Below are 72,089 nucleotides of genomic sequence, written 5' to 3'. Positions count from 1 at the left end.
CTAACCCTAACCCTAACAATTACCTATCCCAAACCCTCATCGTAACCCTCACCCTCACCCTAAACCTCACGCTCACCCTAGTCCTCACCATAACCCTAAACATAACCCTAAATCTACCAGTAACCCTCACCTTCACCCTCTGCATAAACCTAACACTAACCCTAACCCTAACCGACACCATCACACGAAGCCTCACCCTAAACCTTACCATCACCATAACCCTAAACCTAACCCTAAATCTCACACTAAGCCTAAACCTCACCCTAACCCTAACCCTACCCCTCACCATAACCCACAACCTAACCCTAACCCTAACCCTCACACTAAACCTAACCCTCACCTGAAATCTCACCGTCAACCTAACCCTCACCCTCACCCTCAACATCACCCTAACCCTAACCCATAACCCTAAACCTAATCCTCACCCTAACCCTCAACCTAATGCTAAACCTCACTCACACTGTAACCCTCACCCTCAACCGAACACTCACTCTCACCCTATCCCTCACCCTCACCCTAAACATCACACTAAACCTAAGCATAACCCTAACCCTAAACCTCACCTTAAACCTAACTCTCACCCTCACCCTTCTCACCCTCACCCTAATCCTCAACCTAACCATAACCCTAAACCTAACCTTAACCATAACCCTAACCCTCAATCTCCCCGTTACCCTCACCCTAACACTTACCCTCACCCTAACCCTACCCCTAACCCTAACCCTCACACTAACACTAACCCTAACCCTAAAGCTCACCCTCCCTCTCACCCTAACCGTAACCCTAACCCAACCCTCATCCTAACCCTAACCCTCACCCTAAACCTAAACCTAACCCTCACCCTAACCCTAACCATAAACCTAAAGCTCACCCTCACCCTCACCATAACCCTAAACCTAATCCTAACCCTAAACCTCACTCTCACCCTCAGCCTCACCCTAACCCTAACCTTCACCCTAACCCTAACACTAACACTAACACTCAAGCTAACCCTTACACTCACGCTAAACCTAACCTTAACCCTAATCCTAACCCTAACACTAACCCAAACACTAACCCTAACCCTCACCATAACCCTAACCCTCACACTAAACCTAACCGTCACCCTAAACCTAACCCTTTACCTAACCGTAACCCTAACCCTCAACCTAACCCTCAACCTAACCCTCACCCTAACCTTTACCCTAAACCTTACCCTCACCATAACTCTAACCCTCACCCTCACCATCACCCTAATCCTCACCCTAAACCTAACCCTAACAATTACCTATCCCAAACCCTCATCGTAAACCTCACCCTCACCCTAAGTCTCAACATAACCCTAACCATAACCCTAACTCTAACAGTAAACCACACCCTCAACCTCAGCCTAAACCTAACACTAACCCTAACCCTAAAACTCACCATCATACTAACCCTCACCCTAAACCTTACCCTCACCATAACCCTAAACCTAACACTAAAACTCACACTAAGCCTAAACCTCACCCTAACCCTAACCATACCCCTCACCATAACCCTCACCCTATCCCTAACCGTAACACTCACACTAACCCTAACCCTCACCCAAAACCTCACCGTCACCCTAACCCTCACCCTCACCCTCAACATCACCGTATCCCTAACCCTCACCATAACCCTAAACCTAACCATCATTCTAACCCTCACCCTCACCCGAACACTCACTCTCACCCTAAACATCACACTAAACCTAACCGTAAACCCAACCCTAAACATCACCCTAACCCTAACTCACACCCTAACCCTAACCCTCACACTAAACCTAACCCTAACCCTCACCCTCACCCTAACCTTAACCCTAACCCTCACCCTCATATTCACCTTAAACCTAAACCTAACCCTCACCCTAAACCTCATTCTAACCCTACCTCTAACCCTGACCCTCACCCTCATCCTCAACATCACCCTAACCCTGACCCTCACCCTAACTCTCAACTTAACCCTAAACCTCTCCCACACTCTAACCCTCACCCTCACCCAAACCCTCACTCCCACTCTATCGCTCACCCTCACCCTAAACATCACCCTAAATCTAACCATAAACCTAAACCTAAACCTCACCCTAACCCTAACTCTCACACTAACTAACACCCTCACCCTCACCCTAATCCGCAACCGAACCATTACCCTAACTCTAACCATAATCATAACCATAAACCTCACCCTAACCCTAACCCTAACCCAAACCGTCACATTAACACTAACTCTAACCCTAAAGCTCACCCTAACCCTCACCCTAACCCTAACCCTAATCTTAACCCTCATCCTAAACCTAACCCTCAACCTAACCCTAAATCTAACCCTCACCCTAAACCTAAATATAAACCTAAAGCTCACCCTCATCCTCACCCTAACCCTAAACCGAACCCTAACCATAATCCTAAACCTAACCCTCACCCTCACCCTAAACAAACCCTAACCCCAACCCTCACCCTAACCGAAACCCTCACCCAAGCCCTAACCCTCACTCTTACCCTAAACCTAACCCTCACACTCCTGCTCACACTAACCCTCACCCTAACCCTAAACCCACACCCTAACCCTCAACCTAAACCTAAATCAAACCCTAACTCTAACCCTCACCCTCACCCTCAGTCTCACCCTAACCCTTACCCGAACCATAACCCTCACCCTAACCTTAACCCTCACCCTAACCCTAACCCTCACCTAACCCTCACCGTCACCCTCACTCTAACCCTCACTCTCACACTCACACTCACCCTAAGGCTCACCCTCACCGTAGGCCTCACCTTACCACTAACAATAATCCTAACTCTAACACTAACCCACATCCTCAACCTCACCCTCAGTCTAAACCTAATCCTAAACCTAATCCTAACCCTAACTCTCAACCTCAACCTCACGCTCACCCTAACCCTTACCCTCACGCTAACCCCAACCTTCAACCTCACCCTAACCCTCATCCTCACCCTAAACCTAACCCTAAACCTAACCCTCATCCTAACTCTCACCCTAACCCTGACCCTAACCCTAACCCTCACCATAACTGTCATCCTAACTCTAAACCTAACCTTAACCCTAAACCCTAACCCTCAATCTAACCCTAACACTAACCCTAACCCTCACCCTAACCCTTACATTCACGCTAACCCTAACCTAACCCTAACCCTAATCCTCACCCTAACCCTAACCCTCAACCTAAACCTAACCCTAACCCTAATCCTAACCATAAACCTCATCCTAACCCTAAACCTAACATTAACCCTCACCCTAACCCTTACCCTAAACCTTACGCTCACCATAACCCTAACCCTAAACCTAACCCTAACCCTAAACCTAATCCTCACCATCACCCTATCCCTCACCCTATACCTTACGCTCACCATAACCCTAAACTTAACCCTAACCTCACACTAAACCTAACCCTCACCCTAACCCTACCCCTCACCAATCCCCTCACCCTAACACTAATCCTAAACCTTATACTAACCCTAAACCTCACAGGAAACCTCACCCTCACCCTAAACCTCACCCTCAACCTAAAAATCACCCTAACACTATCCATCACACTAACCCTAACCCTGACCTTCACCCTAACCCTAACCCTCACCCTAACCCTCACCCTCACCCTAATCCTCACCCTAAACCTAGCCTTCACCCTCACTGAACCCTAAGCCTTACCCTAATCCTAACCTTAACACTCACCCTAAACCTCACCATAAACCTAGCCCTAACCTTAACCCTAAACCTCACCCTCACCCTCAGCCTCACCCTAACCCTAACCCTAAACCTCACCCTAACCCTTAACCTCACCCTAACCCTAACCCTAACCCTAACCCTAACCTTCACGCTAACACTAACCCACACCCTAACCTTCACCCTCACCCTCACACGAACCTTCAACCTCACCCAAACCCTCACACTCACCCTAACCGTCACCCTCCCCCTAGAGCTCACCCTAACCCTAAACCTAACCCTCACCCTCACCCTCACTCTAACCCTAAACCTAACCCCAACCCTCACCCTCACCCTAACCCTCACCCTCACCCTAACCCTAACCCTAACCCAACCCTCACCCTAATCCTAACACTAAAACTAACCCTCACACTAACCCTAACCCTCATCCTAACCCTAACCCTACCACTCACAATAACCCTCATCCTAACCCTAACCCTGACCCTAACACTCACGCTAAAGGTAACCCTAATCCTCACCGTCAGCCTAAAACTCACCGTCACCCTAACCCTCACCCTAAACCTAATCCTCACCCACACCTAACCCTCAACCTCACCCGAACACTAACCCTCACCCTAACCCACACCCTCACCCAAATCATTACCCAAAACCTAACCCTCACTCAATCCCTAACCCAACCCTCGCCCTAACCCTAACCCTCACACTAAAACTCATCCTCCACCTAATCCACACCCTAACAATAAAGTTAACCCTTACCTAACTGAAACCCTCCCCCTCCCCCACTTCCTCACCCTATCACTCACCCTCACCCTACTCCTCACCCTAACTCTAACCTTAAACCTATCCGTCAACCCCATTCACCTCCCCCTCAGCCTATTCCTAACCCTAATCCTAATCCTAACCCTAACCCTTACCCCCACACTCACCCTAACACTAACCCTAAACCTAATGCTAACCCTCACCCTCACCCTCAACCTAACCCTAACCCTAGCACTAAAAATACCCCTAATCCTAACCTAATCCTAATCCTAAAACTAACCCTCACCCTAACCCTAATCCTAATCCTAAAACTCACCCTAACCCTAATCCCAACCGCAACCCTCACCCTCACCTTCAGCCTGACCCTAACCCCTCAAGCTCACCATCACCCTAACCCTCACACTAACACTAACCCTCACCCCAAACCTAAACCTAACCTTCACCCTCACAGTCACCCTCAGCCCAAGCTTAACCCTAACCTTAATCCTAACCATCACCCTCACCCTAACCTTCACCCTCACCCTCAGCCTCACCCTAAACATCACCCAAACCCTAACACTCACCCTAACCCTTACCCTAACCCTCACCCTAACCCTAAACCTCAGCCTAAAACTCAACCTAACCCTATCGCTAAACCTAACCTTCACCCTCATCCTAACCCTCACCCTAACTCTTATCCTTACACTAACAATAATCATAACCCTAATCCTAACCCTCACACTAAACCTAACCCTCACCCTAACCCTAACACTACCCCTCACCCTCACTCTCACCCTAAACATAACCCTAACCCTCACTCTAACCCTAATCCTAACCCTAACCCTCACCCTCACCCTAACCCTCATGGTCACTCTAACCCTCACCCTAAACATCACCGTAACCCGATCCCTTACCCTAAGCCTAACCCTAAACTTCACCCTAACCCTAAACCTCACCCTAACCCTAACCCTAACCCTAAACCTTATCCTAACCCTCACCTTAACCCTTATCCTCACACTAACCCTAACCCTAACTCTAACCCTAATCCTTACCCTAACCCTCACCCACATCCTAACCCTTGCTCTCACCGGAACCCTCACCCTCACCAGAACCCTCACACTCACCCTAACCCTAAACCTCACCCTAACCCTTAACCGTCAACCTAACTCTCACCCTCACCCTAATCCTCACCCACAACCTAACCCTAACCCTTACCTACCCGAAACCCTCACCCTCACCCTCACCCCAACAATCACCCTCACCCTAGCACTAACCTAAACTTAACCCTCACCCTAACCCTAACACTAACCCTCAACATCTCCCACCCAAGCAAACCCTAACCTTAACCCTAAACTTCACACTTACCCTCACTGTAAGCCTAAACCTAACACTAACCTTAAACCTCACCATTACGGTTACCCCCACCCTAACCCTAACCCTCACCCTCACGCTAACCCTCACTCTAACCCTAAGCCTCACCCTAACCCTCACCCTAATTGTAACCCTCACCCTAACCCTCACACTCACTCTCACCATAACCTTCACCCTAACCCTTATCCTCACACTAACCCTAAACCTAACCCTCACCCTCACCCTCACCCTCACCCAATCCCAACCCCTAAACCTAATCCTAACCCTAACCCTCAACCTCAAGCTCACCCTAACTCGAACGCTAATCCTAACCCTAACCGTCACCCTCAACGCCACCCTAACTCAAACACTAACCCTGATCCTAACCCTAACCATAACCGTAACCCTCACACCATGGTTCTATCACAGGCAACAGCCGTCTGCATCCTAGGAGGCCTTGAAGCCAGTTACACTGTCCACAGTAACAATTCCAAATTTTTTCCTTGCAATTCACGGTGGGCTGACCAGAGTTAGATTGCTCAGGATGTAAACGACAAGATAGAGCACTGAGAATTTGGGGAACTTAAAACAAAATTGTTTTATGGCGCCAAGGTTCTGAATGCTCTATACCTTTGAAAAAGAAAAGACCAGCCCCCGAAGAGAAATAGACAATATCGTTAGGTTCCTAGTAGCCCCTGGGTGCATCCAGGCATGGTACAAATCCCCTCTTGGTGTCACCATCCGCAGGTCAATCTGTTTTCCTTGCAATTTTTGGAGAGCTGTGGAGGGTTTGGGAGCACAGGATGCAAACAAGAGAGATTTCCCAGAATTTGGGGACCATAAAGAAAATTGTTTTAGTGTCTCCAAGTTCTGAGTGCTCTCAACTTTTCCCATTAGTGAGACAAGCCACTTAGGAGAAATAGAAAGCATTGTTCTGTCCCAGGCAACTGTGCTCTGAATCTTAGAAGGGCTTAATGACCCTGGCACGATCCACAGTAAACAGTCCAAATTTTGTTTTTCCAATTCTGGGAGAAGTGACCAGTGTTAGGGAGCCCAGGTACAAATGATAAGATAGAGCATTCAGAATATGAGGACACTAGAACAGTCTTAAGGCCCCCAAGGAAGGAGGGGTCTACACCTTCCCCAAGGAAGAGACACCACTCCAATGAGAAATTCACAACACCCATCTTTCCCAAGAAGCTCTGCTCTGCATCCTAGCAATATTGAAATTGCCTCATTCTGTCTAAAATAACAGGTGACATTTTTATTCCTTCTAATACTGATTACTGTCAAAAGTGTTTAGGAACTCAGGATGCAAAGAACAAGATAGAGCACTCAGAACCTCGGCGATTTAAAAACGTTATTGTTTTACAGTGACCAGGTTCTAAATGCTCTACACATTCCTCAAAGGAAAGACTGGGCACTAAATAGAGTTAGACAGTATCGGTCTATCCCAGGCATCTTCCGTCTGCATCCTCGCAGGGTTTAAGCTCCTCACACTGTCCACATTAACCAGTCCCAATCTTTTCCTTGCAATTCTGGGATTGCTGAGCAGTGTTAGGGAGCTCAGGATGAAAACGACAAGATAGAGCCCTGAGAACTTGGGTACCTTAAAACAGAACTGTTTTTTGGCTCCTCAGCTGTGAATTCTCTCCACCTTCCATAATGAAGAGACAAGCCACCAAAGAGAAATAGAGAGCATATTTCGGTCTCTAGTAGCTCCTAGGTGCATCCTGGCATGGTTCACAACCCCTCATGGTATAACCAGCCATAGGTCCAAAGTTACCTTTGAAATATTGGTAGAGCTGAGGAGGTTTGGGGAGCACAGGATGCAAATAACAAGAAAGAGCACTCACAACTTGGGGACCTTAAAAGAATTGTTTTAAGGTCCCCAAGTTGTGAGTGTTCTACACCTTCCGCAAAGGAGGGAAAAGCCACTAAATAGAAATAGACAGCCTTTTTCTCACCCAGGTAACTTTGGTATGCCTCCATCAGGGCTTAATGCCCTCACACTGTTCACAGAGCCCAGTCCAATTTGTTTCTTCCAATTCTGGGAGAGCTGACCTGTAGTAGCGAGGTCAGGATGCAATAGACAAGATGGAGCACTCAGAAATTGCTGACCTTAAAACAATTTTATGGTCCCAAAGTGAGGAGGCTCTACTCCTTTCCCAATGGAGAGACAAGCCTCCAAAGATATATGGAGAACACTGACCTTTCCCAGTAAGCCCTAATCTACATCATAAGGACACTGAAAGTTCCATATACTGTCAACAATAACAGGTCCAATTATATTCCTTGCAATTCTGGGAGAACAGAAATGTGTTCGGAAGCACAGGATGCAAACAACAAGATAGAGCAACACAGAAATTAGGCACTTTAAAACAAAATAGTTTTTCAGGGCTCAAATTCTCAATGATCTCCACCTTCCCCAAAGGAGAGACAAGCCCCTAAATAGAAATAGACCGCATCTTTCTAACCCAGGTTACTCCGGTCTGCATCGTAGCATGGCTGAAAGCCCCTTATACTGTCCATCCACAGTAACCAGTCCAATTATTTTCTTCCAATTCTGGGAGAGCTGACCAGTGTTAGCGAGTTCAGCATGCAAACGAAAGTTTGAGTAAAGCAGAGAAAGTCAGATAATGTGATGTTAATGAAATGAACCCTAAGATATGTATTCAAATGTTTTTTATTTGCTTTCAAGCGATTGTTTATGACACATTTATAAGGTCATTTCTTTTTTACTTTGTAAGTCCCTCCCCCATTTCAGAACCACTGCTTTCACTGTATTTCATGTCGGTATAATTTGTGGAGGGGAAGGGGAATAACAATTCGTTTAAATAAGGCTAAAAGTGGACGCATTGCAAAAATGTCATGTACAAGTCGTTATGTCCAAAATGAACTTTAAAACTTTGGTTTGTGTGTGGTGAGGGGTATGGGAGCGGGGAGGACTGTGGGGGAGGGAAGGAGGAGGATCGGAAAAGATGGGAAGGGGAAACAAAGAAGGAGGTTACAATACTTTATAGAAAATATACTCATTATCTTGTACATGTAATTGTAACCCCTCTCTACATTGTTTTCACAAAAAAGTAAACTAACAAATAAATAAATTAATGAATTTAAAAACAAGAAAAGATGGAGCACTCAGAACATGGGGACCTTGAAACTGTTTTAAGGCCCCCAAGAAATAAGGGATTACTCCTTTCTCAAAGGAGGGAAACGCCTCCAAAAAGAAATTGACAGCACCAATCTTCCCAAGAAGCTCTGGTCTGCATCCTAGCAAGACAGGGAGTGTCTCATCCTGTCTAAAATCACAGGTTCGGTTTTTGTTCTTAACACTGGTAGGGCTGAAAAGTTTTTGAGATCTCAGCATGTAAACGAGAAGATAGAGCACTCATAACATCGGTGAGGGAAACAATATTGTATGGTGCCCAAGTTCTGAAGGCTTTACAATTACTCCAGGGAGATAGAAGCCACTAAAGAGAAATAGACAGCATGGTTCTATCACAGGCAACAGCAGTCTGCATCCTAGCAGGGATTGAAGCCTTTTACACTGTCCACAGTATCAAGTCCGAAATTTTTCCTTGCAATTAAACTTGGGCTGACCACTGTTAGGATGCTCGGGATGAAAACGACAAGATGGAGCACTGAGATTGTGGGGAAATTAAAACGAAATTGTTTTATGGCGCCAAGGTTCTGAATGCTCTGTACATTCGCAAAAGAAAAGACCAACCCCCGAAGAGAAATAGACAACATCGTTCGGTTTCTAGCAGCCCCATTGTGCACCCTGGCATGATTCAAAGACGTGTTGGTGTTACCATCCGCAGTTCAATCTTTTTTCTTTGCAATTTTTGAAGAGATTTAGAGGGATTGGGAGCACAGGATGCAAACAACAAGAGAGATTTCTCAGAATTTGGGGACCATAAAGAAAATTGTTTTAGTGTCTCCAAGTTCTGAGTGCTCTCAACTTTTCCCATTAGCGAGACAAGCCACTTAGGAGAAATAGAAAGCATTGTTCTGTCCCAGGCAACTGTGCTCTGAATCTTAGCAGGGCTTAATGACCCTTGCACTATCCACAGTAAACAGTCCAAACTTTGTTCTTCCAATTCTGGGAGAAGTGACCCGTGTTAGGGAGCCCAGGTACAAACGATAAGGTAGAGTACTCAGAATATGGGGACCCTAGAACAGTCTTAAGGCCCCCAAGGAAGGAGGGGTCTACACCTTCCCCAATGAAGAGACACCACTCCAAGGAGGAATTCACAGCACCCATCTTTCCCAAGAAGCTCTGCTCTGCATCCCAGCAATAATGAAAGTGCCTCATTCTATCTACAATAACAGGTGACATTTTTATTCCTTTTAATACTAATTAAGGCCAAAAGTGTTTAGGAACTCAGGATGCAAAGAACAAGATAGAGTACTCAAAACCTCGGCGATTTAAAACATTATTTTTTTTTTACGGTGACGACGTTCTAAAAGCTCTACGCATTCCCCAAAGGAAAGACAGGCCACTAAGGAGAGTTAGACAGCATCGGTCTATCCCAGGCATCTTTGGTCTGCATCCTAGCAGGGCTTAAACCTCCTCACACTGTCCCCATTAACCATTCCCAATCTTTTCCTTACAATTCTGGGATTGCTGAGCAGTGTTAGGGAGCTCAGGATGAAACATGGGTACATTAAAACAGAACTGTTTTTTGGCGCCTCAGCTTTGAATACTCTCCACCTTCCATAATGAAGAGACAAGCCACCAAAGAGAAATAGAGAGCATATTTCGGTCTCTAGTAGGAGAGAAAAGCCGCTAAATAGAAATCGACAGCGTTTTTCTCACCCAGGTAACTCTGGTCTGCATCCATCAGGGCTTAATGCCCCTCACACTGTCCACAGAGCCCAGTCCAATTTGTTTCATCCAATTCTGGGAGAGCTGACCTGTGGTAGCGATCTCAGGATTCAAACGACCAGATAGAGCACTCACAAATTGGTGACCTTAAAACAGTTTTAAGGTCCCAAAGTGAGGAGGATCTACACCTTCCCCAATGTTGAGAGAATCCTCCAAAGATATATGGACAGCACCGACCTTTCACACTAAGCCTTAATCTACATCCTAACAAGACTGAAAGTTCCATATACTGTCAACAATAACAGGTCCAAATACATTCCTTGCAATTCTGGGAGAGCTGAAATGTGTTTGGAAGCACAGGGTGCAAAAGACAAGATAGAGCAACACAGAAATTCGGCGCCTTAAAACAAAATAGTTTTTCAGGGCTCAAATTCTCAATGATCTCCACCTTCCCCAAAGGAGAGACAAGCCTCTAAATAGAAATAGACCGCATCTTTCTAACCCAGGTTACTCCGGTCTGCATCCTAGCATGGCTGAACGCCCCTTATACTGTCCATCCACAGTAACCAATTTCTTCCAATTGTGGGAGAGCTGACCAGTGTTAGCGAGTTCAGCATGCAAACGAAAGTTTGAGTAAAGCAGAGAAAGTCAGATAAGGTGATGATAATGAAATGAACCCTAAGATATGTATTCAAATGATTTTTACTTGCTTTCAAGCGATTGTTTATGACACATTCATGAGATCATTTCTTTTTTACTGTGTAAGTGCCTCCCCCACTGTAGAACCACTGTTTTCACTGTATTTCATGTTGGTATAATTTGTGGAGGGGAAAGGGAAAAACAATTCGTTTAAATAGGGCTACACGTGGACCCATTGCAAAAATGCGATGTACAAGTGGTATGTCAAAAACGAACTTCACAACTTTGGATTGTGAGTGGTAGGGAGTTTGGGTGGGGGGAGGACTGTGGGGGAAGGCAGGAGGAGGATGGGAAAAGGTGGGAAGGGGAAACAAAGAGGAGGTTACAATACTTTATAAAAAATGTACTCATCATCTTGACATGTAATTGTAACCCCGCTGTACATTGTTTTCACAAAAAAATAAATGAACAAATAAATAAATAAATAAATTTAAAAATAAAAAAATATGGTGCATTCAGAACTTGGGGATTTTGAAATAGTTTTAAGGCCGCCAACCAATGAGAGTTTACACCTTACCCAAAGGAGGGACACGCGTCCTTTGAGAAATTGACAGCACCAATCTTCCCAAGAAGCTCTGGTCTGCATCCAAGCAGGAACGAAAGCAGGATGCAAAGAACAAGATAGAGCACTCAGAACCTCGGCGATTTAAAACATTATTGTTTTACGGTGACCAGGTTCTAAATGCTCTACAAATTCCCCAAAGGAAAGGGATGGCACTGAGGAGAGTTAGAAAGCATAGGTCTATCCCTGGCATCTTCGGTCTTGTCCTGGCAGGGCTTAAACCTCCTTTCACTGTCTCCATTAACAAGTCCCAATTTTTTACTTGCAATTCTGGGATTGCAGAGCAGTGTTAGGGAGCTCAGGATGAAAATGATAAAACAAAGTCCTCAGAACCTGGGTACCTTAAAACAAACGTATTTTTTCACACCTCAGTAGTGAATACTCTCCACCTTCCTTAATGTAGTGAAAAGCCACCAAAGAGTAATAGCATATTTCGGTCTCTAGTAGCTCCTATGTGCATCCTGGCATGATTCACATCCCTTTTCGGTATCAGCAGCCATAGGTGAAAATTTTCTTTGAAATTTTGGAAGAGCTGAGGAGGTTTTGGGAGCACAGGATGCAAATACCAAGAAAGAGCACTCACAACTTGTGGACCTTAAAACAATTGCTTTAAGGTCCCCAAGTTGTGAGTGTTCTACACCTTCCTGAAAGGAGAGGGAAGCCGCTAAATCGAAATAGATTGCATTTTTCTCGCCCAGGCAAATCTGGTCTGCATCCATCAGGGCTTAATGCCCCTCACACTGTCCACGGAGCCCAGTCCAATTTGTTTCATCCAAATCTGGGAGAGCTGACTTGTGTTACTGTGCTTACGATACAAACGACAAGACAGAGCACTGAGTAATTGGTGACCTAAAAGCAGATTTAAGGTCCCAAAGTGAGGAGGCTCTACTCCTTCCCCAATGGAGAGACAAGCCTCCAAAGATATATGGAAACCATCGATCTTTCCCACTAAGCCCTTTTTGACAGCCTAGCAAGACGGGAAGTTCCATACACTGTCAACAATACCAGGTCCAATTATATTCCTTGCAATTCTGGGAGAGCTGAAATGTGTTTGGAAGCACAGGATGCAAATGACAATTTAGAGTAACACAGAAATTCGGCGCATTAAAACAAAATTGTTTTTCAGGGCTCAAATTCTCAATGATCTACATCTTCCCCAAAGGAGAGACAAGCCTCTAAATAGAAATAGACCGCATCTTTCTAACCCACTTTCTCCAGTCTGCATCCTAGCATGGCTGAAAGCTTCTTATTCTGTCCATCCACAGTACACTGTCCAATTATTTTCTTCCAATTGTGGGAGAGCTGACCAGTGTTAGCGAGTTCAGCATGCAAACGAAAGTTTGAGTAAAGCAGAGAAAGTCAGATAATGTGATGTTAATGAAATGAACCCTAAGATATGTATTCAAATGTTTTTTATTTGCTTTCAAGCGATTGTTTATGACATATTCATAAGGTCATTTCTTTTTTACTTTGGAATTCCCTCCCCCATTATATAACCACTGCTTTCACTATATTCCATATCGGTATAGTTTGTGGAGAGGATGGGAAAACATTCTTTTAAATAGGGATACAGGTGGACCCATTGCAAAAATGCGATGGTCAAGTCGTTATGTCCAAAACGAAGTTTACCACTTTGGTTTGTGAGTGGTGGGGGGTATGGGAGCGGGGAGGATTGTTGGGGAAGGCAGGAGGAGAATGGGAAAAGATGGGAAGGGGAAACAAAGAAGGACGATAGGATACTTTGTAAAACATGAACGCATTATCTTGCACATTTAATTGTAAACCCTCTGTTCATTTTTTTCACAAAAAAATAAATGAACAAATAAATAAATAAATGAACTTAAAACCAAGAAAACATGGAGCACTCAGAACTTGGGGTCATTGAAAGAGTTTGAAGGACCCAAGCAATGAGGGTTTACTCCTTCCCCAAAGGAGGGACACCTCCATAGAGAAATCTTCCCAAGAAGCTCTGGTCTGCTTTCTAGCAAGACAGAAAGTGTCTCATCCTGTCTACAATCACAGGTTCCGTTTTTTTCCTTACCACTGGGATGGCTGAAATGTTTTTGAGATCTCACGATGTAAATGACAAGATAGAACACTCAGGCCTTGGGTGAGGTAAACAATATTGTATGGTGCCCAAGTTCTGAAAGCTCTACAATTCCTCAAAGGAGATACAAGCCACTAAAGAGAGTTAGACAGCATGGTTCTATCACAGGCAACAGTGTTCTGCATCCTAGCAGGGCTTGAAACCCCTTAAACTGTCCACAGTAACAAGTCCGAATTTTTTCCTTGCCATTCAGGATGGGCTGACCAGTGTTAGGATGCTCAGGATGAAAACGACACGATAGACCACTGAGAATGTGGGGAACTTAAACAAAATTGTTTTATGGCGCCAAGTTTCAGAATGCTCTATACCTTCAAAAAAGAAAAGACCAGCCCCCAAATTGAAATAGACAGCATTTCACAAAAAAGTAAATGAAGAAATAAATAAATTAATAAATTTTAAAACAAGGAAATATGGAGCACTCAGAACTTGGGGACCTTGAAACAGTTTTAAGGCCCCCAAGCAATGAGGGTTTACTCCTTCCCCAAAGGAAGGAAACGTCTCCATAGACCAATTGACAGCACCAATCTTATGAGGAAGCTCTGGTCTGCATCCTAGCAAGAGAGAATGTGTCTCATCCTGTCTACAATCACAGGTTCTGTTTTTTTCCTTACCACTGGGAGGGCTGAAAATTTTTTGTCATCTCAGGATGTAAAGGACATATAGAGCACTCAGACCTTTGATGACTAAACAATATTGTGTGGTGCCCAACTTCTGAAGGCTCTGCAATTCCTCAAAGGAGATACAAGCCACTAAAGAGAAATAGACAGCATATTTCTTCACAGACAACAACGGTCTGCATCCTAGCAGGGCTTGAAGCCCCTTACACTGTCCACTGTAACAAGTCCGAATTTTTCACTTGCAATTCAGGGTGGGCCAACCAGAGTTTATATGCTGAGCATGAAAAAGATAAGATAGAGTACTAAGAATGTGGGAACATAAAAGAAAATTGTTTTATTGCGCCTGGGTTCTGAATGCTCCATACCTTCAGAAAAGAAAAGACCAGCCCCCGAAAAGAAATAGACAACATCGTTCGGTTTCTAGCAGCCCCTGTGTGCATCCTGGCATGGTTCAAAACCCCTCTTGGTGTCACCATCCGCAGGTCAATCTTTTTTCCTTGCAATTTTGGGAGAGCTGTGGAGGGTTTGGGAGCACAGAATGCAAACAACAAGAGAGAGTTCTCAGAATTTGGGGACCATAAAGAAATGTTTTTAAAGTCTACAAGTTCTAAGTCTTCTCAACTTTTCCCAAAAGCGAGACAAGTCACTTTGGAGAAATAGAAAACATTGTTCTGTCCCAGGAAATTGTACTCTGAATTTTAGCAGGTCTTAATGACCCTTGCACTATCCACAGTAAACATTCCAAACTTTGTGCTTCCAATTCTGGGAGAACTGACCAGTGTTAGGGAGCCCAGGTACAAACGATAAGATAGGGTACTCAGAATATGGGGACCCTAGAACTGTCTTAATTCTCCCAGGGAAGGAGAGTTCTACAACTTCCCCAAGGAAGAGACACCCCTCCCTAGAGAAATTCACAGCACCCATTTTTCCCAAGAAGCTCTGCTCTGCATCCTAGCAATATTGAAAGTGCCTAATTCTGTCTACAATAACATGTGAATTTTTATCCTTTTAATTCTGAGAGAGGTCAAAAGTGTTTAGGAACTCAGGATGCAAAGAACAAGATAGAGCACTCAGAACCTCGGCAATTTAAAACATTATTGTTTTCCGGTGATTTGTTTCTAAATCCTCTACACATTCCCCAAAGGAAACACAGGGCACTAAGGGGAGTTAGACAGCATCGATCTATACCAGGCATCTTCAGTCTGCATCCTAGGCAGGCTGAAACCTCCTCACACTATCCCCATTAACCAGTCCGAATTTTTTCCTTGCAATTCTGGGATTGCTGAGCAGTGTTAAGGAGCTCAGGATGATAACGACAAGATGGAGGGCTGAGAATTTGGGTTCATTAAAACAGAAGTGTTTTTTGGCACCTCAATTATGAATACTCTCCACCTACCATAATATAGAGACAAGCCACCAAAGAGAAAAAGACAGCATATTTCGGTCTCTAGTAGCTCCTATGTGCATACTGGCATGGTTCACAGCCCCTCTCGGTATCACCAGCCATAGGTCAAAAGTTTTCTTTGTAATATTGGGAGAGCTGAGGAGGTTTTGGGAGCACAGGATGCACACAACAAGAGAGAGTTCTCAGAATATGGGGACCATAAAGAAAATTTTTTTCAGGTCTCCACGTTCTGAGTGCTCTCAACTTTTCCCAAAAGCGAGAATAGCCACTTAGGAGAAATAGAAAGCATTGTTCTGTCCCAGGCAACTGTGCTCTGAATGTTAACAGGGCTTAAGGACCCTTGCACTATCCACAGTAAACAGTCCAAACTTTGTTCTTCCAATTCTGGGGGAAGTGACCAGTATTAGGGACCCCATTTACAAACTATAAGATAGAGTACTCAGAATATGGGAACCCTAGAACAGTCTTAAGGCCCCCAGGAAAGAGGGCTCTACACCTTCCCCAGGGAAGACACACCCCTCCAAAGAGAAATTCACAGCACCCATCTTTCCCCAGAAGCTCTGCTCTGTATCCTAGAAATATTGAAAATTCCTCCGTCTGTCTCCAATAACAGGTGAATTTTTTTTCCTTTTAATTATGAGTGTGGTCAAAAGTGTTTAGGAACTCAGGATGCAAAGAACAAGATAGAGCACTCAGAAACTCCGCGATTTGAATCATCATTTTTTTTACAGGGACCAGGTTCTAAATGCTCTACATATTCCCCAAAGGAAAGACAGGCAGTAAGGAGAGTTAGACACCATCCGTCTATTCTAGCCCCGAAGATGGTGGAGGAGAAGCTGGAGTCTAAGTAAGCTCTCGCCTAGAAAGCAGTTTTAGAGTTCCAGTGAACAGTCCTAAGTCAGAGAATTACACCAAGTGAATCATAACAGGACAGAGAATTTGGCCAGAGAAGGAAACCCAGGCAAGGAGACTCTTCTGAGCCCTTGCCAGCAGCCACCGCTGCGGGGGTAGCTGTGGCGGTGGTGGGCGAGCCCAGCCGCCATACCTGAGCAACAGAGAGTCCGGAACGAAGGAGCCAGATGCAGCAGAGGAGCGGATTCTACTCAACACCAGCAAGAATCTGCAAGGAGCGGACATCTTCATCCTGCAGTTCGCAGACCAGAGACGACCAAGGAACCAAGACTCGGCGTGAGTAGAAGCCTGACGTCCTCACTCCTTTTCAGTGAGCAGAGGAGGGAAGGCCACCCCTCCCCTGCCCCAGGACCGATGATCTCCATCTTGGATACCGACAAAGCTCGGAGGACCTGCTAGCTCCAGCTCAGGCCTTGGAATAAAATGAGTCATTTAGCAGGTCACAAGAACTTAATGGTGGTGTGACCTGCCAGACTCAGCTCCACCCAGGGAAAAGTCACCCAGCTCAGGCGCCAGCCCGAGGAGTTGGTTTCTTCACTGGGTAATCAGAGCCAGAGGCTGCCCCTCCGTCTAGCAGCCTCGATAAGCAATTGAAAATCAGTAAACAGAAACCCTGAGAATGGCTCCAGGCTGGGCTCTGTGAGGTTTTCACAGACCAGCCCCGGAAAAGCTACCAGAACCAAGCCTCAGCACTGCATCCCCCTCTTTTGTGATTCTCAAAGCAAATATGTCTCCCAATGAACTAGGAGGAGGATCGCCAAATCCTGGGTAAAGCAGAGCATTTTACTGTCTGTTCGAACAAACTGACTTAAGAAACCAAACAAGCCACAGGTCCACAAGCAGACCAGAGACTCCAACAAGAGGCTGGTTATGGATACAAGGGAGATACAGGATTTTTCCCACTCATCCCAAAAAAAAAATCAAAGAAATTTTCGGTTTTTTTGTTTTTTGTTTTTTGTTTCTTTGTTGTTTTTTTTCCCCTTTTTTCTCTTCTTCGTCGTCTTCTTCTTCTTCTTTTTTAGTTTTTATTTTTGGTACCTTATATAAAAAGAAATTTTTTTTCTTTTCTAAAACTTTTTTCAATCTTTAATCTTTGCCTTTTTTGATAAAAAAAATATTTTCCAGAAAGTTTCTTTTCCTCTTATAATTTTTATTTTGGGGATACGGGAGTGTGCGTTTTTGCTTTCTTTTTTGGTCTTCTTTCCCTTTTTTTTTCTTTTCCCTTTTTAAATTATCTTTTTGTTTTTTGTTTAGCTCTACTGAACTTCTCATCTTTTTCTTCTTCCTTTCTTATACTTTTCAATTTCTCCTCTCTTTCGTTCTTCTTTATGTGACTAAATTCTTGTCCTGCACACCCTCAGATAAACCTGTAGTTGACTATTAGACCCTATACCCCATTGTGTAAACACTTAATCCACAAATTTATTACACAAGTCAAAACCTCTAAGAGGTAAATTCCCTAATAGTAGTACTACCTCTTTACACCTATATAATATTTTGAGCATTTTTATTTTTAAGTTTTTCACATCTACTTTATATCCCTCCCCTTCTCTCAATAAATTCACGTTCTTATCTAAATAGATTGTTATCGATTCTACATAATTTTATTAATTTCTACCTTTCTATTTTTTCTGGTCTCTTTTCTTTTCCCGTTCCCTTTCTTTTTTTTTTCTCTCTCTCTACTTTCATCCTACCCAACCTATTTCCTGCTTTGAGATTAAGACTTAGTTAACTCCCCCAGAGCCTCCCCACATCAATCTATTCCTATTTTTTTTACCCACATCTCTCCCTAACCCTAATAATTTCTGGTCTTCCAAATTCTTCTTTGCGGTTCGTAGCCCATTAACGTATAGTTGTTTGATGTTGAATAGATGTATCTGTTGAACTAGATTGTATCTGTAGACTATTGTCTGTGCAAATTCAGACTTGGGTTGATGCTTGCCTTAAGATAGTGTTCTAGCACAAAACTGGTGCTATTTTCATCTCAAATGGGCAGAGTAAGCCGGAAAAACACAAGAAAAATGGCAAATCTGGGTATCTCAATTCCCAATCCTGATAATCAGGGGACAGAACAGATAATGAATAATCCAGAGGAGAATTCCCAAATAGCTCTACAAACAATGCTGGCAAATATGATGAATCAAAAGATTGAAAGCATACAAAGGTCTCTGTATGAGCGTGATAGGAAGAGAGAGGAGGCATTTCAAAAGTTTTTACAGGAATATCATAAGCATAGGGAAGCTACTCAAAAGCTGATACAGGATTTGAATAAGCAGCTTGAGAATACTCAAAGAAAGAGACAGGAATGGCGTGAACAGGCTGAGAACACTAAAAGAGAACTACAGGAATCCCAAAAACGGGAGGAAGCTTATCAAAGAGTAATACAGGAATTGAGAGAGAAGGAAGAGAATACACAAAGATCACTAAAGACATTCATGGAATCCATTAACAAAGAGCTGAAGGAAGTCAGGGAGACCACAAAGGGAATGCTGAATGGAATCAAACAGAAGGCATGGGAGTCCAAGGAAACCATAACCAATCAACTAAGTGATTTGAGAACAAACACTGAACACCAAATTAAGGAAGTAAAGAGATTCATACAAGATCTAAAACAGAGCTTCAACAAAGAACTTGAAGCTATAAAAACTGACCAATTAGAAGGAAAAGAGATAAAAAACAAAGTAGAAAGTATTGACAGCAGGTTAGACCATGCAGAAAATCGAATCTCAAGGATTGAAGACAGCCTAGATATTATAGAGAAAGAACATACAACCATCCAAGACAAGCCCAAGAAATAAGATAGGTCTATCCAACACCTGGAAGACACCATCAGAAGGCCGAATATAAGGAAAATGGGTGTAGAGGAGCACCTAGAAAATTAAGTTAATGGTCTAAGAAATTTGATTAACAGGATCCTAGCAGAGAACTTCCCAAACATACAAAAAGATAGGCCTATTCAGATACAAGAAGCTTTTAGATCCCCAAATAGACCAGACCAGAATAGGACATCCCACAGACACATTATAATCCACACAGGATCAACTCAGACCAAGGAAAAGATCCTTAAAGCTGTCAAGGAGAAAAGGTTAATCACCTATAAAGGGAAACCAATTAGAATCACCTCAGATTTCTCAGCAGAGAAAATCAAAGCAAGAAGAGCCTGGAATGACCTATGCCATGCCCTAAGACCAAACAACTATCAACCAAGAATACTGTACCCAGCTAAACTCTCCTTCATAACTGAAGGCCAAATAAAAACCTTCCACAGCAAAGAAAAATTGAAACAATACATCTCCACCAAACCAGCCCTACAAAAGATTCTTAAAGATGTCCTACACATAGAAAACCAACAAGACCGCAACAAAGGCCAAGAAACTGCACCCAAACTGAGAATCCAAGAACCTTAGGAAGAACCCAGTTTTCACAGCCCCCAAGAAGGTGGATAACATGGCAGGAACTCCCAAATACCTCTCAGTCCTATCTCTTAACGTTAATGGACTGAACTCTCCAATTATGCGACATAGACTGTCTAGTTGGATTAAAAAACAAGACCCTTCAATATGCTGCCTGCAGGAGTCACATCTTGCCCGTAAAAACAAACACATTTTCAATGTTAAAGGCTGGAACAAAATCTACTAAGCAAACGGCCCTCATAAACAGGCGGGAGTTGCAATCCTAATATCAGATAAAATAGACTTCATATTAAAATTCGTGAGAAGAGATAAAGAAGGACGCTACATACTAATTAAAGGATCTCTCCTTCAGGAGGATATTACAATTCTAAATATCTATTCGCCAAACAATGGAGCACCCAAATTTATGCAAGAAACACTACTTTCCCTCAATTCCCATATAGATCCAAAGACATTAATTGTTGGGGATTTTAACACACCACTCTCCCCACTAGACAGATCAACTCGGCAAAAACTCAACAGAGAAACCGCAGATCTAAACAGCTGCATAGATCAACTAGACTTAACAGACATTTACCGAACATTTCACCCAGCAGCATCAGAATACACGTTCTTCTCAGCAGCACATGGAACGTTTTCTAAAATAGACCACATTTTAGGCCACAAAGCAAACTTGTCCAAATTCAGAAACATTGAAGGTATACCTTGCATTAGCTCTGACCACAAGGGAATAAAATTAGAACTCAACACCAAAAGCCACCAAAGAAAGTCCGGTATCACATGGAGGCTAAACAACACACTGCTGAATCAAGAGTGGGTCATGGAAGAGATTAGAAAGGAAATTCAAATGTTCATGCTATTCAACAAAAATGAACACACAAATTACCAACTCCTCTGGGACACAGCAAAGGCAGTACTCAGAGGCAAGTTTATAGCTCTGAGCTCCTACATCAACAAATTGGAGAGATCGGAAACTAACAATTTAATGACACATCTAAACCTCCTTGACAAAGAGCAGCAAGATAAACCCCAATCCAGCAGACGGAAAGAAATAATCAAAATTAAATCAGAATTAAGTGAATTAGAATCCAAAAAAACTATAGAAAGAATCAACAAAATAAAGAGTTGGTTCTTCGAAAAACATAACAAAAGTGACAGACCCTTAGCAAACCTTATCAGAAAAAGGAGAGAACACACCCAAATTAATAAACTCAGAGATGAGAATGGAAACATCACCACGGAAACAACCAGGATTCAGAACATGATAAGGGAATACTTCTCAAAACTTGACAGAAATGGACCTTTTCTAAGCAAATATTGACATGCCAAAACTAAACTAAGATGAGTTAAACCAGCTTAACAGGCCCATATCAAACATTGAAATAGAAACAGCAATAAGAGACCTCCCAGCTAAGAAAAGTCCAGGACCAGATGGTTTTACAGCGGAATTATACAAGGCCTTCAAAGCAGAGCTAACACCAATACTCCTCCAACTCTTCAATGAAATTGAAAGAGAAAGCTCACTACAGAACACATTCTATGAAGCCATCATAACCCTCATCCCAAAACCAGGCAGGGACTCATCAAAGAAAGAGAACTATAGACCCATTTCTGTGATGAACATTGATGCAAAAATTCTCAACAAAATTTTGGCCAATCGACTTCAACAATTCATCCAAAAAATCATACACCATGATCAAACAGGATTCATTTCAGGGATGCAAAGCTGGTTCAATATACGCAAATCAATTAATATTATTCATCACATCAACAGGAGCAACAATAAGAACCACATGGTAATCTCAATAGATGCAGAAAAAGCATTTGACAAGATCCAACACCCCTTTATGATGAAGGTTTTGGAAAAATTAGGAATCCATGGAACATTCCTCAATACAATAAAGGCTGTATATGACAAACCTACAGCCAGCATTATACTCAATGGTGAAAAACTAAAGCCATTTCCTCTTAACTCAGGAACAAGACAAGGATGTCCACACTCTCCACTTCTCTTCAATCTAGTTTTAGAATGCCTACCTACAGCAATAAGACAAGATGCAGACGTAAAGGGGATCCAAATAGGGAAAGAAGAAATAAAACTCTCCCTCTTTGCAGATGACATGATCTTGTATTTAAAGAATCCGATAGACTCCACTCCCAAATTACTCAAGCTGATTCAAAACTTTGGCAAAGTGACAGGTTATAAAATTAACCCACCAAAATCAATGGCTTTTCTGTATGCCAACAATGAGAAAAGTGTGGCTGAAATTAGGAAAGCAACTCCATTTGTAATAGCCCCACAAAAATAAAATACCTAGGAATTAACGTAACTAAAGAAGTGAAGGACCTCTATGATGAAAACTTTAAAATCTTGAAAAACGGAATCAACACAGAACTTTAAAAATGGCAAAACCTCCCATGCTCCTGTATTGGCAAGATTAACATCGTGAAAATGGCAATATTCCCAAGGCTATCTACAAATTCAATGCGATACCTATCAAAATTCCACACTCATTCTTCAAGGAAATAGAAGAGGCAATCCAAAAATTCATATGGAACAATAAAAGACCCCGAATAGCAAAAACACTCTTCAACGGAAAGAACACTGCTGGAGGAATATCAATACCAAATTTCAAACTAAACTATGAAGCCATAGTAATCAAAACAGCTTGGTACTGGCATAAGAACAGACCTCAGTACCAATGGAATAGAATTGAAAACCCAGAAATGAACCTACAGACCTATAGCCATCTAATCTTGGATAAGGAAGCTAAAACAATAGAATGGAAGAAAGACAGCCTCTTCAGTAAATGGTGCTGGCAAAATTGGTTGACTACATGTAGAAAACTAAATCTAGATCCTTATATATCACCCTGCACCAGAATCAACTCCAAATGGATCAAAGACCTTGAACTCAAAGCAGATACTCTGAAAACATTACAGGATGGAATAGGAGAAACCCTAGGTCTCCTTGGCTCAGGCCGAAATTTTCTGAATAGAGACCCGGAAACACAAAAAATCAAAGAAAGGTTGGACAAATGGGATTGCATAAGGTTGCAGAGCTTCTGCAGAGCAAATGAGATAGCTATCAAGGTGAATAGAAAAGCCACCGATTGGGGGAAGATCTTTACTAGCCATACAACGGACAAGGGTCTCATATCTAAAATATACTTGGAACTCAAAAAATTAAACCACCCAACAACAAATCCTCAAAGAAACAACTGCCCAATAAATAAGTGGGCGAAAGACATAAAGAGAAGCTTCTCTGAAGAAGAAAGAAGGATGGCTAATAGACACATGAAGAAATGTTCAACATCCCTAGCCATAAAAGAAATGCAAATCAAAACAACATTGAGATATCACCTCACTCCAGTTAGAACAGCAAAAATCAAGAACTCTAACAACAACAGATGCTGGAGGGGATGTGGAAAGAAAGGAACCTTACTTCATTGTTGGTGGGAATGTAAACTTGTTCAACCACTTTGTAAAGCAGTATGGAGGTTCCTCAGAAGACTTCACATAGATCTCCCCTATGATCCAGCAATCTCACTTTTGGGCATTTACCCAAATGTTTACAAACAAGACCACACTTAAGCTACCAGCACAACTATGTTTATTGCAGCATTATTTACCATAGCTAAGATATGGAACCAACCCAGATGCCCCTCAGTAGATGAATGGATCAAGAAAATGTGGTATATATACACAATGGAATTCTATGCCTCCATCAGAAAGATTGACATTGCCCCATTTGTTAGGAAATGGAAAGGCTTGGAAAAAATTATATTAAGTGAAGTAAGCCAGGCCCAAAGAAGCATAGGTCCCATGGTTTCCCTTATTTGCCATATCTAGTATAGGTATGAGTCAAGCGGAAAAAGTCAGATAATGTGATGTTAGGAAAATGAACCCTTAAATATGTATTTTAATTTTTTTCGTTTCTTTCATGCATGTGTTTCTAACGCATTTACAAGATTATTTCTTTGTTGCTTTGTATGTCCCTCCCCCACAGTGTAACCCCCGATTTCACTATATTTGATGTCAGTATAACATGTGGAGGAGATGGGGACAAACAAGTCGTTTAAGGATTCAGGTGGACCTGTTGCAACAATGAAAAGTACAAAATGTCATGTCAAAACCAGCTTTACAATGTCGGTGTGGGTGGGGAGGGGGGTATGATTGGGTGGGGGGAGGGGGGAGGCTGGGAAGGGAGGTGAAGGATGAACAAAGGAGGAGGCTGCAATGCTTGGTAAGAAATGTATGCATTATCCTGCCCATGTAATTGTAACCCCTCTGTACAGTATGTTCTTAAATAAAATAAAATAAAATAAAAATATTGCAATAAAAAGATAGCAACCAAACTAGAAAGAAAGCCAAATAATTGTGGAAAAATATTTACCAGCAATTATCTTGCCCATGTAATTGTAAACTCTCTGTACAGTTTTTTCACAATGAAAACAAAATAAAATAAATATTTGCCAGCAATATATTAGACAAGGTCTAATAGCCATTATATATGATGAACTTAAGAAACTAACTCTTCATAATTCTAACAAACCAATCTTAAAATGGTCAAGGGAGCTAAAGAGATACTTCTCAGAAGAAGAGATAAAAAACAGCAAAGAAACACATGAGGAAATGTTCATAATCCCTGGTTGTAAAAGAAATGCAAATAAAAACAAATCTGAGATACCAACTTACTCCTTTCAGAATGGCCCACATCCTAAATTTAGCCAATGACAAATGCTGGAAGGGATGCAAAGAAAGAGAAACATTACTGCATTGCTGGCGGTAATGTATATTAATACAACCACTTTGGAAAGCAGTCTGGAGGAACCTCAGAAAGCTAAATATCGACATCTACTATGAACTGGTCCTACCACTCCTAGGCATCTACTATGAACAACAGGAACCAGTATACAAAGACACACACCTCAATGATTATTGCAGCACTGTTCACAATAGCCACGATTTGGAAACAACCCAGATGAGCCACTACTGATAAGTGGATCCAAAAATTGTGGTACCTATATACAATGGAATACTATGCAGCCTTTAAAAAGGACCAAATGATGGCATTTGCAGGGAAATAAATGGAACTAGACAAAATTATTTGAGTGAGGTAAGCCAAGAACAACAAGACAAACGGCACAGGGTCTACCTGATATGTGGATTCTAAAGCCAAAATGCAATAAGGTATGACAAAGTAAACAGGACTCGAGAAACAAAGGACAGACACTCATTTTGTTGTATCACCATTAATGACTCCATGTTCTTGACCATGTAGATGGTAGAAATATGCACGCAATGGAGGGAAGCCAGGAGGAGGAACACAATAAGTGGAAAATGGAACAACATACAACAAAGTGGCCCATCAGCTGCACTGGATACAGAAGAAAAATAACTAAGCAACCCAAACACAGTGATGGGAAGGGAGGAATGAGTGGGAAAGAGGGAAAGAAGGAATAGCCTACACTAAGCAAAAGGAAAAAATGTAAACATCATCTGAGGTGGGAAAAATAATTTGGATTGTCAAAGCTCATAGAATTAACAAATTTAGACCATGATAACAATAATTTGCCTTGTCAAGGTTAAAAAGTGTTTGTGACTTTACTAAGTATCACAATTCCACAATACTGTGAAATATGTGAAATATATGCAATCACCTATCTCAATTTTTTCAAAACGTCTGAGAAGGGAAGGGTTATGAGGGATGAGTGACAATGTTGTCAGACACCTTGTATTCATGTACTGTTTTGTAGGATGGGAACTTCTTTGTAAAACTACTTAAAGATAATAATAATAAAAACTGTTTAAAAATAAATAAACATTAGGATGATGATAAAAAAAAAGTTCAAATATAAAATAAGAAATTAAATCCAGTTGGAAGGAAAATTTCTTTGGGGAGAGTAATGTAGTGTATTCTATAGCAAGTCTCACTTCAGCATTAAATTCAAAAGCTAGACCTAAAGTAAATGAAATAAACTAAGAAATTGACTTGAAAAAAGAAAAAAAAGAAACTCCACCCACTCTTCCTTGCCTGGACAGCTGGTGTTTGTAAAACTGCATCATGCCCCTGAATTGGAACCGAAGTGGCAAGGATCTTACTTGGTCGTGCTAACTTCACTGTTGCCTATTATATTAGGACGAAAAACAACATTAGATCCATCAGTCTCTAGTGAAATAGGCAGTCGACCCATATACAGAAAAGGCTACAAGATGGACTGTGCAGACACTCAGAGGGTCCCTTAAGGATAAGACTTACTAAGTGTTAATTAGTAATAACTAGTGTGTTTCTATAATTTACTTGATTACAATTAAATTTACATTTTAAGCCTGTTCATTAGGTGGAGAGATGGGAATTTTTAGGATTTGGTAAGAAGGAATCAAGGTTTTGATTTGACATGAAAACCAGTGGGGGATGTATAAAGCAGCAAAGCCCTAATAATCAGCATGACCCACTAATCAATGTGGCCCCATGTCCTGGCCCACAGGAGTGCATGGGTCATGCCACAAAAGGGGACAGGGCATGCTGCTAGAGGGGTAGGATGTAATCCTCAAATGAGCTGTGAAGAAGTTATTGAGGAATGCGCAGTTCATGAAGTGATGGTTGAAAACTGTTAGGCAAGAGACCCACTGGGTCTGGGAGGGGTTCAACCTATATATAGGCTGCATGGTGAGCGCAATGGAATTGGAGAAAATCAAGTGAAGACCTTGAAGGAAGGAAGTGGTGAGATAGCAGGAGGGGAAAGACTTGGGAGAAGAGGAATTTGAGGGAGTGCAGGAGGAGAAGGATGCCAATTGGCCACCAGGCCAGAGAAGTGTAGGCCTGTGGATAGTGGAGAGGACTAAAGAGAAGAAGGAAGTGATGGAAGGGAAAAAGTTAAATGAAGGACATGTCTATAAAGAAAGAGGGAGCAAGAGAAAAGGAAAAAGCCTTACCTATTGAAGTATGGAGTTTCGAGATGATAATTTGGGGGGATGGTGGTTTGCACACAATTAACTATGTGCAGGGCTGCCCATTGGAGGTCTGAGATTTGGTGTTTGGGGCTGGCTTGTCAATCAGTGTACAGCCCAGGACAAGGTAAATGCAGGCCCATTACTAGCGTAAATAAAGTTATCCTCAATGTGCCTTATTAGATTGTCTTGTGTTTTATGCAACATAAGTATACGAGTTTACAAGTCAATAGTGTCAAAGGCCTCGAATTTTGTAAAATGTTATGAGGTCATAATAGGTTTGCAATATCCAATGGGACAATGATATCACAATGGCAATATGATGTCACAATATCAAGTCATAATAATATTTTGATGTCATAATTAGTTGGTGATGCGATAATGGTGATGAGGTCACAATAGGTTTATGATGTCACAATGGATTGATGATGTCACAATGGCATGCTAGACTTCAATTTTCCTTAACTTCAAATGAGAATATAAATCCAGAATGGGATTGTTATATCTACAAAGTTATGCATTGGCCCAAACGTTATGAACTCCCAATAAGTATGTAATGTCACAATGGATTACAATGTGCATGATATCTGACAAAGTGATGACATAATTTTCATGATATCAGAGTGCATTTCTAATATCACATGTCATACCTGAAATAAGTAAAAAACAGATTATCAGAGCAAAAAGGGCTTATGTATCACAAGGGCATCATGTCAAAGTTATGAGGGGAGGACCAGTTAATGATTTCACACTGGTGATTCTGCTTCGAAGGGTTTGTAATATTACAATGGTATAACTGATCTCAATTGTTAGACCACAATGAATATATGGGTAAACAACTGAATTTTTTTGTCACAAAGGCCATATGCTGTTTCAAAGGTGCTAAGAGGTCATAACTGATTAAAACATCACAATGTGATGGTGATGTCACAATGGTAATGTGATGATGCAATAGGTTTGTGATATCACTGTGGTCATGAGGTCACCCATGGAATAGTGATGTCATTATGAGTTTATAATATTACAATCACATGTCTGATTTCAATTGCTACTAGTTTACAAAGAGGAAAAGAATTCAAGGAAGGAGATAGAAGTCCTAAAACCCACGAGGTTTCTAGCATGTGATGTCATAATAGGTGTGTGAAAACAGAATGGTAGAGTAATATCACAATGTCAATATGATGTCACAATATCATGTCATAATAAAGTGTTAAGGGACTTCTGAGGAAGATGGTGGAGGAGAAGCTGGAAGCTAAACAAGCTTTCTCATAGATAGCAGTTTTAGTGTTCCAGTGAACAGTCCTAGGGTAGAGAATCACACCAAATGTGCCATCACAGTACAGAGAGTGTGTCCAGAAAGGGAAAATCCAGTCAAGGAGACAGATCTGAGCACTTGCTAGTAGCCAAGGCTGCTGTGGCTGCAGCAGCAGCAGCGGCGGCCATAGCCATCATCCCTACAACAGAGAGATCCCAGGACAAAGGTGCCAGACACAGTGGACAGGGGATTCAACTCAACACCAGCAAGAACTGAGAAGGAGCAGATACCTTCATCCTTCAGATTGCAGACCAGAGAGTGCCCAGGTACTAAGATTCTGACATGAGTAGAACCCTGAAATCCTCACTCCTTCTCAGGGAGCAGAGGTGGGAATGCCAGCCCTCTCCCCTACCACCACTGGAGATCTCCATCTTTGATACTGACAAAGGTCCGGCTGAGCAGGTAGCTCCAACTCAGGCCTTGGAAGAAAACAAAAGAGTCATTTTGCAAGTCACAGGAACTAGAAGGGACCTGCCAGGCTCAGTTCCACCCAGGAAAGTCACCCCGCCCAGGCAGAGAGAGCTCTGTCCACAGAGAAGTGACTTTCTTCACCATGTAAACAGAGCCAGAGTCTGTCCCTCCGTGCAGAAGCCTAGACAAACAATTGAAATTCAGTAAACATAAATCCTGAGAATGGCTCAAAGCTGGACTCTATGTCTCAGGAGCTAGCCCCTCAGGGGAAAGCTACTGTTTGCTGAAAGGCCTCAAATCTATCCAGAACCTAGCCTAATCACAGCTTCTCCAAACTAGAGGAAATTGCCATTTCCCTCTTTTGGGATACTCAAAACAGATCTCCCTCCCATTGAACTAGCCTGGGAAGAGGATCACAAAATCCTGCCTAACACAGAGCATTTTCTGTCCAAACAAACTTACTTAAGAAACCAATCAAGCCATAGGAAAACCAAACACCACAAACAGACCAGAGACTCGACCAATAGACTGGTTATGGACACAGGGGAGATACAGGTTCTTCCCATTCCCTGCCCCCCTAAAAAAACTCAAAAAACCAAAGAACTCTTTTATGATTTTTTTTAATTTTAATTTCTGTAAATATTTTCCTCATATTTTTTTGGTGTATGTGTGTATGTGTGTTTAATAAAAAGGACCAAGAGGTCCTTTTTATTGTTTTCATATTTTCTCTTTCTTTTTTGCATGACTTAATTGCTATTCTGCTCATCCCAAGATATATACCTGTTGTCAATTATTACACCTTATCCCCCATTTTGTACATAATTAATACAAAAATTTATTACTCAATTCACAACCTCTTAGGCTTAAATTCTTTACGAGGAGTTTTATTTCCTTATATCTACATAATTTTCTAGTAACCAATATAAAAAATATTTTTTAATTTTTCATGTCTCCTTTCTCTCCTCCCCTCTTCTCGTCCTATTCTTTTCTTCTCTCAATATCATTTCTTTAAACTTACATAAATTGTGTTTCACTTCTTAAATTTGAATTTTTGTTTTTCCATTTTTTCTTTAAAATATCTCTCCTATCATTCTGCCCAATCCATTTCCCTCTCAGAGATTAGGACTTGGTTAAATTTACTCTCCTTTAATCTATCCACATCCCTCTAGTCCTATTTTCCCCCACATTTCTCCCTAAAGCTAATAATTTCTGGTTTGCAAATCCTTCTTTGCTGTTTGTAACCCATTAATCCATGGTTGTCTGATGTTGAATAGCTTGTATTTGTTGAACTATATTGTATTTGAAGCCATTTTGATTGTGCGACTACAGGGCTCTGGTTGATGCTTACCTTAAAATAGTATTCTGGCACAAAATTGGTGTTACTTTCATACCAAATTGGCAGAATAAGCTGGAAGAACACAACAAAAATGGCAAGTCCAGGTGTCTGAACTCCCACTCATGATAATCAGGTGACAGAACAGTTAATGAATAATTCAGAGGAGAGTTATCAAAAGCTCTACAAACACTGCTGGAAAACATGGTGAATGAAATAATTGAAAACTTGCAAAGGAATCAGTGTGAGTATGATAGAGAGCAAGAGGAGGCAAACAAAAATTAATACAGGAATCTTGTGAGCATTAGGGAGCTACTTAAAGATTAAAACAGGAATTGCATAAGCCGGTTGAGATCAGTTAAAGAGAAATACAGGGATAACATGAGAATGCTGAAAACAGTCATAGAGAGTTAGAGGAATTGTGTGAATGTGAGGAAACTTATCAAAGTGTAATACAGGAATTGAGAGAGTGTGATGAGAATAGACGAAGATCAATACAAGCATTCATGGAATTGATAAACAGACAGCTGAAACAATTCAGAGAGACCACAAAAGGAGTGATGAATGGAGCCCAACAGAAGGAAGGGGAGTCCAAGGAAACCATAACCAATCAACTAAGTGATTTGAAAATAAACACTAAACACCAAATTAAGGAAGTAACTTGAAACAATATCTAAAAAAAATCTCCAACAAAGAATTTGAAGCCATCAAAGCTGACCAATTAGAAGGAAAAGAAATAAAAAACAAAGTAGAAAGACTTGACAGTAAGTTACACCATGCAGAATATCGAATCTCGGGGATTGAAGACAGCCTGAATATTTTAGAGAAAGAACATACAATTATCCAAGACAAATCCTAGAAATATGATCTATTCAACACTTGGAAGACACCATCAGAAAGCGAATGTGAGGCTACTGGGAGTAGAGGAGCACCTGGAGACAGAAGTTAATGGTCTAGGAAATTTATTTAACAGAATCCTAGCAGAGAACTTCCCAAACATGCAAAAATATAGGCCTATTCAGATACAAGAAGCTATTAGAACCCCATATAGACCAGACCAGAACAGAACATCCCACCGTCACATTGTAATCTGCACAGGATCAATTCAGACCAAGGAAAGGATCCTTAAATCTGTCAAGGAGAACAGATCAGTCTCCTCTAAAAGGAAAAGAATTAGAATAACCTCAGATTTCTCAGCAGAGATGAATAAAGCAAGAGCCTGGCATGATGTATGCCATGCCCTAAAGATAAGTAAGTATCAGCCAAGAATACTGTTCCCAGCTAAACCCTCCTTCATAACCAAAGGTCAAATAAAAAGAGTCCATTGCAAAGAAAACTTGCAACAATAAATCTCCACCAAACCAGCTGTACAAAAGATATTTAAAGATGTTCTACGCATAGAAAATAAACAAGACCACAGTAAAGGGTGAGAAACTGCATTCAAGGGAATAAAATTAGAACTCAACACCAAAAGCCACAAATGAATTCCTGTAACACATGGAGGTTGAACAACACACTGTTGAATCACAAATGGGTCAGGGAAGAAATTAGAAAGGAAATACAAATGTTCATGATATTCAACAAAAATAAACACACAAATTACCAGCTCCTCTGGGACACAGCAAAGGCAGTACAGACAGGCAAGTTTATAGCTGTGATTTCCTATATCAATAAATTAGAGAGATCTGAAACCAACAATTTAATAAGACATCTGAACCTCCTTAAAAAAAGCAGCAAAGATAAACCCCAATCCAAGAAATGGAAAGAAATAATGAAAGTTAAATCAGAATTAAATGAATTAGAATCCAAAAACACCATATAAAGAATCAACAAAACAAAGAATTGGTTCTTCAAAAAATTTAACAAAATTGATAGACCCTTAGCAATTCTTACCAGACAAAGAAGACAAGACAACCAAATAAGCTCAAAGATGAGAATGGAAACATCACCACAGAAACAACCAACATTCAGAACATTATAAGGGAATACTTCTCAAACCATTATGCCAATAAGTTTGAGAACCTGGCAGAAATGGACATTTTCCTAGCTAATATCGACTTGCAGAAACTCAAACAAGATGAGATAAATCAAGTAACATGACCATACAAAGCATAGAAATAGAAAGAGCAATATGAAACCTCCCATCTAAGAAAAGCCCAGGATCAGATGGATTTAAAAAGGAATAATACAAGGCCTTCAAACCAGAGCTCACACGAATACTCCAAAAAATCTTCAATGAAATTGACAGAGAAAGTTCACTACAGAAATCTTTCTATTAAGCCATCATAATCCTCATCCCAAAGCGAGGCAGGGACTCATCAAAGAAAGAGAACTACAAACCCATTTCTTTGATGAACATTGATGTTACACACCTCAACAAAATTTTGGCCAATCGACATCAACATTTCATCCAAAAACTCACACACAACAATCAATCAGTATTTATTTCAGTGATGAAAATCTGGTTCAATATATGCAAATCAATTAATGTAACTCATCACATCAATAGGAGCAAGAATAAGAACCACATTGTTATCTCAATAGATGCAGGAAAAGCATTTGAAAAGATCCAACACCCCTTTATACTGAAGGCTCTGGGAAAACTATGAATCCAGGGAACATTCCTCAATACAATAAAGGCTGTATATGACAAACCTACCTCCAGCATTATACTTAATGGTGAAAAACTGAAGCCATTTTCTCTTAACTTAGGAAGGAGACAAGGATGTCCACTCTGTCCACTTCTCTTCAATCTAGTATTAGAATGACTATCTACAGCAATAAGAAAAGATGCAAATAAAAAAGGGATCCAAATAGGGAAAGATGAAGTAAAATTCTCCCTCTTTGAGATGACATGATCTTGTATTTAAAGAATCCCATGGACCCACTCAGCAATTACTCATGATGATTCAAAACTTTGGCAAAGTAGCAGGGTACAAAATTAACTCTCAGAAATCAATGACTTTTCTGTATGCCAACAATGAGAAAAGCGTGGCTGAAATTAGAAAAGCAACTCCATTCATAATACCCCACAAAAAATAAATTACCTAGGATTTAACTTAATCAAAGAAGTGAAGGATCTTTATGATGAAAACTTTAAAAGGAAATCAAATCAGAACTTATAAAGTGGTAAAAAAAAAAAAAAAACTCCCATGCTCCTGGATTAGAAAGATCAACATCATGAAAATGGTAATACTTCCCAAGGCTATCTACAAATTCAATGTGATACCTATCAATATTCCAAACTCATTCTTCAAGGAAATAGAAGAAGCAATCCAAAAATTCATATGGAACAATAAAAGACCCCGAATAGCAAAAACAATCCTCAACAGAAACAACAGTGCTGAAGGAATATCAATACCAAATTTCAAACTGTACTACAAAACCATAGTAATCAAAATAGCTTGGTACTTGCACAAAAACAGACCTCAGGAGCAATGGAATAGAATTGAACACCCAGAAAATGAACACACAGACCTATAGCCACTTAATCTTGGAGAAAGGATCTAAAAAATAGAATGGAAGAAAGACAGCCTCTTTAGTAGACTGTGTTGGCAAATTTGGTTAATCACTTGTAGAAAACTAAAGTTACATCCTTATATATCACCCTGCACCGGAATCAATTCCAAATGGATCAAAGACCTCGGAGTCAAATCAGACACCCTAAAAACATTACAGGACACAATAGGAGATACTCTAGATATCCTTGGAACAGGACTAAATTTTCTTAATAGAGACCCATAAACACAACAAATCAAAGAAAGGTTGGACAAATGGGATTGCATGAAATTGCAGAGCTTCTGCATGTCAAGGGACAAAGCTCGCAAGATCAAATTCTTCACTAGCCATAAAAGGGACAAGGGTCTCATATCTAAAATATACCTGCAACTCAAAAAATTAAATCTCCCAACAACAAATCCTCAAAGAAACCACTGGCCAATAAATAAGTGGGCTAAAGACTTACAGAGAATCTTCTCCGAAGAGGAAAGTAGGATCGCCAATAGACACACGAAGAAATGCTCAGCCTCCCTAGACATAAAAGAAATGCAAACCCAAACAACACTGAAATACAACATCACTCTAGTTAGAATGACTATAATCAAGAACTCTAATAATAACAGATCCTGGACGGGATGTTGGTGAGATTGTAAACTTGTTCCACCACTTTGGAAAGTAGTATGGAGGTTCCTCAAAAGACTCTACATAGAGCTCCTTGATGACCCAGCAATCCCACTTTTGACATTTACCCAAGTGATCACAAACAAGAATATACTAAAACTACCAGCAAAACTATGTTCATTGCAGCATTATTTACCATAGCTAAGATATGGAACCAACCCAGATGCCCCTCAGTAGATGAATGGATCAAGAAAATCTGGTATATATACACAATGAAATTCTATGCCTCCATCAGAAATAATGGCATTTCCCCATTTTTTAGGAAATGGAAAGACTTGGAAAAAATTAAGTGAAGTAAGCCAGACCCAAAGAAATATAGGTCCCATGTTTTCCCTTATTTGCAATAACTAATTTATGTCTGAGACAAGCAGAAACGGTCACATATGTTGATGTTAGGCGAAATGAACCCCTTGGTAAGGACTCAAATTGTTTTTCTTTTCTTTTTTCTAGTGTATTTATAAGATGATTTCTCTGTTGTTTTTTATGTTCCTACTCCACGGTTTAACCCCTGTTTTCAGTATATTTGATGTTGGTATAATTTTGGGAGGGGAAGGGAAAAACAAATAGGGATACAGGGTGACCCATTGCAACAATGACATGTACAAGACATTATGTCGAAAACCAAACTTTATAACTTTGGCGTGGGGTGGCGAGGTGCAAAGTGGGAAATTGGAAGGGATAGGAAGGGGAAACAAAGGAGGAGGCAACAATGATTGATAAGAAATGTAATCATTACCTTATTCATGTAATTGTAAACCCTCTGTGTGTATTTTTACAATAAAAATCATGAAATTATAAAGTAAAAATCCATGTCACTTTTTTTTTGTCGGTCATGGGGCTTGAACTCTGAGCCTTGGCACTGTCCCACAGCTTTTCAGTTCAAGGATACCACTATACGACTTGAGCCACAGTACCATTTCTAGTTTTCAAGAGTTATATTGGAGATAAGAGTCTCACAGACTTTTCTGCCCAGGCTGGCTTTCAACCATTATCCTCAGATCTCAGACTTTTGTGTAGCTAGGATTACAGGCATGAGTCAACAAAGCGCAGATCCAAGACAATTTTTAAAAAACAAGCTTATTGAAACTTCTGGCTTTTTCCAAGAAACAATCTTACTTTATCAGCATTAGTTCATAACTATGAGTTACTTTTAGATGTAACTGTGAGTTTTTCAATAGAATCAAATATAAGTTTTATTATTACTAAGTATCTCACAAAAATCCACTCAATTATTACATACTATATTACTCACTATTATTGTTAGAGTGTATATTACATATAGTGGAAAGTGAACCATTTCATATAAATTAGTAGATGTTATTTTAGCATTATAAATTCACATCTGTGATTTTAAACGAAGGAATGAAAATTGTTCATGTTAAAATGAAATATGAATGTGTAGTGTGTCCCAACTGAACCTAAAATTCTGAGTTCATACAGACAAAATTATTTTCTTTCCACTAAATACTTTGAAGTAACACTATTAGAAATAGTGAGGCAAGAGGAGGAAGAATAAAATCATGTCAAACAATGTCTCCGTTATTCTGCTAACCCCTCCTCTTTGATGACCTGCCAATTCCCAGTTGTCACAAAGCTTCAAGTGTCTCTCTTAGAATTCTATTTGGAAAAGTTCTCAATCACTGATTCTTTTTGTACTTTCTGTTATATGAAACAAAATATAGACACTAAAACAATTTATATACAATGCACACATATGTTGAAGTCACCACAACTGAAAAAACAACGAACAAAGCAGAACTCCCCCAGGAACAAAAACATGTTGTGTCCAGTTTTTTTGAAAGCACAAATAACTCAAATACATGTTAACTTGGAGTAGAGCCAAAAAGATAACTGTGTCTCAAAAATACGGTTGTGTTATTTGTAATTAAATTCATCTAGATGAACCTAATATAGAAAATCTCTTGAATGGATAAAATTGTTTAAAACAAATGTGACTGTATGAGAATTGAGATCTGCACAAAATTAAAAGAATAAAATAACAAAATCATGACATATTTTAAAAATTCAGAAATGCAATGAAGAAGTCCAATAATATCCATATTGAAAACTGATTCCTACTGATTTAACAAGAAAAAAATATGCAACTATACAATCTGAGCAGTGTACATGAGTCTACATAATTTTAAATTACTCCAAATTACACTTTGTAGAAGACTGAATGTGGGTTATCTAAAGGAAAACTTCAACACATGATATAAATGAACTAAAAATCTCATGAAAAGAGAGAAGTAGTTACTGGAAAATACTAGTTTAATAAAAGGTGGTCAAAATTTTCTAGTACTGAAAAAATTGCACACATATTTAGTTAGATCCAGAAAAAGACCCAAGTTACTTGAGCTGATTTGAAACTTTGGCAAAGTAGCAGGATACATCTGTAACATTTCTATGGATGCTGACTCTGGCAAGGAATTCATTTCCTTTTTGATCTGACAAATAAATATATGAAAGAACATAACTTCTACAACTAAATATCAAGACCTAACTAAACATATAACAAGAAAAGGCATCATGTAAGCCCTATTGCAACTGGGGTAAAATTGAGATACCACTTCACCCCAATTAGAATGGCTATAATCAAGAACTCTAGTAACAACAGATGCTGGACGGGATGTGGACACAAGGGAAACTTCCTACATTGTTGGTGGTAGTGTAAACTTGTTCAACCACTTTGGAAAGCAGTATGAAGGGTCCTCAAAAGACTCCACATAGAGCTCCCCTATAACCCAGCAATTCCACTTTTGGGCATTTACCCAAATGTTCACAAACAAGACCACACTAAAGCTACCGACCAGCACGACTATGTTCATTGCAGCCTTATTTACCATAGCTAGGATATGGAACCAACCCAGATGTCCCTCAGTAGATGAATGGATCAAGAAAATGTGGTATATATACATAATGGAATTTTATGCCTCCATCAGAAAGAATGGCATTGCACATTTGTTAGGAAATGGAAAAACTTGGAAAAAATGATAGCAAGTGAAGTAAGTCAGGCCCAAAGAAACATATGTCCTATAGTTTCCCTTATTTGCGATAACTAGTATATGTCTGAGTCAAGCAGAAAAGGTCAGATTAGTTGATGTTAGGGAAATGAACCCTAAGATATATATTCAAATGTTTTTTTTTCTTTCATGCGATTGTTTTTTAACACATTTATAAGATGATTTCTCTGTTGCTTTGTATGTCCCTCGCCACTGTATAACCCCTGCTTTCACAGTATTTGATGTCGGTATAATTTGTGGAGGGGAAGGGAAAAAATAAATCGTTTAAATAGGGATACAGGTGGACCCATTTCAACAATGAGATGTAAAAGTCGTTTTGTCGAAAATGAACTTTACAAATTTGGTGGGGGGAGGATGAATGGGATGTGGGAGGAGGATGGGAAGGGATGGGAAGGTGAAACAAAGGAGGAGGCTACAATGTTTGATAAGAAATGCATTCATTATTTGCCCATGTAATTGTAACCCCTCTGTATAGTATTTTCACAATAAAAAAGATAAATCAGTCATACTGATTCTGTATTTATTGTAAATGTTGATTTTTTAATTAATTATTACCTTTAGTTTGCTATTTTTAAGACATTGTGTTAAATGATGTATAAATTGGTAACTAATTTTGGATGCTTTTGTTCTGAGTGTAATGTCTCACTCCAGTTCCTAACCCGTGAAATGATGTTGATTACAAAAAAAATTCTAATAGCTACTGTTTATAATACACAAAATCTCATAAGCATGACACCATAAGCATTGGTTAACATTTGGATATCAGGGTCTCATGACTGATGAAGCCTATCTGCATGAGTATCATTGTACCTAGATTCCTCAGCCTAAATTTAGCCACTGTTTAAAAATGTTTATATCTTTGTCACCTATCAGAAATTAAGTCTGAATATAAAGCCTAAGGAAAATGATAAAGTAAGAATTTAGCTTTTCTTGATATAAAATAACATTATGCATCATAGAGTAACTCACTGGTTTAAAGTCAACCTATTTCTCCAAAACATTCTAAGTATTTCCTTGAAATGTGTATTATTCTCTTGAAAGGAATGGGGAATGTGAGAAGAGAACTAACCAAGCATTGCCTTCAAATATACATAATTTGGATGTACCGCTACAATTCGCTTTAAGCATTTCTGATAAAAAATGTTTAAATAATTGATTTTCTGGTCAGATATAATATATCCTAGTTTCATATACTAAACTACATTCAGAAAAAAAGTGGCATCTCTATAATATGTGATGCCCAATTCTTAGGTATTTCATCCTGCCTCCATTTAATGAATGTGATTGTTTAAATCCTTCGTAATTTATTAATTAAAATCGATCAGTGTCCTATAATATAATTGTGTATGATTTTATACTAGAATGATTCAAGGAGTGCCCATTCAATCAGGACAAACATCACATTCCATTGGTATTCATATGGATAGGAATGAGTTTCTTAGGCTCTCCTGCCATTTGAAGGTGGCAGGATCAGGATTCGAACTGTGGGCTCCAGCTCCCACCACTTAAACCTGAGGATAGGGAACTCACCTGTCTGTCCAAGAACATCAGCAAGACCAGTGATAAGGCAGACACAAGTGTCTCTCAGCATTCCTCCTTGAAACTTATAAGGCTGTGATAGGAGGATCATGGTCAAAGTCACCCTAGGCAGAAAAGTCATTGAGCCCCCTTTCCTACTTCAATGCCAACAAACCAGAATTCGGGCCGTATGGCTCCAGTTGTAGAGGGCTAGCCTTAAGCAAAAGCAGCTCATCGACTGTGCCCAGATCCTTAGTTCAAGATCTGGGACTGGCAACAAATAGACATACAGAACAATCTGTGCAGCCATCCAGCTAAAGCAGGTCACCCTCAGCAGCCTTTATTTACATTTTATACTGAGGCCAATGCAGGAATGAGCACAAACCAGGCAGGGAAAGAGAAGATGAGGTTTCTTGGAAGTAATCAATATTCAGAAAATTAAACTTGGGAACATAAAATGGTAGCATACTTATGTAAAAACTACCATTACAAAAAATGATGAAGGGGATGGGAATGTGGATTCCTGAGAGTTATTGCCTACCATGCAAGAAGTCCTGGGTTCGATTCCTCAGTAGCACATACACAGAAAAAGCCAGAATTGGTTCTGTGGCTCAAGTAGTATAGAGCTACAGAGAGTGCCAAGGCCTTGTGTTCAACCCAAGAACTGGCAAAGAGATAGCTAGGTAGATAGGTACGTAGGTAGGTAGGTAGATACATAGACACATAGAAACATAGATACATAGATACAAATACATAGATACATAGATAGATACATAGAAAGATGATAGATGAATCTGGTTTTGGATGTCAGGAGGAAAGAAGGGCTTTCGTAACTGTTTTCTACCTTCAAATACAGTGTTACCCTGGAGTTCTTCCTGCTAACAAGGCTAGGGCTCAGATCCTGAGAACTTCATTTGAACCCAGGATGGGTCAATAATGTTTCTTTCCTGCTTCTATAGCTGGAGAACTCTAAGAACATTTAGAGTGCAAGTACTTATCACCAACAGAAACACAGGAAATTCTTGAACTTCTGATATTTCAGCAGTGGAAGTCCGAGTGTCATAGACTTTCCTGCCCTGGCTGGCTTCACCCTGTGATCCTGAGACCTCTGCTAGGATGACATGTGTGAAGTACTGGTGCTCTGCTAGGTTCATAACTGTAATGACATTGACAATACAAGTCAGGGATTATCACAAAGGGTTTGGGGAGCATATTAAGCCTTTCAACAATGGACCTTTCAGAACCCTGTAGGACACAATGTTGTAATGCTAGAGTCTGAAAGTCTGGGCATATGGATTTGCTACACTTGAACCTGGAGCTCTGACTCCAATTCTGGTGTACATCAGCATTCATTTCCAGAGAATGTTCTCCTAATCAGCAAATAGGAAAAGTAAGTTGATTGACCCTCACTTTTTTCCAGTTGTGTGTCTCGAACTCAAACCTGGGCACTGTCCCTGAGCCCTTCAGTTCAAGGTGAACACTCTACCACTTGAGTCATAGTGCCACATGTGGTCTTTTTGTGGTTCATTGGAGATAAGATTCTAATAGGCTTTCCTTGCCTAGTCTGTATTTGAACTGTGGTCTTCAGATCTCAGCCTCCTGAGAAGCTAGGTATCCAGTTGTGAGCCACCAGCATCTGGCCTATTGTTTCGCACAGTCCTGGGGCTTGAACTTAGGGTATGGGTACTGTCTCTGAGCTTCTTTTTCTCAAGGCTAGCGCTCTACCACTTGAACCACTCCACAGCTTCTAGGTTTTTCTGAGTATGTGGCACTGAGGATTCAAACCCTGTCATTCATGCATGCTGAGCAAGCTCTATACCACTAAGCAACATTCCCAGCCCCATCCTTAAAATTTTATCCCGCAACTTGCCTATCCTCAAGAAAAGGCTTCTGAGTGTAAATCATCTAAAAAAATCCCTTAGGAAGTTGTCAAAAGATAAATAAGAAAAAGCTCACACTTGGGAGAGACTCTAAACGTGATGACTGTGACTAATGCCTCCATTTAATCATGTATCATGTTTCAACACTTAAGAAAGTATTAATGAAAAACAAGTCAATGACCTAATTTATTTTGTATAATTTTCTAATAAGTTTACAAAACATAATAAATATTATGTGTATAATAATACTAAATACAATAAACTATAAAATGTATAAAATAAAATAAATACAAAATCAATTAAAATAATAATATGTAATAAACATACACATGTAAATATATAATATATTACACATATATAGAAATATTTTTTCCATTGCAGGTCCTTCATTCAGAACTCTAGCCTGAATTTCTTTTCCTCCAGGACACTGAGCTTTTCGTTCACCCATGGTGCAAAAGAGTTACCTGGAATGTGAGATCAAATTCCAGCAATGATGTAAATACTGCCTCCAGTTCTAAGACAGTGACTAAATTTTTTAAAATCAAGCAGTTATGCTTATTCAGTTCCATACTGAACATTAAGAAAAAGCAGTGTAGAATTTTGTACATCTATTCAGACATTTTTCCCTTACCCCCAAAAGGCTTCTTTGAGCATGACTTTTTTCATTTTTTTATTGTAAAAATATTATACAGATGGGTTCCATTAAATGAGCAAGGCACATTTCCTATTGAACATTGTTGCCTCCTCCTTTGTTTTCCCCATACCATCCCTTCCCTCCCATCTCCACATCTACTCCCCCTGCCGATCTCATTGACTTAATTTTTTATTTTTGGCTTTGCACAGGGTTTGATCTCAAGTAGTGGCAACTCTGATCTTTCCCTCACATTGCGACACGTTTACCAAGACCCTGAGTTCAAATTCCAGGCTAGGAAAGAAAACTCGCAGAAATTCCAAACCAGGGAGCTTTATTTTTTATTTAGTTAAATGATTAATTAATTATTTAATTTAACCTTTATTTTGCCAACACAGGGGTTGAACTCAGGTCGTGCAACTCTGCCTCAGCTTCGATCGCCCTAGGCTGGAGTACAACCTCTGGACCCATAGCCGATCTTGGGATCCTAGGCCCAGAGGGCTTGCATGAAGAAAAAAAAAAGTAGGATACCACAAAAAGTGGCGAGCTGCATAGGGCTGGGGGTTTACATTTTTTATCTTTACATGATGACCATCCTGGTTCTGAATGACACAGCTGCAATTGGACCTGACCAGCCATTGCTGAAGGCTGGTGAGCTATCAGGGAAACCATAGGCCTACCTGTCAACATAGGCCCTGGGTTCAAATCCCGGTCCTGATACCTACCAATGGCAGGAGATCACAAGAGACTAATTCCTGTGCATAGGAATACCTATTGAAAGAGTACTTCATGCTTCAGTGTAGTCTAAAAATGGATGCAATAATCCTATCATATGGATTGATCTTAATTAATAGTTTATTGAACATGAAAAGAATAATATTCCATCAGTGGCAGTATAATAAATGCCTAAGAGTTGGTAGGAACATAGTAGGTTTGATTCAATCATAGACAAACAGATCTGGTGCTCCTTTCCAATATGTATTTATTTGTATACCACCATCTGCCTATCCATGTATCACTGTTTTGGCCAAAACTGGGGCTGGATCTCAGCACTTGGGAACCCCTGACAGCTTCATTGGCTAGAGGCTGCTGTGCTCACACTCATCCATTCATGAATTGGGCCTGCTAGGCCCTGACTTGAGATCCAAGCACTGCCAAAAATATAATCTTGGAGTAAGAAGCCGAGTATGACACATGTTTTCCTTTTCTGGGAGAGTCCTGAGTGTCAGGCATGATGGATATCATATCTACAAATCTGGATGCTGTGATAGGATGTAAACAATGTAATAAATGGTAGTGGTGTCATCAGAGTCAATAAAATAATTGCTAAATAAATGAATAAAACCAGAAATAAAATGAATAACTACACCAAACACAATATGTACTGAATATCTGTATGGAAGTATAATTCCTGTTTTTAAAATGGATATAAAGAGTATGTTTTCCCAGCCTGAAGCTTGAATTCAGACATACGGAACAGGCCTGAATTGCTTGTCTTCAAGCATGGTCAGATTCCTTTCTCTCACAGTGCTGCATATTTACCCAGGACTTGAGTTCAAATACCAGGCCTGGCAGAAAAAATGGCACGAATTGCAAACCAGGGGGCTAATTTTTTTAATGGCGGTTTATTGTGGAAGCGATTGTCCTGCCTGACAACATAGGTTGTGAGGCCTGGAGAAGCAAAAGTTGAGGAGGTGACACCTCCACAAATTGAGCATCTCAGAGGAAGGAGACATGACCCCTTTGCAGGGATCACCACACAGCAGCTCAGTGGCAGACAGAGCTGGAACCACAGGCCTCCTGCCCCATTAGCTGCCACCAGAGCAGGCGTGGGGATGGGAAGTGGGACAGAGGGCATCTGAGAACAAAATCTGCTTCATCCATGACCTGCATGATGACGTGGACTTCCATAGTCCAGCGGATGAGCACCACCATTGATGCAGCCAGCTGTTTGCACACATCTGCACTGTCTTGGAGTCCCTCATGGCGTGTAAAGAGCAGATGTTCATCCTGGATGAACTGTGTCTGGAGAAAGCCAAGCGCGTGTGCTGGCTCTCCCAGGAGAAGATGGAGAAAAGAGAGCTGGGGGAGCTGCTGTCCCTTCTTGCAGGGGAAGGAGTGGATAGAAGGCTCCAGATGCTGGCACAGGATGAGCCTCCACCACTGCAGCTGCTTCAGATGCCTCAGGCTCTGGGGTGGGCAAAATGAGGGAGGAGCAGAAAGGTTTTGAAGAATTGCAAATTCAAGACAGCTTGGAAACTGCCATAGGCAAGGTCTGGGTTCCCGACCCTGTAGATGACTCCCCTATGGATCACATCCTGCACCAGATGCCCCACATCCGGAGCCACCTACAGCTGGCAGGCTTGGTCAAGGAGCGTTCCCTTTCTTTCTTCTGTAGACTGATGTGGATGATGACTCTATGTGACATACTGATTCTCAAAAGCCACGTCAGCCACCAGAAATAAGTGGCCAGGCAGCCTTTGCTCAGGCCTCCATCTGCCGTGTGATGGGAAGGATAAACTGAAGGTCAGGTAGGGCAGAGGCTGCCGGGAAGTGGCCCAAATTCAAGGAACATCTAATAGCCCATTGGTGGCCAGGGAAGAGACCCATATTGTGCTTATCTCAAACAATAAATTGTTTTCAAAGGAAAGAAAAGCCTCCAACAAAGATTTGTTTTTCCATTCCTCTGGCTTGATCTCAGGGCCTGGCCACTGTCCCTGAGCTCTTTTTGGTTAAAGCTGGCAGTCTACCAGTTGAGTGTTTTCTGATAGTTCATCGAAGATAAGAGTCTCACACACTTACCTGCCCAAGCTGGCTTGGCAACATGATCCTCCAGATCGCAGCTTCCTGAGTATCTAGGATGACAGGTATGAGCCCCCAGTGCACAGCTTGTGATGACTTTTGAAGGCATTTTGTCAAGTCTGTGAAAGGAGTCCCAAAGGGCCTGGATAGACCATGACCCAATCAAGGAGCTGGGATGGGGGAAGGCTCATCTTCTAGCCATTCTGTTCTCCAAAATTAAAGATGCCAGTTGGTGTTGTATGCATCAAATACCTAGGCCAACAGCCATCAGGCTTAGTGGGGAATAGGTAGAGAATACCCAAAGATTGCAGTGTAGAAATCTCTGATTTTGCATGCATGAGGTGTGTGTGTGTGTGTGTGTGTGTGTGTGTGTGTGTGTGTGTGTGTGTGTGTGTGTGTGTGTGTGTGTGTGTATGTGTGTGTGTGTGTGTGTGTGTGTGTGAACTCGGGGCTTAGGCTCTATCCCTGAGTTTTCTTGGTCAAGCCTAGTACTCTGCCACTTGAGCCACAGTCCTACTTGCTTTATGATGGTTAATTGTAGGTGGGAGTCTCAAGGACTTTCCTGTCCAAGGTGGCTTGGATCAAGAGTAAACACAACTCACAGGTACAATCCCCATGGTGGGCAACTCCTGCCCCCTGCTGGCCAGACGTGGAACATGAGAGGCCGTGACATTGTCCTCTAGATTTCAATTGGGGGAAGTGACCAGGGCCAAGCTGACTTTTGCTCACCATGGGTGCTGATGCCAGAGCAGGTCTGTTCCACCCTAGGCTAAGAGAGCGCCAGGAGTCCCGGATCCCAGGGGCACAAGGAAGGGAGAGGTCAGCTCCAGGCTGAGCTAAGAGCCTTTGCCCACAGACACCCCAACTTGGCCTTCCTGATCACCATAAGACCGGTCAAAGAACAACCCCCAAAAAACAAAATTGGAGCTGTGGGTAAAAGTGCTAGAGCTCTAGCATTGAACCAAAGAGATCAGGGACAGAGCCCCCAAGCTTTGAGTTCAAGACCCCCAGCTGACCCTCCCCCATAAAACACAGGTTGGCTAAAGTAAAGTTGTAGGATTTGTGAAGTGTTTCTGAAGAATGGTGATACTAAAAAATCACCCTAATTTTAATGACAGCTGAAATTGTGACATACAGCTATGTGCTGAGTCCTTCACAAGGTGCTGTTTGCTGGGGCCTTCCCACATGGAGTTTTGTGCTGAGTCCTCAAAAAGGTGCTGTTTTCTGAGTCATCCCAAAGGGTGCTATGTGCTGAGTCCCTGAGAAGAGTGGGCCATGCTGGCTTTTTTAAAGGGTGCTGTGTGCTGAGTCCCTTACACAACGTACTATATGATGAGTCCTTCAAAGGGTGCAGTGTGCTAATTCACCCCAAAGGGTGCTGCTATGTGCTGAGCCTTTGAGAAGTGAGGGAGGAGGTGAATTTTTCAAGTGCTTTGTGCCAAGACCTTAAAATAGGGTGCTCTGTACTGTCCTGCAAATAGTGCTCTGGGCTGAGACCTTTGACAGTGTGGTATGTACTGAGTCCTTCCACACTGTGGCATGTGCTGAGTCTTTCAAAATTGTGCTATCTGCTAAGTTTTTTGAAGGGTGCTATGCACTGAGTGCTTTACACAGGGTGCAATGTACTCAGTCCTTCAAAGGGGGCTGTGTGTGTCTTAACACAGGATGCTATGTATTGAGTCCCTGGGAAACAGTGCTGTGTGCTTGAGTTTTTCAAAGCATGCCATGGTCTGAGGCCTTTACACTGTGGGCTATGGATTCCCTCATTCAAAGGATGCTGTGTGCTGAGTACTCTAGACAGTATACTATATACTGAGTCATTCAAAGGGAGCTGTGTACTGAGTCCTTTACACAGGGTGCTTTGGGCTGTTTTTTGAAGTGTGCTGTGTGCTGAGTCAACTCAAAGGGTGTTATGTTCTGATTCCTTGAGAGGCAGTTATCCCCAACAAGCACACACACACAAACACACACACACACACACACACACACACACACACACACACACACACACACGGGTCACTGTACACCTGCTTGGTGTGTAGAGTGGAGGGGGAAGGAAGAGAGTCTCCTCCCATGGTGGGGCTGAGGGGAGATTCGATCCCCCGGGCAGGTACTGGGGTTAGGGAGGAGTGATGAGCTGATGTGAGGCTACAATTGCGTGGCCTGGAAGCCTTAGGGCCCAGTCAGGGCTGGGCTTGCAGCAGGGTTGGGGGCGGGGGCAAAGGGGAAGGGAGCATGGCAAGGGGAGGAGGGGTAGGACCCAGGGCACACTGTGTTCACAGCGGGGGGCGAGTGCACTCCGTGGGGGCAAGGCAACCCAGGAGAGGCGTGAGGGCAGAGAGAGAGAGAGAGAGAGAGAGAGAGAGAGACAGAGACAGAGACAGAGACAGAGACAGAGACAGAGACAGAGAGCAGATCGAAGAGAGCACACACACAAAGGCAAGCAGCTTTATGGGCTGGCGACATCCCAAATCTTAGCGCAGGTCCTGGCGGAAAGCACAGAACATGTGGAGCCTGTGCAGCAGGACATTGCCACAGGCAGCTACTCGGAGGTGTGGTGGCCATGGCAGGCCTGAGTCTGAGGTCCCTGCCCAGGGAGTATGGTGGTGGAGGTGGCTGAGGCGGGGGCAGTATTGGCTGATGAGGAGGAGCAGAGGCCATGTGCAGCCCCCTCCATGCTTCGCAGATGCGAGCCTGCCCACTCCCTGCAGCATCGCATTTCAAACATGGTGTTTTTGGCTCAGACCCATGGTGCCTCTTGAAGTCGCCCAGCAGAGATGGCACGCCCCTGGCTTGCTTGCAGACCCTAGTAGGTCTCAGATCCCGGTCCTTGGACTCTGGGCCTGCATGCCTCTGGAGCCTCTGCCTACAGCTTCTCCCAGTAGCACACATGAGTGGCTGCCCCATGGGCCTGAACCCTGGGAACCCTCCTGCCAAAAGACCATCTCCTGCTGACATGGACCCACCCCTCCTTCCTCCCCTCTCCTGTCCTGCTATTGTGTGCCCCACGCCCCACAGCCTATCATGTCCCTGCCACAAATATACCCCAGGGTTGGAGAGTGGGAGTGGGTGTTGACCCCGGGATCCCACCTCCACACTAGTAACCGGTGTACGAGGAAATGGGGTAATGCAGGAATGGGTGAGGAGGGGTTGCCACAGAGCTCTTGGCCTGGAACAGTGGGAGCCACACAGCTGCGCATCTGCACCCTTCCTCTCCCTGGTGGGAACATGGTGGCTTTAGTCAGAGGTGGGGAGCAGCACCTCCACACCTGCCTTCTTGGGTCTTTTGCTTTTTGCTGGGGGTGGTGGGTGTTGGATGCAAAAGATAGGCCCTCCTTGCTGTGTGAGCCCTTGTCTTCTGTGCTCGGTCACCCTTTCACCTGAGGAGGGTCACGGAAAAGCCCACTAGTTATGTGAGGGCACTTGGAGTCAGATAGAAGGTGAATATCTGGGAAGAACACACCCCCTCTGACACACATATACCTGATTTGTGCCCCCCACATCAGCTGTCAACAGTTCTCACAGGGTGATCACATTTCAGAGCTCTCCCAACATCTGCTGGCTCACAGTTCATCTGCTCTCCTAGTCCTTCACAAGAATCCCCCAAGTCACCCAGAAGCATCTAGGCTGGAAGTAGGGAGTCTGTCCATGTATGTAGCCTTTAGGACCCCATGCATTTCCCAACACTGCCCCTACCTCAGATCAGAAACCTCTCTGGGACACTGTGACCACCCTGCTTGCTTTTAGTCCTGGCTCTGAGGATCCACCTATCTCAGGACACCTTCACACAGAATCCTGGCCTGGGATTTGGGTGAATGGTGAGTAAATGCTGGTTTTTCCCAAGGGAAAGTGTCTGGCCCTTGAGAAAGGGAGAGGCAGAGTGGTTCTGCGTTATTAGAGCGGTGGTCCTTTGGGTGGGAGCCACTAGTTTGACAAGGGAATCACTGTGCTCCAGCTTGTATCTTGTCCCAGAGGAGGAACCAACAAACTCAGGAGAGACACTGCTGGGTCTATTTGTGTGTTCGTCTATGTGTGTGTGTGCGTATACATGAGAGAGAGAGAGAGAGAGAGAGCGGGATGGAGGGAGAGGGAGAGACAGAGAGGGAGAGAGAGAAGCAGAGAGAGATCATCTTTCTCCTTATACCTGTCTGTGCTCAGGTTGAGTGATCAGTTGGCAAATTACAGGTGCTGCATGGAGGAGTCTTCTGTCACAGGTCTGGATTTATGTGTGTGTGCCTGTGTGTGTGCCTGTGTGTGTGTGTGTGTGTGTGTGTGTGTGTGTGTGTGTGTGTGTGTGTGTGTGTGTGTGTGTGTGTGTGTTCGGAGAACAGGGAGAACAATGAAAACATTTAAGTCAATGTGTCTAAAAAGAGCAAAAGCATTTTATATGTATGTGTGTGTGTATTCTAATTTTTTCATCAATGCCAAGTATGAGTGCAGCCATAATTTTTGTTTTCTCCTTGAACGTTTCATGGCTCCTTTGGAGAAATTTTCAGTAGACGATCCTTTCCACCTATCTCTTCCCTATTTCCTATAGCCCACAGTAGCTGCTGGGCCTGTGTGGGTCTCCCCTAGGAGGCCTGTGTGAATTGCAGACCAGAGTGGACACCTGTCCTTCTGTCTTCAGCCAGAAGGCTCATGAGGCAAGTGTGAATGCAGCCATACTCTTCTAGCCAGACAGTCTACTCTCGTGTGTATATTTGGAGCTAATTCAAGGGTTGGGAATGTGTCTGCCAAACATAATTAAGGAAGTAAATGCGGGGGGGGGAGGAGGTCAGGGGCTGTGAGGCTAGCAGGGTCTGGAGAGTGGTGAACGGTGTGATATGGCACATGGTTCACCACGACCAAGGAAGAGAAGGCAACCTTACCCAGGGCATTGACTGTGTCCGTGGGAATCTGGGCAGGGTGCTCTGGGCCCCCACTGGTGACATGGATTCCCTCCCGGGGCATTGTACCAGTGGTCAATCATCTCTGGGTTCCTGCAAACTTCAATCTGTGTCCCACCTGGGCGATTTCCAGCTGGGTAGTGGTAGGCACTTGCATTCCCCCTGTGGAGCCTGCTCGGTATAAGGCCGTGGAAGTTAGCAAGGGCTCTCTGAATGCCAGTTCCTTTTCTTTTTATTTTAATTTTTATTTTTTGTGTACATACTGTACAGAGGGGTTACCATTACATAGGCAAGATAATGAGAACATTTCTTATCAAGCATTGCAGCCTCCTCCTTTCTTTAACCTTCACATCACTTCCCAGCCTCATCCCACCCCTCCACCCAACCCCCCGGCTCCCGCACCAAAGTTGTAAAGTTCGTTTTCGACATGACAACTTCTACTTCTCATAGTTGCAACGGGTCCACCTGTATCCTTTAACGACTTGTTTTTCTCCATCTCCTCGACAAATTGCACCGACCTCAAATATAGTGAAAGCAGGGGTTATACTGTGGGGGAGGGACACACAAAGCAACAAAAAAATAAATTTATAAATGAGTTAGAAACAAAGGCATGAAAGAAAAAAAAACATTAAAATACATATGTAAGGGTTCATTTTCCTAACATCACATTATCTGACCTTTTCTGCTTGACTCATACATGTACTAGATATTGCAAATAAGGGAAACCATGGGACCTATGTTTCTTTAGGTTTTGCTTACTTCACTTAATATAATTTTTTCCAAGCCTTTCCATTTCCTAACAAATGGGGCAATGTCATTCTTTCTGATGGATATATAGAATTCCATTGTGTATATATACCATATTTTCTTGATCCATTCATCTACTAAGGGGCATCTAGGTTGGTTCCATATCTTAGCTATGGTAAATATGCTACAATAAACATAGTTGTGTTGGTAGCTTTAGTGTGGTCTTGTTTGTAAACATTTGGGTAAATGCCCAAAAGTGGGATTGCTGGGTCATAGGGGAGCTCTATGTGAAGTCTTTTGAGGAACGTCCATACTGCTTTCCAAAGTGGTTGAACAAGTTTACATTCCCACCAACAATGAAGTAAGGTGCCCTTCTGTCCACATCCCCTCCAGCATTTGTTGTTGTTAGAGTTCTTGATTTTTGCCATTCTAACTGGTGTGAGGTGATATGTCAATGTTGTTTTGATTTGCAGTTCTTTTATGGCTAGGGAGGTTGAGCATTTCTTCATGTGTCTATTGGCTATCCTTCTTTCTTCTTCAGAGAAGTTTCTCTTAAAGTCTTTAGCCCACTTATTTATTGGGCAGTTGTTTCTTTGAGGATTTGTTGTTGGGGGATTTAATTTTTTGAGTTCCAAGTATATTATAGAAATGAGACCCTTGTCCGTTGTGTGGATAGTGAAGATCTTCTCCCTATCTGTGGGATTTCTATTGATCTTGTTAGCTCTGTCCTTTGCCATGCAGAAGCTCTGCAACTTCATGCAATCCCATTTGTCCGAAATTTCTTTCATTTGTTCTGTTTCCGGGTCTCTATTAAGAAAATTTTGGCCTGAGCCAAGGAGACCTAGGGTTTCTCCTATTCCATCCTGTAATATTTTCAGAGTGTCTGCTTTGACTCTGAGGTCTTTGATCTACTTGGAGTTGATTCTGGTGCAGGGTGATATATAAGGATCTAGCTTTAGTTTTCTACAAGCAGTTAACCAATTTTGCCAGCACCATTTACTGAAGAGGCTGTCATTCTTCCATTCTATTATTTTAGCTCCCTTAACGAAGATTAGTTGGCTATAGGTATGTAGGTTCATTTCTGGATTTTCAATTCTATTCCATTGCTCCTGAGGTCTGTTCTCATGCCAGTACCAAGCTGTTTTGATTATTATGGCTTTATAGTAGAATTTGAAATTTGGTATTGATATTACACCAGCGGTGTTCTTTGCATTGAGGAGCATTTTTGCTATTCTGGGTCTTTTATTTTTCCAAATGAATTTTTGGATTGCCCCTTCTATTTCCTTTAAGAATGAGGTTGGAATTTTGATAGGTATTGCATTTAATTTGTAGATAGCCTTGGGAAGTATTGCCATTTTCACGATGTTAATCTTTCCAATCCAGAAGCATGGGAGGTTTTGCCATTTTTTAAGTTCTGTGTTGATTTCCTTTTTCAAGATTTTAAAGTTTCCATCACTTCTTTGGTTAAGTTAATTCCTTGGTATTTTATTTTTTGAGGGGCTATTACAAATGGAGTTACTTTCCTAATTTCAGCCACACTTTTCTCATTGTGGGCATACAGAAAAGCCATTGGTTTTGGGGGATTAATTTTATACCCTGCTACTTTGCCAAAGTTTTGAATCAGGTTGAGTAATTTGGGAGTGGAGTCTATGGGGTTCTTTAAATACACGATCATGTCATCTGCAAAAAATGGTGAGTTTTATTTCTTCTTTCCCTCTTTGGATCCCCTTTATGTCTGCATCTTGTCTTATTGCTGTAGGTAGTCATTCTAATACTAAATTGAAGAGAAGTGGAAAGGGTATACATCCTTGTCTTGTTTCTGAGTTAAAAGGAAATGGCTTTAGTTTTTCACCATTGAGTATAATGCTGGCTGTAGGTTTGTCTTCTACAGCCTTCATTTTATTGAGGAATGTTCCATGGATTCCTAATTTTTCCAATACCTTCATCATAAAGGGGTGTTGGATCTTGTCGAATGCTTTTTCTTTATCTATTTTGATAAGCATGTGGTTCTTATCCTTTTCCTGTTGATATGTTGAATAATATTAATTGATTTGTGTATATTGAACCATCTGTGCATCCCTGAAATGAATCCTGTTTGATCGTGGTGTATGAGTTTTTGGATGAATTGTTGGAGTCGATTGGCCAAAATTTTGTTGAGAAATTTTGCATCAATGTTAATCAAAGAAATGGGTCTATAGTTCTCTTTCTTTGATGAGTCCCTGCCTGGTTTTTTGATGAGGGTTATGATAGCTTCATAGAATGTGTGTGGTAGTGAACTTTCTCTTTCAATTTCATTGAAGTGTTGGAGTAGTATTGGTGTGAGCTCTGTTTGAAGGCCTTGTATAATTCCGCTGTAAAACCATCTGTTCCTGAACTTTTCTTAGCTGTTAGGTCTCTTATTGCTGTTTCTATTTGAATGCTTGATATTGGCCTGTTAAGATGGTTTAACTCATCTTGGTTTAGTTTTGGCATGTCAATATTTGCTAGGAAAATGTCCATTTCTGTCAAGTTCTCAAACTTATTAGCATAATGTTTTGAGAAATATTCCCTTAAAATGTTCTGAATCTTGGTTGTTTTCATGGTGATGTTTCCATTCTCATCTATGAGTTTATTTATTTGGGTGTGTTCTCTTCTTTTTCTGATAAGATTTGCTAAGGGTCTGTCAATTTTGTTAATTTTTTCGAAGAACCAAATTTGTTTTGTTGATTCTTTCTGTAGTTTTTGTGGTTTCTAATTCATTTAATTCTGATTTAATTTTGATTATTTCTTTGCGTCTACTGGATTGGGGTTTATCTTGCTGCTCTTTTTTAAGTAGTTTCAGATATGTCATTAAATTGTTGGTTTCATATCTCTCCAATTTGTTGATGTAGGAGCTCAGAGCTATAAACTTGCCTCTGAGTACTTCCTTTGCTATGTCCCAGAGGAGCTGGTAATTTGTGTGCTCATTTTTGTTGAATAGCATGAACATTTGAATTTCATTTCTAATCTCTTCCATGACCCACTCCTGATTCAGCAGTGTGTTGTTCAGCCTCCATTTGTTACCAGACTTTCTTTGATGGCTTTTGGTGTTGAGTACTAATTTTATTCCCTTGTGGTCAGAGAGAATGCAAGGTATACCTTCAATGTTTCTGAATTTGGACAAGTTTGCTTTGTGGCCTAAAATGTGGTCTATTTTAGAAAATGTTCCATGTGCTGCTGAGAAAAATGTGCATTATGATGTTGGTGGGTGAAATATTCGGTAGATGTCTGTTAAATCTAGTTGATCTTTGCAGGTGTTTAGATCTGCTTTTTCTCAGTTGAGTTTTTGCCAAGTTGGTCTATCTAGTGTGGGAGAGTGGTGTGTTAAAATCCCCAACAATTAATGTCTTTGGATCTATGTGGGATTTGAGGGAAAGTAGTGTTTCTTGGATAAATTTGGGTGCTCCATTGTTTGGCGAATAGATATTTAGAATTGTAATATTCTCCTGAAGGACAGATCCTTTAATTAGTATGTAGCGACCTTCTTTATCTATTCTCACGAATTTTAATTTGAAGTCTATTTTATCTGATATTAGGATTGCAACACCTGTCTGTTTATGGGGGCCGTTTGCTGGGTAGATTTTTCTCCAGCATTTAACATTGAAATTGTGTTTGTTTTTATGGGCAAGATGTGACCCCTGAAAACAGCAGATAGAAGGATCTTGTTTTTAATCAAACTAGACAGTCTATGTCGCTTAATTGGAGAGTTAAGTCCATTAATGTTAAGATATAGGACTGTGAGGTATTTGGGAGTTCCTGCCATGTTATCCACCTTCTTGGGCGTTGCAAAAACTGGGTTCTTCCTATGGTTCTTGGATTCAGAATTCCTTTGTGGTCTCCCTGACTTCCTTCAGCTCTTTGTTAATGGGTTCCATGAATGTCTTTAGTGATCTTTGTGTATTCTCTTCCTGCTCTCTTAATTCCTGTATTACTCTTTGATTAGCTTCCTCCTGTTCATACCATTCTTATAGTTCTCTTTGAGTGTTGTCAGACTGTTCACTCCATTCCTGCCTTTCTCTTTGAGTATTCTCAAGGTGCTCACGCAAATCCTGTATCAGTTTTTGAGTAGGTTCCTCTCACTCATGTTATTCCTGTATAAACCTTTGGATTGCCTCTTCTCTCTCTGTAGCACGCTCATACCGAAATCTTTTGTAGGTTTTCAATCTTTTCCTGAATTGACGTATTGTTTTTCTCCTCTCTCCCTATCACGCTCATACAGAGTTCGTTGTATGTTTTCAATGTTTTCATTTATCATGTTTGTCAGCAGTGTTTGTAGAGCTATTTGGGAACTCTCCTCTGGATTATTCATTATCTGTTCTGTCCCCTGATTATCATGAGTGGGAGTGGAGATACCCGTACTTGCCATTTTTCTTGTGGTTTTCCAGCTTACTCTGCCCATTTGGGATGAAAATAACACCAGTTTTGTGCTAGAACACTAACTTAAGGCAAGCATCAACCAAAGGATGAATTTGCACAATCAATAGTCTGCAGATACAATCTAGTTCAACAGGTACCTCTATTCAACATCAAACAACTATATATTAATGGGCTATGAACCGCATAGAAGAATTTGGTAAACCAGAAATTATTAGGTTTAGGGAGAATTGTGGGTAAAAAATAGGAATAGTGTGATGTGGAAAGGTACAGGGAGAGTTAACTAAGTCCTAGTCTGAAAGCAGGAAATTGGTTGGATAGGATGAAAGTAAAGAGAGAGAAAACAAGAAGAAAGGGAAAGGAATAAAACAGAGACCAGAAAAAATAGAAAAATAAAAGTTAATAATATGCAGAATTGAGAACAAATTATTCAAAGGGCATGAATATAATGAGAGAAAGGGAGGGATATAAAGGAGATGTGAAAAACTTAAAAATAAAAATACTTAAAATATTATATAGGTATAAAGAGGTAGTACTGCTATTAAGGAATTTAAGTCTCAGAGGTTTTCAATTGAGTAATAAATTTTTGGATTAAGTGTGTACACAATGGGGGATAGGGTCTAAGAGTCAACTATGGGTTTATGTGAGGATGTGCAGAACAACAATTAAGTCCCATAGAGAAGAACAAAAGAGAGAAAAAGGTGAGAATGATAAGGAAGAAAGAAAAAAAAAGACCAGAAGTTCAGTCGAGCTAAGCAAAAAACAAAAAGAAAAAAAAATTTGTAAAAACAGAGAAAAAAGAAAGAAAAACGCACACACACATGTATCACTAAAATAAAGATTATAAGGGGAAAAAATGTTTCTAGAAAACAATTTTTTTAAAAAAGGTAAAAATTAAAAAAAATTTTAGAAAAGAAAAACAATTTTTGTAAAAGGTATAAAAAAGAAGAAGAAAAAAAAGTTCTTTGATTTTTTTGGGAGGGTTGTGAAAAATCCTGTATCTCCCTTGTGTCTGTAATCAGCCTCTGGTTGCAGTCTCTGGTCTGCTTGTGGTGCTGCGGCTCGGTTGGTTTCTTAAGTCAGTTTGTTTGGACAGGCAGAAAAATGCTCTGCTTTACCCAGGATTTTGCTATCCTCCTCCCAGGTTAGTTCAATGGGAGGGGGTCTGCTTTCATTATCACAAAAGAGGGAGATGGCTTTTTCCTCAAGTTTGGAGATGCTGTGATGAGGCTCGGTTCTGGCCTTTCAGCAAACAGTAGCTTTTCCCGGGGGCTAGTTTGTGAGAAACTCACACAGCCCAGCCTGTAGCCACTCTCAGAGTTTCTGTTTACTGATATCGAGGCTGCTAAAGGTAGGTGGAGCCTCTGGCTCTGATTACCCAGTGAAGAAAGCCACTCCTAGGGTGGCACCCGAACTGGGTGACTTTTCCCTGGGTGGAGCTGAGTCTGGCAGTTCACGCTGTTAAGTTCTTGTGACCTGCTAAATGACTCCTTTTATTCCAAGGCCTGAGTTGGAGCTAGCAGCTCCACCGAGCTTTGTTGGTATCCAAGATGGAGATCTCCGGTACTGGCGGGGGGGAGGGGTGGCCTTCCCTCCTCTGCTCTCTGCCAAGAAGTGAAGACGTCAGGCTTCTACTCACACAGAATCGTGGTTCCTGGGTCGTGTCTGGTCTGCGAACTACAGGATGAAGATGGCTGCTCCTTATCTGTTCTTGCTGGTGTTGAGTGGAATCCACTCGCCGGCCGCATCTGGCTCTTTCATCCCGGACTGTCTCTCTTTCAGGTATGGCGGTAGGGCCACCGCCACAGCGGAAGCAGCGGCCACTGCTGGCAGGAGCTCAGATCTGTCTCCTTGCCTGGATTTTCCCTCTCTGGCCTAACTCTCTGTCCTGTGAAGGCACACTTGGTGTGATTCTCTGGCTTTGGACTGTTCACTGGTACTCTAAAACTGCTTTCTATGCGAGAGCTTGTTGAGCCTCGAGCTTCTCCTCTGCCATCTTCCAGGAACTCCTTTGAATGCCAGTTTCTGTTACCTGCTGTTGCTGTAGGCTGTCTAGAAGGAAAAGGGGAGAGCTGACTTTGGAACCCTTTGATTGGGACAAATTAAATACCATGTTCTCCAGGGTTTTATCTTGAAGCTGGCAATTTCCACTAACACCTGGTATTATGGGTCAAATTAGACGGACTATTTCAGCCACCAACAATGACGTTCAAAGCACCACAGGCAGAGTTCCCTAGCCAGATGGTCTCCTGCTATGAACATCATGCCTTGACTGCCTTTCTCTGGCAGCTGTTGATTCTATTCTTGCTCTCTCTAGGGTGACCACCACAGTTGAGGACATCGGGGGGAGCAGAGATTGTGATCTCATCATCCCCAGCCTGCCAACTCTGACCAGAGATGATTCCCAGCATCTGCACTGGACTCTTCGAGATTCAGAAACCCGGGATCCTTTCTCTGCAACAAGAATCTTGAGGGCTGGATATGATAGAACATCCTGGCTAGCCCCAGGGGGAGAAGAGGAGGCCCCTTCAACCAGGCCTTCAGCTCAAGGCAACCTCGTTCACACCTGTGTGGGGTATTGAGTGCCACAGAGATGGTCAGCCGCTGGACAGAGATCTTTGAGAAGATAGGCATCCCAGAGGCCCCGGAATCCAGCAAGTACATCATGGCTCACTTCCTCGGAGCCAAAACAGTTAAGTGCAGTGGCACCAGGAGGGTGGGAAGAGGGAGGACAGAGAACTGTGGGAGAGCTACATCAGGCTTCTCCCCCCCCAGGATGCTTACCTGTATCAGATGGGATTTTTCTGTAGTATTGTCGTAGGAAGATGCTCATTTGTTTGTCCAAAAACAGTTACAGTGTGAGCCAGGCTCCAGGGGGTCCATAGACAATGAAAGTTCCAGTGCTGGTTGCACAGTACATGAAGAAACCTTGGTTTGAGCTGGATGCTGATGCTTCATACCTGTCATTCTAGCTACTAAGAGGCTGAGATGGGAGGATAGAGGCTTAAGCCCGGGGCAGGAAAGCCTGTAAGACTGTTATGTCCAACTAACTAACAAAACGAAAACAGCAGAAGTGGATGTGTGGCTGAAGCTTTAGTCTGTTGGACTTGAGTAAAAAGGCTCAGGCACATCACCCAGGTTCTGAGTTCAAGGCCCAGGAGTGAGAGAAAAAAAGGAAAGAGAGAGAGGAGGGAATTACAGAGAGAGAAAAGGAATAAAGGAAGAAAGATGGAAGAACATGCAAGCCTTGGTTTGGAGTACCTGGATCAAGGAGCCAACCATTCACATCTCTGTGGGGAAAGTTTCAGAGCATAAAGGCAGTATGTAGGACCAAGCCACAGACCCCTCAGCAACTTCATGACATCCAGAAGCCTGGTGGTCACTGACTGCAGAGAGAAGCAGCCTCGAGTAGACCCTTGGGCTCAGGGTGGGTCATCAGGTTTCAATCATCTCCGGCCCCAAGGAGTTTATTTTCTGGTCAGATAAGAAGGAAATGTCTAAGGGCTAGGGAGGTGTTGGGGTGATGGAGTGTCAAGAGGGGGGAGCAAGGGATAAAAAAGAAGATAAAGAGGGAGGATGATCCCTGTTCAGGTGTGTCAGGACCTCGCCTGTCAACCTAGACCATCACTGATAGAGCTTTTAACCCAGCCACATTGCAATTAAATGTCCTGGTGCCCGTTGACCACCTGGCTATCATCCACCACAGGATGTCTGTGCAGTACGACTTTGGGGACTGGGATTTCCACGCTCAATCTGAAGGTCAGATCCCTGGTGTTCATTTCTCGACCACAGAAAGAGCTAAGCATGCCTCTGGCACAGGACAGACAAGGAATGAGGACGGGAGTCGGGTTCAGTGGTGCCCCAAGTCTTCCTCGAGTGGGCGTTAGGACCCTGTGATTGCCATTCTCAGAGGCAGAGGTGGGTGTCTATGCTGGCTCAGCCTTTATTCTAGATGGCAGATCTGGGACTCAGAGAGGGCCAACTGAAGGTGGGGAAAGGTTGGGTAGAGGCTGGTGGGAAAACTAGAGGCACTAGGCTCTGAGCATTGTTGTTTCTTTGAGGATACTCACCACCTAGGAACATTCCTGGGATGGATGAGCCCTTTGCTCCTTTCCAAGAGAGAGACCCTTGGCCCAGAAATCCTTTCGTTCCCACATCTTGTGGTTGGATAACTAGAACTCACCTCACTGCTCAGTATTGAGGCAGTACAGTGAGAGATCCTAAGTCTTTGATAAGGTCAGGGGATCCTCAGTATGACATTGTACTTGAATGTCCTAACTAGGTGCATGGTCAGTCCCATCTAAGACTGTCATGATGTAGGACATAGAATCTAAAGAATCAGAGCATGATGGGGCCTGTTCTGGGGTCTTGAGTATTATGTGTTAACTTCGAGCTCCCATGTTCCCAACTGCTTCTCTTTCTTGGGTGGGTAGAAAAAGCATGAATGGACCCCAGCCGGGGCCCATACCTGAGCGCTCACACAGAGAGTCCGGGACGAAGGAGCCAGACGCAGCGGACGAGCGGATTCTACTCAACACCAGCAAGAACCAACAAAGATCGGACATCTTCATCCTGCAGCTTACAGACCAGAGACGACCCAGGATTCAAGACTCGGCGTGAGTAGAAGCCCGACGTCCTCACTCCTTCTCAGGGAGCAGAGGAGGGAAGGCCACCCCTCCCCCCCCAGCACCGGTGATCTCCATCTTGGATACCGACAAAGCTCGGAGGAGCTGCCAGCTCCAACCCAGACCTTGGAATAAAACGAGTCATTTAGCAGGTCACAAGAACTTAACGGCAAAGTGACCTGCCAGACTCGGCTCCATCCAGGGAAAAGTCACCCAGCTCAGGCGCGAGCCATTGGAGTGGCTTCCCTCACTGGGTAACCAGAAACAGAGGTTGCCCCTCCCTCTAGCAGCCTCAAAAATCAATTGAAAAACAGAATCCCTGAGAACGGCTCCAGGCTGGGCTCTGGGAGATTTTTTTTTGCACAAAACAGCCCCAGGAAAAAGCTACTGATTGTTGAAAGGCCTCAACTCTACCCAGAACCTAGCCTCACCACTGCATCCCCCTCTTTTGTGATTCTCAAAGCAGATCACCCTCCTAGAAAACTAACCTGGGAGGGGGATCTCAAAATCTTGGGTAAAGCAGAGCATTTTTCTGCCTCTTCCAACAAACCGACTTAAGAAACCAATCAAGCCACAGGACCTCAAGCTGACCAGAGACTCCAACAAAAGGCTGGTTACAGACAAAAGGGAGATACAGGATTCTTCCCACCCCTCCCCCCCCCAAAAAAAATCAAAGGACATTTTTTTCTTTTTTTTCTTCTTCTATTCTTTTTTTTGTTTGTTTTTTGTTTTTTGTTACCCTATATATCTATAAATTTTTTTCTCTTTTAAAACTTTTATTAATGTTTAATTTTTGCCTCTTCTGAAAAAATAATTGATTTCCAGTAACTTTTTTTTTCTCCTCTTCTAATTTTTATTTTAGGAATATGTGAATGAGCGTTTTCCTTTCTTTTCTTATCTTCTTTCTAGTTTTCTTTCTTTCTTAATTATCTTTTTGTTTTTTGTCTAGCTCTACTGAACTTCTGATCTTTTCTTCTCCCTATCCCATCCTTAAAGTTTTTCACATCTCCTCTATGTCCCTCCCTTTCTCACAACATATTCACATTCCTCTCTAAATAGATGGTCTTTTAATCTCTACAATAACATTAATTTTTACGTTTCTATTTTTTTCTGGTCTCTTTTCATTCCCCTTTCCGTCTCTTCCTTTTCTCTCTCTCTCTACTTGCATCCTACCCAACCCATTTACTTCATTGTGATTAGGACATAGTTAATTCTCCCTGTGCCTCCCCACACCAATCTATTCCTATTTATTACCCACATCTCTCCCTAATCCTAATAATTTCTGGTTTTCCAAATTCTTTTCTGCAGTTCAAAATCCTTTAAAATACAGTTGTTTGATGTTGAATAGATATAGATGTTGAACTACATTGTATCTGTAGACTATTGACTGTACAAATGCAAACTTTGGTTGATGGTTGCCTTAAGATAGTGTTCTAGAACAAAACTGGTGCTATCTTCATCTCAAATGGGCAGAGTAAGCCGGAAAAACACAAGAAAAATGGCAAATTCGGGTATCTCAATTCCCAATCTTGATAATCAGGGGTCAGATCAGATAATGAACAATCCAGAGGAGAGTTCCCAAATAGCTCTACAAACACTGATAAATGAGAAGTTTGACAACTTACAAAGGACTCTGTATGAGCGTGATAGGGAGAGAGAGGAGGCATCCCAGAAGTTTATACAGGAATATCATAAGCGTGAGGAAGCTACTCAAAAACTGATACAGGACTTGCGTGACCAACTTGAGAATACTCAAAGAGAAAGGGAGGAATGGCGTGAGCAGGCTGAGAACACTCAAAGAGAACTGCAGGAATCCGACGAACGTGAGGAAGCTAAACAAAGATTAATACAGGAATTGAGAGACCAGGTAGAGAACACACAAAGATCACTAAAGGCATCCATAGAATCCATTAACAAAGAGCTGAAGGAAGTCAGGGAGACCACAAAGGGAATGCTGAATGGAACCCAACAGAAGGAATGGGAGTCCAAAGAAACCATATCCAATCAACTAAGTGATTTGAGGACAAACACTGAACACCAAATTAAGGAAGTAAAGAGATTCATACAAGACCTAAAACAGAGCTTCAACAAAGAACTTGAAGCCGTCAAAGCTGACCAATTAGAAGGAAAAGAGATAAAAAACAAAGTAGAGAATCTTGACAGCAGGTTAGACCATGCAGAAGATCGAATCTCAGGGATTGAAGACAGCCTAGATATTATAGAGAAAAAAACATACAACTATCCAAGACAAGTCCAAGAAATATGATAGATCTATCCAACACCTGGAAGACACCATCAGAAGGCCTAACTTAAGGATAATGGGTCTAGAGGAGCACCTAGAAATAGCAGTTAATGGTCTAGTTAATTTGTTTAACAGGATCCTAGCAGAGAACGTCCCAAACATGCAAAAAGATAGGCCTATTCAGATACAAGAAACCTTTAGAACCCCAAATAGACCAGACCAGAATAGGACATTCCACCGTCACATTATAATCCACACAGTATCAACTCAGAACAAGGAAAAGACCCTCAAAACTGTCAGGGAGAAAAGGGTAATCACCTATAAAGGGAAACCAATTAGAATCACCTCAGATTTCTCAGCAGAGACAATCAAAGCAAGAAGAGCCTGGAATGACCTATGCCATGCCTTAAAAACAAACAACTATCAACCAAGAATACTTTACCCAGCTAAACTCTCCTTCATAACTGAAGGCAAAATAAAAACCTTCCACAGCAAAGAAAAATTGAAACAATATATCTCCACCAAACCAGCCCTACAAAAGATTCTTAAAGATGTCCTACACATAGAAAACCAACAAGACCAAAATAAAGGCCAACAAACTGCACCCAAACTGAGAATCCAAGAACCATAGGAAGAACCCAGTTTTCACAGCCCCCAAGAAGGTGGATAACATGCCAGGAACTCCCAAATATCTCTCAGTCCTATCTCTTAACGTTAACGGACTGAACTCTCCAATTAAGCGACATAGACTGTCTAGTTGGATTAAAAACAAAGACCCTTCTATCTGCTGCCTGTAGGAGTCACATCTTGCCCGTAAAAACAAACACATTTTCAATGTTAAAGGCTGGAACAAAATCTACTAAGCAAACGCCCCTCATAAACAGGCGGGAGTTGCAATCCTAATATCAGATAAAATAGACTTCAAATTAAAAATCGTGAGAAGAGATAAAGAAAGTCGCTACATACTAATTAAAGGATCTCTCCTTCAGGAGGATATTACAATTCTAAATATCTATTCGCCAAACAATGGAGCACCCAAATTTATCAAAGAAACACTACTTTCCCTCAAATCCCATATAGATGCAAAGACATTAATTGTTGGGGATTTTAACACACCACTCTCCCCACTAGACAGATCAACTCGGCAAAAACTCAACAGAGAATCCGCAGATCTAAACAGCTGCATAGATCAATTAGACTTAACAGACATATACCGAACATTTCACCCAGCGGCATCAGAATACACGTTCTTCTCAGCAGCACATGGAACGTTTTCTAAAATAGACCACATTCTAGGCCACAAAGCAAACTTGTCTAAATTCAGAAACATTGAAGTTATACCCTGCATTCTCTCTGAACACAAGGGAATGAAATTAGAACTCAACACCAAAAGCCACCAAAGAAAGTCCGGTATCACATGGAGGCTAAACAACACACTGCTGAATCAAGAGTGGGTCATGGAAGAGATTAGAAAGGAAATTCAAATGTTCATGCTATTCAACAAAAATGAACACACAAATTACCAACTCCTCTGGGACACAGCAAAGGCAGTACTCAGAGGCAAGTTTATAGGTCTGAGCTCCTACATCAACAAATTGGAGAGATCTGAAACTAGCAATTTAATGACACATCTAAACCTCCTTGAAAAAGAGCAGCAAGATAAACCCCAATCCATTAGACAGAAAGAAATAATGAAAATTAAATCAGATTTAAATGAATTAGAATCCAAAAAAACTATAGAAAGAATCAACAAAACAAAGTGTTGGTTCTTCGAAAAACTTAACAAAATTGACAGACCCTTAGCAAATCTTATCAGAAAAAGAAGGGAACACATCCAAATTAATAAACTGAGAGATGAGAATGGAAACATCACCACGGAAACAACCAAGATTCAGAACATTATAAGGGAATTCTTCTCAAAACTTTATGCTAATAAGTTCGACAACTTGACAGAAATGGACCACTTCCTATCAAATATTGACATGCCAAAACTAAACCAAGATGAGTTAAACTATCTTAACAGGCCCATATCAAGCATTGAAATAGAAACAGCAATAAGAGACCTCCCAGCTAAGAAAAGTCCAGGACCAGATGGTTTTACAGCGGAATTTTACAAGGCCTTCAAAGCAGAGCTCACACCAATTCTCCTCCAACTCTTCAATGAAATTGAAAGAGAAAGCTCACTACCGAACACATTCTATGAAGCCATCATAACCCTCATCCCAAACCCAGGCAGGGACTCATCAAAGAAAGAGAACTATAGACCCATTTCTTTGATGAACATTGATGCAAAACTTCTCAACAAAATTTTGTCCAATCGACTTCAACAATTCATCTAAAAAATCATACACCACGATCAAACAAGATTCATTTCAGGGATGCAAAGCTGGTTCAATATACGCAAATCAATTAATATTATTCATCACATCAACATGAGCAAGAACAAGAACCACATGGTTATCTCAATAGACGCAGAAAAAGCATTCGACAAGATCCAACACCCCTTTATGATGAAGGTTTTGGAAAAATTAGGAATCCATGGAACATTCCTCAATACAATAAAGGCTGTATATGACAAACCTACAGCCAGCATTATACTCAATGGTGAAAAACTAAAGCCATTTCCTCTTAACTCAGGAACAAGACAAGGATGTCCACTCTCTCTCCACTTCTCTTCAATCTAGTATTAGAATGCCTACCTACAGCAATAAGACAAGATGCAGACATAAAGGGGATCCAAATAGGGAAAGAAGAAATAAAACTCTCCCTCTTTGCAGATGACATGATCTTGTATTTAAAGAATCTCATAGTCTCCACTCCCAAATTACTCAAGCTGATTCAAAACTTTGGAAAAGTAGCAGGTTATAAAATTAACCCCCCAAAATCAATGGCTTTTCTGTATGCCAACAATGAGAAAAGTGTGGGTGAAATTAGGAAAGCAACTCCATTTGTAATAGCACCACAAAAAATAAAATACCTAGGAATTAACTTAACTAAAGAAGTGAAGGACCTCTATGATGGAAACTTTAAAATCTTGAAAAAGGAAATCAACACAGAACTTAAAAAATGGCAAAACCTCCCATGCTTCAGGATTGGCAAGATTAACATCGTGAAAATGGCAATACTTCCCAAGGCTATCTACAAATTCAATGAAACACCTTTCAAAATTCCACCCTCATTCTTCAAGGAAATAGAAGAGGCAATCCAAAAATTCATATGGAACAATAAAAGACCCCGAATAGAAAAAACACTTCTCAACGGAAAGAACACTGCTGGAGGAATATCAATACCAAATTTCAAACTCTACTATAAAGCCATAGTAATCAAAACAGCTTGGTATTGGCATAAGAACAGACCTCAGGACCAATGGAATAGAATTGAAAACCCAGAAATGAACCTACAGACCTATAGCCATCTAATCTTCGATAAGGAAGCTAAAACAATAGAATGGAAGAAAGACAGCCTCTTCAATAAGTGGTGCTCGCAAAATTGGTTAACTACATGTAGAAAACTAAAGCTAGATCCTTATATATCACCCTGTACCAGAATCAACTCCAAATGGATCAAAGACCTTGAACTCAAAGCAGATACTCTGAAAACATTACAGGATGGAATAGGAGAAACCCTAGGTCTCCTTGGCTCAGGCCGAAATTTTCTGAATAGAGACCCGGAAACACAACAAATCAAAGAAAGGTTGGACAAATGGGATTGCATGAGGTTGCAGAGCCTCTGCAGGGCAAATGACATAGCTAGCAAAATCAATAGAAAGCCCACCGATTGGGAGAAGATCTTTACTAGCCATACAACGGACAAGGGTCTCATATCTAAAATATACTTGGAACTCAAAAAATTAAACCACCCAACAACAAATCCTCAAAGAAACAACTGCCCAATAAATAAGTGGGTGAAAAACTTAAAGAGAACCTTCTCTGAAGAAGAAAGAAGGATAGCCAGTAGGCACATGAAGAAATGTTCAACATCCCTAGCCATAAAAGAAATGCAAATCAAAACAACATTGAGATATCACCTCACTCCAGGTAGAACAGCAAAAATCAAGAACTCTAACAACAGGTGCTGGAGGGGGTGTGGACAGAAAGGAACTTTACTTCATTGTTGGTGGGAATGTAAACTTGTTCAACCACTTTGGAAAGTACTATGGAGGTTCCTCAGAAGACTTCACATAGATCTCCCCTATGATCCAGCGATCGCACTTTTGGGCATTTACCCAAATGTATACAAACAAGACCACACTAAAGCTACCAGCACAACTATGTTTATTGCAGCATTATTTACCAAAGCTAAGATATGGAACCAACCCAGAAGCCCCTCAGTAGATGAATGGATCAAGAAAGTGTGGTATATATACACAATGGAATTCTATGCCTCCATCAGAAAGAATGACATTTCCCCATTTGTTAGGAAATGGAAAGGCTTGGAAAAAATTATATTAAGTGAAGTAAGCCAGGCCCAAAGAAACATAGGTCCCATGGTTTCCCTTATTTGCAATATCTAATATAGGTATGAGTCAAGCGGAAAAGGTCAGATAATGTGATGTTAGATAAACGATCCCTTAAAGATGTATTTTAATGTTTTCGTTTCTTTCATGCATATGTTTCTAACGCATTTATAAGATTATTTCTTTGTTGCTTTGTATGTCCCTCCCCCACAGTGTAACCCTCGCTTTCACTTTATTTGATGTCAGTATAACATGTGGATGAGATGGGGACAAACAAGTCGTTTAAGGATTCAGGTGGACCTGTTGCAACAAGGAGAATTACAAAATGTCATCTCAAAGCAAGCTTTACAATGTCGGTGTGAGGGGGGAGGAGGGTATGATTGGGTGGGGGGGAGGGGGGAGGCTGGGAAGGGACGTGAAGGGTAAACAAAGGAGGAGGCTGCAATGCTTGGTAAGAAATGTATGCATTATCCTGCCAATGTAATTGTAACCCCTCTGTACAGTATGTTCTCAAATAAAATAATATAAAATTTAAATAATAAAAAAAAGAAAAAGCATTAATCTAGGAACTGGGTCCTATCCCTTGGCTTTGATGCTGAAAGCTAGCACACTACCATTTGAGCCACAGCTCCACTTCCAACTTTTTTGGGGTGTTTAATTGGAGATAAAGTGTTCTCATGGACTTTGCTGTGAAGGGTGGCATGTAACTACAGTCCTCAGATCTCAGTCTCCTGAGGGGATAGGATGACAACATGGAAAATATCTTTCACTGGATGCCAGTAGCTCATGGCTGTCATCCTAGGTACTCAGGAGCTGAGATCTGAGGACCATATGTCAAAGCCAGCCGGGTCTGGAAAGACCCTGAGATTCTTGTCATCAAGGAACTGACAGAAAACAGGAAGTGGTGCTGTGGCTCTAGTAGTTGAGTGCTTGCTTTGAGCTGAAGAGATCAGGGACAGCACCCAGGCCCAGAGTTCAAGCCCCACAACAGAAAAAATGGAAGAAAGTAAGACATCTTTGCCTGCAAAGGGTGTGGGAGGTGGGGGCAGGTAGGCAGATGCTGTGGTTGGAACACTGGGTGCTGGCATCACTGTACATACATTTCTATGAACTCCCCAATTTTGCCCCAGTTTGAAGCCACAGCTTCAGGAGGACCTGGCCTGTAGCAGGCAGGGATTGGGTGAATGGGTGCAGGGGTGGGATTATTGTGTCTGTATTCTCTCCATTGAAGGATGGATTTGGTTGTTGGGTGTCAGAGTCTGAAGTGAAGTTTTGCAAGAAGTTTATGGCCTGACGAATTGGGATTCCTCTGGGTATATAAAGGTGGCTGAAGCCGGGCGCCGCCGGTGCTCACAACTGTCATCCTAGCTACTCATAAAGCTGTAAAGACCATAGTTCAAAGCCAGCTTGGGCAGGAAAGTCTGTGAGATTCGATGGCCAATGGACCACCAGAGAACAGGAAGTAGTGCTGTGGCTCAATTGGGGAATACTCATCTTCAGCTGAAAAGCTGAGGGACAGTACCATGGCCTAGAGGCCAAACCCCATGACCAAAAACAAAATAAGAGGTGACTAAGTTTTCTTTATAGCAGTGTGTATGGTAGGAAATTCTATGCTGGGTTGTGAGACATTTCAGATACATGAGAGGCTCATTGTTTTGTCTACAGTGGGTCTGAAGTCAGGAGTGCCAGCTTCTTGAGGATAGGATGTGACCCTAATGGAGGGAGTTCATGGTTCCATTCTCAGGGACTTCTGAAGCCTTGGCATATACGTGTGTGTGTGTGTGTGTGTGTGTGTGTGTGTGTGTGTGTGTGTGTGTGTGTGTGTGTGTGTCTGTGTCTGTGTCTGTGTGTCTGTGTCTGTGTGTCTGTGTCTGTGTCTGTGTGTCTGTGTCTGTGTGTCTGTGTCTGTGTGTGTCTGTCTGTCTGTGTCTGCGTCTGTGTGTGTTTGGAGGTAGAAAAATTGGCCTTGAACTCAGGGCCTAGGTACTGTTGCTGAGTTTTGTTCTCAAAGCTAGTGCTCTGACTCTTGAGCCACAGCTCCACCTCTGGCTATTTGGTGGTTCACTGTAGATAAGAGCCTCACAGACTTTCCTGCATGAGCTGGCTTTGAACAGTGATCCTCAGATGTCAGACTCCTAAGTAACTAGGATGACAGACAGGAGCCACTTGAGCTGGCTTTGTGTGTGTGTGTGTGTGTGTGTGTGTGTGTGTGTGTGTGTGTGTGTGTGTGTGTGTGTGTGTGTGTGTGTGTGTGTGTGTTTAGAAGTGGGTTGTAAAAAGGAGCACCTGAATCTTTGATAACTTCTAACCGCTGCCTTTGGGGGATGAATGGGCTTTATGGCTGAGGTCTGGGGGCCTGGAAGGGTGAGACTTGAAGGGGAGTCAGGACCGCTAAATTATAAGATGAAGGGATTTGTGTGCCCTGGGACTGTTCACTCCCTTGGGCCTGGTTGGTGACAGAGGGACATTGGGAGGACCTGGGGGTGGGGCCCACAGGGGGTGGCTCTCCAGGGCAACAAGGAACGTGGCCAGCTCTTAGTATGGATGTGAGCCCCGTTAGTATGGAGCATATTGGCATGGGTCAGACGCTGGGTCTTCTCATCATGATGTCTGATGGGAGAGGCCAACCCTATTTTAAATAGTGACCTGTGATCTTCAGATCTCAGCCTCCTGAGTATCTAGGATTATAGGCATGAGCCTCTGGCACCGGGCCTCTGATTATTTTCAGTATGTTAGGGTTTGAACTCAAGGCCTTAGGCTTTCCAGTCAGGTCTTCTACCACAGGAGCCAAGCCTTTCTGTGTTGGTCATTTCTGAGATAGAGACTCAATATATGCTCAGGCTGGGCTGGATTGCGGTCCTCCTGTGACAGGAATTGGTCACCATGCCTGGTCCTCTGTAGTTGAGATACTAGACATATAATGCCATGCTCAGTCAATGGTTAGATGGATTGTCCCAAACTCTTAATCCATGGCAGCTGATTCTTTTTTTTTTAATATTATTTTATTTTATTTGAGAACATACTGTACAGAGGGGCTACAATTACATGGGCAGGATAATGCATACATTTCTTACCAAGCATTGCAGCCTCCTCCTTTGTTTACCCTTCACCTCCCTTCCCAGCCTCCCCCCTCCCCCACCCAATTATACCCCCCTCCACCCCCCACCGACATTGTAAAACTGGTTTTGACATGACATTTTGTACTTCTCATTGTTGCAACAGGTCCACCTGAATCCTTAAACGACTTGTTTGCCCCCATCTCCTCCACATGTTATACTGACATCAAATATAGTGAAAGCGGGGGTTACACTGTGGGGGAGGGACATACAAAGCAACAAAGAAGTAATCTTATAAATGCGTTAGAAACATGCATGAAAGAAACGAAAACATTAAAATACATCTTTAAGGGTTCATTTTCCTAACATCACATTATCTGATCTTTTCTACTTGACTCATACCTATACTAGATATTGCAAATAAGGGAAACCATGGGACCTATGCTTCTTTGGGCCTGGCTTACTTCACTTAATATAATTTTTTCCAAGCCTTTCCATTTCCTAACAAATGGGGAAATGTCATTCTTTCTGATGGAGGCATAGAATTCCATTGTGTATATATACCACATTTTCTTGATCCATTCATCTAGTGAGGGGCATCTGGGTTGGTTCCATATTTTAGCTATGGTAAATAATGCTGCAATAAACATAGTTGTGCTGGTAGCTTAAGTGTGGTCTTGTTTGTAAACATTTGGGTAAATGCCCAAAAGTGGGATTGCTGGATCATAGGGGAGATCTATGTGAAGTCTTTTGAGGAACCTCCATACTGCTTTCCAAAGAGGTTGAACAAGTTTACATTCCCACCAACAATGAAGTAAAGTTCCTTTCTTTCCACATCCCCTCCAGCATCTGTTGTTGTTAGAGTTCTTGATTTTTGCTGTTCTAACTGGAGTGAGGTGATATTTCAATGTTGTTTTGATTTGCATTTCTTTTATGGCTAGGGATGTTGAACATTTCTTCATGTGCCTATTGGCCATCCTTCTTTCTTCTTCAGAGAAGCTTCTCTTTAAGTCATTCGCCCACTTATTTATTGGGCAGTTGTTTCTTTGAGGATTTGTTGTTGGGTGGTTTAATTTTTTGAGTTCCACGTATATTTTAGATATGAGACCCTTGTCCGTTGTATGGCTAGTAAAGATCTTCTCCCAATCGGTGGGCTTTCTATTGATTTTGCTAGCTATGTCATTTGCCCTGCAGAAGCTCTGCAACCGTATGCAATCCCATTTGTCCAACCTTTCTTTGATTTGTTGTGCTTCCGGGTCTCTATTCAGAAAATTTCGGCCTGAGCCAAGGAGACCTAAGGTTTCTCCTATTCCATCCTGTAATGTTTTCAGAGTGTCTGCTTTGAGTTCAAGGTCTTTGATCCATTTGGAGTTGATTCTGGTGCAGGGTGATATATAAGGATCTAGCTTTAGTTTTCTACATGTAGTTAACCAATTTTGCCAGCACCATTTACTGAAGAGGCTGTCTTTCTTCCATTCTATTGTTTTAGTTTCCTTATCGAAGATTAGATGGCTATAGGTCTGTGGTTCATTTCTGGGTTTTCAATTCTATTCCATTGGTCCTGAGGTCTGTTCTTATGCCAATACTAAGCTGTTTTGATTACTATGGCTTTATAGTAGAGTTTGAAATTTGGTATTGATATTCCTCCAGCAGTGTTCTTTCCGTTGAAGAGTGTTTTTGCTATTCGGGGTCTTTTATTGTTCCATATGAATTTTTGGATTGCCTCCTCTATTTCCTTGAAGAATGAGGGTGGAATTTTGATAGGTATCGTGTTGAATTTGTAGATAGCCTTGGGAAGTATTGCCATTTTCATGATGTTAATCTTGCCAATCCAGGAGCATGGGAGGTTTTGCCATTTTTTAAGTTCTGTGTTGATTTCCTTTTTCAAGATTTTAAAGTTTTCATCATAGAGGTCCTTGACCACAGTTGAAGCTCTCCATTGTGCCTAAACCATCTGACCTCAATCTCCTCACAGGACCGTTGTGAGGAAAGAAGGGATCAATACAGGGGGATCTGTGGGGCAGAACCAGGCATTGAGGGAGTGGTCATCAGATATAGTTCTTGGCAATTATGTGAGCATATGACAGGAAGATACCTGGAAAGGGCTCAGATGGGGCCTATTATTTATCGCGATGCAAGTATGGGATTATGAAACAAAACATGGATCTCTTTCATCCTTACCCTATCCAATGAGGAAGGGGATCCTTCACTGTAGAGTTTTGTAGCTGGAGAAAATGAGGCACAGAGAAACTGGTGACCTACTCATGACCCCCAGCTGACAGGAAGCTCAGCCTGACTTCTCTGCCTTGCTCCCTAGGACAATGAGTGCTATTCAGTCCACTTCTTGTGGTGGGAAATCCACTTATTTTCAGTTGTGGGGCTTGAACTCTGGTCCTGGGCGCTGTCTCCAAGCTCCTCAGATAAAGGCTAGCACTCTACCACTTGAGCCACAACACCACTTCCGGTTTTCTGGTGGTTCTTTGGAGATAAGAGTCTCACAGACATTCCTGCCTGGGCTGGCTATGAACCATGATCCTCATATCTCAGCCTCCTGTGTAGTTACCATTATAGGCCTGTGCTACTGGCAGCTGGCTTAAGTGTATTTCTGACTTTCTCTCTCTCTCACCCTCTCACAGGAACTGGTTGAATGGGTGTTGGAGGAGGTGGCCCAGGGTCCCCATGTGGCTGTGACTCACAGTGTCCCTCTCATTGTGGAGGTGGGCTGTGGTTTAAGAGCTGTCTCGCTCAGCCTGTTGAACTAGCTCCTTGAGGTAAGCCCCTCTGTACCCGGGATAGACTGTGATGGTTATTCCTTGTCAGTCTGTCTGGTGAGACCTTCCCCACTACCCTCTGCTAAGACATTTAAAGGAAAGTGGATGAGGAAGTGTTCCGTTGTCCAACAGCACAGCAAGATCCCAGGCCTCTGATCTTCACTGCCACCTATCTGGCCAGACCCTGATCATAAGAAAATGAATTCACTCTGTCTACTTCGCTTTGCTGGGGTGTGTTGTTTCGGGGAGGGGGGGTTGGTGTGCAGAGGAAAGACCTGAGAACTAACATCTCCTGGGGAACATTTGTTCTTGTGACAGAGCCAAGTCATTGCTGTGGATAAGGAAGAAGCCGCCATCAGACTGACCCAGAACAATGCTAAAAGGCAGGTAGGCTTTTGAAATATCAAACCCACCCATGTCTGCTTCCCACTCACAACAAGGGGGGGTGCAGTGAGGGTGGCCCAGCACTGGCCGTAGGGGATGGTGGCAGTCTGTTGCCAGTGGCTCTCACCCGTCATCCTGGCTACTCGGAAGGCTGAGAACTGATGGTTATGAC

The sequence above is a fragment of the Dipodomys merriami genome, unplaced genomic scaffold (assembly GCF_024711535.1).
Source record: "Dipodomys merriami isolate MVZ:Mamm:240054 unplaced genomic scaffold, mDipMer1.0.p SCAF_83, whole genome shotgun sequence".
NCBI classification, from domain to species: domain Eukaryota; kingdom Metazoa; phylum Chordata; class Mammalia; order Rodentia; family Heteromyidae; genus Dipodomys; species Dipodomys merriami.
Note: the sequence above shows the minus strand (reverse complement) of the source record.